We start from the raw sequence: 72,089 nt of genomic DNA, 5'->3' as shown, positions 1-72,089 counted from the left end.
ACAGAAGAAATACGCTTGTTGGAAGCAATCTGTGAATATGGTTTGGGTAATTGGTTTATAGTGTTATTTTTATTATAAGAATTTATATATTTATATGCGATAATCCATAGTCGCTTTGTGACTGAAGGAGGCCATAATTGTGATACCATTTTAAATGAAATCAGTACATTTTTCTTTTAGGCCAACAATCAGCACTCGAATGAGAACCAAAACTCCAGAAGATTGTGAGCGACATTATTTTAGCTGCTACACTCCAGGTAGATTTATTGTGGTGTAAAAAGTTAAGATTTGTAATGGTTCTAGGAAAGCCTATCATGGTAAATAATAGTAATACATAAATTGCAACTAATCCAGAATTTAATAAATTTTTTTGACTACACACTTGGTATCTAGATCTACTACTACATGTCATGTTGACCTGCCATGACACAGTTACCATTAGCGCGCTATTTTTTTCATCTGTGATGAAATGAACAATTTGAACTGTTCCTGTCTGAGCTGTATTTTAAACTTTGACATATTTTCCAGTTGACTACTGTCCTAAGTGTCATATATCTGGAAGCCTGATTTGTGTGGTTGTACTTTTACACCAGTTGAGATAGCTTTAAGAACACAGTATTGCTCAAAGTCACTTTAACATCCAAGCAAAAGAGATCAAACATGATATGCTGAGACAACCTGTGTGGGTGAAACTAGACAACCCTGATCTTACAACCGGTGTGGGTGAAAATGTAGAACAAGTCATTCAAGTCATCGTTTGAAGACAGCTGATATATGGTCAGTCGAAGTAGCTGACATATTCAAGATCATCTACGTCGAGTGCTCGTCATAATTCTAATGACACACTCATATTGTCGCTTTCTAACAGCACATTTAATAAGAGAGCGCTCTCACTCTTAGACCTCTCTTGTCGTCACTACCTATGGTCATTTTTAGTTAAATTTATATTTTTTACAGCAACTGTATGAAAATGGATTACCTGTCAAACATCTGAAGTATTTATTGGATTACTATTTTTCAAGAACTTAAGTACCGTATCTTTTACCGTTGTACTGTGGATTTAACAAGTGGATTACTTATGAACTGTACTATTGTACTGTGGATTTGACAAGTGGATTACTTATGAACTGTACCATTGTGCTGTGGATTTAGCAAGTGGATTACTTATGAACTGTACCGTTGTGCTGTGGATTTAACAAGTGGATTACGTATGAACTGTACCGTGAACATATTTTATGTGGAGCATCACCGGAACTTTCTGGACAAGTCAAGCATCAAGTGAATATTTAAGGGAAGTAACTTTAATTACCCTTTAGTATTATCAGTATTGATTAGTTCTCTTTGAACTACACCACAATTTTTTTTTCATTGTTTACATTTGTATTTATATATACATTTGACCTGTAGGGACTAAATTTCACTATCTATTGAGTCTGAGCATTTATATTTTTTTTCAAAGTCAGCGTCCAGGTATTGGTAGGGACTCTTTAGATAAAGTAAATACTTGATCGTATAACTGTACTAGTCAAGTTTGTATTTCGTCATGTATCTATCATATTGTTAAACTCTTGTATTGTCTTGTTTACATTTGTTGAATTTTCTTTTGCGTCATTGTTATTACTCATTGTAATTCTTTTGTCTACTATTTCTACTATCTTGTAATGTCTCTTTAAAGCAGACTGTTTAGTATCTATAGTGTATTTATGTTTGTCTAATTACTTATTAATATATATATTTATTTTACTTATTTCAACCTATTATCAATACTACACTACACACTTGATACACTATTTGATATACTTTTATTTGAGATTGTGACAAGATTGATTGTATATAATATATACTTTGAGCACATTGAACTATTTTGATACTATTTGTATGGACACTGATTAGTGAAAAAGCAGAAACTTAACATATTACATTGATCACTATTTATCAGACTAATAAGGCTCAAATAATTGTGAATTATTTGTTGCAATAAACTTTTACATTGCAAGTGGAGATAATAAAAATACATAATCACATAATTGATCAGTAAAGTATTATATTTATGAACTAGACAAAGTACCAAGAATAATTTAAGATACTTCATTACCTCAATTGTTTCGCACAAAATATATATCTACTATTATCTGTAATTGCTATTTGAGCAATAATAATTATTTATTGTACAATATTTCATTTACAACTACCTAGTGTACACACATCTATTAATCAACTATATTACTAATTTGAATCTTTGAAAATGGCCGAGTATAAAATACTAATAGAGATAGTGGATAAACCAAAGTTAAAAGAAGATGATAGAGCTGCATTCATCAAAATTGAAATAGACAGAATTAGATTAGAAAAAGACAAGCAACGTGAAGAAAGGCTACATGAAAGAAGACTCAGGGAGAAAGAACAAGAAAATTTAGAGAAAGAAAAAGAACGCCAGCATGAAATAAAACTAAAGGAACATGAGGAAAAATGGCAAAACTAGCAAAAGAAAATAAAGATAAATCAGCAAATCAAACTTCATCTCATCATCAGTATCATAGCAAATTTAGGAACTTTGACCCAAAAGAAGACACTTTAGAGAATTTCATTATCCAATTTGAATACATCTGTCAAACAGCAAATATGAATAGTGCACAAATGGCTCAACAACTGCTAGCTAACCTAAGAGGTGAACCACTAAACATCATCGACACACTAACTATGGAGCAAAGAAAAGACTACAAGACAGTAAAGCAAAGACTTATTGAACATTTTGGCAAGACAGAGGAGCACTATCGAAAACTTTTTAGGGAAATAAAACTAGCCAAGGATGCAGATTTAAAAAGAACGATACATGACATGCGCCAAAACATGACAAAGTGGCTACATCTCGCAAACTGCAACTTAGAAGACCCCAAACAGATCTTAGATTTCTTTCTCATTGAAAATGTGTTAATAAATGTTACAGATGCAGCATTCTCATTCCTGAAGGAGAGAAAAATAAAAAATGAAGCTGAATTGATATCAAACTTAACAACATACAAGGACTCCCACCCAAACATCACCATAGACAAAAGGGAATTGTACAATGTAGCTGCAACAGTGACAGAAAACCATCCGAGATCTACAAATAAATTTAAATATGCCAAGAGCCTACAATGTTTTTTCTGTGGCATATTGGGTCACACCAAAGCAGAATGCAGAAAGAGAATAACATCAGAAAAGCAGCAATATTTAAATAGAAACCATACATATAGAAGAAATAACAAAAATTACCAGAGCTTCAGTCCAAACTATAATAGATCTTATCAACAACAATATAACAGAAGAACATGGCAAAGCTACAGTCCAACTAACAGTAGATCACATCAAACAAACAGAAGATGGCAAAACAACAGAATGTCTAGAAGAGATCAATTTCAAGATAGACAACATACTTACCACAATAACAATTACACTAGACAAAATATAGCAGCTGTAGCAACTGAAAGACCATTACAATATGAAAAAGCAGCATATATACAGACAAAGGTAGCCAAATTAAAAGTGTATCCTGCCTATGTGGATGGCATTAAGGTATATGCATTACGTGACAGTGGCTGCACCTCAATCATTGTAAAGAAATCACTAGTAAATCCTGAACAGATCCTAGAAGACAAGGTCACACTGACTTATGCAAATAAAGACTTATGGGAAGTATGTGAAACAGCATTAGTTTTCATTGAATCACCATGGTTCACTGGTCAATACAAAGCCATAGTAATGAACAACCCAGCTTAAGAACTAATCATAGGGAACATAGAAAATATAATTGAACTGTCAGAAGAAGCCTTAGTAAAATGGGCTAATAGTGTAAATCAAGAAAATATAGAAGTAGCTGCAGTAACAACAAGAGCTCAAGCTAAATTAGATAAGGACAGCAGAAACACTGACACAAGTGAAGTGACCAGTGAAAGAAATAAAGGCAAACAGTATATTTCAAACAAAGATACTGTACATATAGAGAGTCAAACGGAGAACACATCAAAAATAAAAAATGACAAGAAAGACAAATCTTTTATGGCCATAATTCCAAACATGAATGTCAACAAAGATGAATTAATTGAGATGCAGCAAAATAATCCAACAATTTCGAACATATGCAAAAATTTATGCAATAGAACTGAAGGACCATACAGCAAAATAAATGGAGTAGCTATAAAGCATAAGAAAATAAGAAATGGAAATGAAGTGCTACAAATAGTAATACCTCAGCAATTGAGAAAAAGCATCATTGAAACATGTCATGACAGTCCCTTGGCTGGACATATGGCTTACACAAGAACACTAGAAAAAATAAGACACAACTGTTTCTGGCCAAAGATGGAGCAAGAAGTGAAGGCATATACTAAGAGTTGTGTACAGTGCATAAGAAGAAATCCAATCACAGGGAGACACAAAGCACCTCTACAAGAAACAGATACAGTAGAGACACCATTCGAAAAACTAGCCATGGACATAGCTGAACTTCCAACTGTAACAGATAAAGGAAATAGATACATATTATCATTCATGGATTTTGCCACACGCTGGCCTGAAGCTTTCCCATTAAAACACATTGATGCAAGTACGATATGTCAGACGTCATTACTATTATTTACCATGATAGGCTTTCCTAGAACCATTGTCAGTGATAACGGAACTCAGTTTAAAGCGGCCATAACAGCCGCATTCGCAAAGTTAACAGAAGTCAATCAAGTCTTTAGTACAGTTTACCATGCACAAGCGAACAGTATTGTAGAACGTTGGAATAAATCTATGAAGATTATGTTGGACAAAGTATGTATGGAAAACCCAAACAACTGGGATGAGATGCTACCATATATATTGTTTGCGTACCGTGAAGCCAAGAACGAATCAACGGGTTTCTCTCCATATGAATTAATACATAACAGAAAAATGAGAGGACCATTACATTTATGGAAACAAAACATGCTTGAGATTAAAGAAGAAGATTTCCCACTTATAGTGAAGAACAAAAATCAGTTAACATATGCGGTCAAAACGGCACAAGAGAATATTTAAAAAAAGCACAAAGAAACACAGAGACATTAAAAACAAAAATAGAGTGTTAAGAGAATTTGAAGAAGGAGATACAGTTTACGTAAAAATGCGAGATGAGGAAGAATTTTATGATGGTCCATACACTATTGAAAAGAAAGTAGGAAACGTAACATATGAAGTTGAGATGAATGGAATAGTGAGGAAAGTACATGTCAACAAACTGAAAGGTAGCCCCAGAAGAGAACATGCTATGGTAGTACAAGGCAGTGATGCAGAAGAATGTGAGATATTTGAAGATGAGACAGATAGCGAATTAAATTTTTTGCTTCATGCCTGTGCTGTATCCCAACATATTGAAACACCAGCAGCAAATGAAGAGTAAGTAGAAAATGTATTGAGAGAGTACAAAGAGAGTATTGAGAGAGTACAAGGATGTGATTACAAATCAACTAGGGAGGACAAGCATAATTCAACATAAAATCAGATTGAAAGACTATTCTGCAATAAAGAAAAAAAAACTATACAATACCAACAGCATACTGTGACAAAGTTAAAGAAGAATTAAATAAGTTACTGAAGGATGGAACAATCAGAAGGGTAGATGAACAAAGTGAATATGTGTCCCCAATAGTAATAGTCAAAAAGAAAGATAACACTCTACGTGTGTGCTGTGATTTTAGAGAATTGAATAGCAAAACAGTGATTGATGCAGAACCACTACCTCTACCAGAACAGTTGATAGAAAAAATAGGAAGCTCAGAAATATTTACCACTTGTGATTTGAACCGTGGGTTCTGGCAAATAGAGATGGAGGAGAGATCCAAAAAGTTTGCCGCGTTCAGCTGCAATTTGCCAGGTCTAGTAGGAGTGTACCAATGGAATGTGATGCCATTTGGCTTAGTGAACAGTACGGCAACATTCCAAAAATGTATGGCCAAGTTGCTGGAGGGAATAGAAGATGTAGTTTTCTACGTGGATGATATCTGCATATTTTCAAAAACTTGGGAAAATCACATTAAAACTCTCAAACAAGTATTAAATAGGCTAAGGGAGAACAAGTTGACAATAGCCCCTGATAAACTACATATAGGGAAAACTAAAATAGAATTTTTAGGCTATGAAATAGGAAACAAACAAATAAGGCCTACTAGAAGCAACCTAAATAAAATAATGCACCAGAAACTAAAAAAGACATTCAAGCCATTATAGGATTATTTAATTTTTACAAGAAATTTATTAGTAACTATACACAATTAATATCTCCTCTTTATGACTTATTAAAAGTAAAGAACAGCAACAAGGACACATATAAGAAAATAATTGCAGCATCTAAAGAATGTAGAGAAGCAGTAGATAAACTCAAAGAAATATTTAATGATGATAAGAGATTACATATACCCAGTAAAGATAAAGTATTTGAATTATACACAGACGCATCTGACACTGCCATAGGAGCATGTCTTATGCAGAGAGATGATAAGAATAATCAGGTCCCCATAGAATATCTTAGTAGAAGATTATCCAGGGCAGAAATAAGATACAGTACAATAGAAAAAGAATGTTTAGCCATAGTGTGGTGTACACTGCGACTAAAAAGACATCTGTTAGGCAGATTTTTCCTAATATTTACAGATCATAAACCATTAACCACTCTAAATGTTAAAGCAAATACTAATAGTAGAATTACAAGATGGACCATGATCCTAGCTGATTTCCATTAACCACTCTAAATGTTAAAGCAAATACTAATAGTAGAATTACAAGATGGACCATGATCCTAGCTGATTTCCATTTTGAAATAAAACAAATAAAAGGGAAAGATAATGTTATTGCTGATTTTATGTCCAGATATATTCAAGATAATCAGAATGACTTAGATAATGATTTATGTCATGTTAGTCAAAACTTGTATTGCTAAAATTTCAAAGATTTAAGTAAAGTAAACACAATTATTTTTACAACCAACTATGATGTCATTTTGTAAATATTGAGTATTATTTTGTAAACATTGTACTATATATTTGTAAACATTGAACTAGAACTCATTTTTTTAAAACTCTATTTGTAAACAGACTTTGGAATTTGATTACTTCATTGTAACCAACATTTTTTCACATTCTTTTGTCAACAAGAATAACATTTTTGTACTCAACAATGTAAACAAACATTGAATTTTTTTCCCAACTTATTCAGTACCTAGCTTAATTTTTTTCCATACAATGTAAACATTATTTTTTCTCATTGTATTGAGAACAACTGTGACAAATTATTTTCTACAGCTATTGTAAACAAGATTGCAATTTTTTTTACTATTTCATTTATCACAATTATATAACATAGTCACATTTTCCAATACTATTGAAACAAGAGATTGATTCATAATGTAACTTATTTATTTAATGTCAATTAGTAATAATTAAATATTGACATACACTTGTATTTTTTTGAAAACATTTTTGTCAAACTATTCTTATGAACTTTATTTTTTGTAACAATCATTGATGTCAACAAGAAGATCCTTGTAAACACACTTTTTGATACTTCAAGTACTGAAAGAAAAACTTGATATTATTCTTTTAAATTGGACTTGCATTTTTTTTCACAACAGATTAAAATAAATACAACTAAACCATTATGATTTTATGCTTGTATGTATATGCTTGAACAAATTAATGTAAACTCAAAGATTGTATCACAACTGACACATTTTCTCAGTTGAATCTTTTTGAAAAAGATTTTTTTGAACTTTGTACTCAATGATTTTTTGATAAACAATGTAACATTAAACTTTTGCCATTACTAGCTACAAACTATTTGAACTGCCATATGGAGAAATACTTAATTTGTAACATCAGGTGCATGCAACAAGAACTATGAAAGATGTTTATTTTGATTTAATGTTGATACTTTTGATACTTAAAGTTTACATATTTACTTGTGTAATATTAATGCACAATGTTTTTATGGAGATGTCAAACCTCATATTGAAGTAAATAGATACATTGAATTTGTAACAATGCTCATTAAGCAATTTAATCTTGAATTATGACACATATTTTGAATTATTCCACACTTATCACTTACATATTGAGACTTACTTGTAACATTTTCTACATGATTTGTACATATTGTATTACTGGTGTCATGAAACCAGACTTCTAACATTTCTATAGTGTCAAAGATTTTTTTTATAAATAGATATTGTGAATAAAAAACTTGTATTAATTTTTCATATTGTGACATAGAAGATTGTCATTGAAATTTTTGTCACACTTTGCACATATTATTATGATAAAGACTTGTAAATATTGAACCTTTGAACATTGATGTATATATTAGAACTACATGTAAAGAATTATTTGAGATGTAAAGTATTTGACTCAGAGAAATATTTGAATTGCCATACAAGATACAAGAATATGATGGATTAGAGAATTTTGCCCTTGTATGAATTTTTTTGGTACAAATATCTGGTGTAACACTGTCCTAGTATATATTTTATTTCAAGTTTGTAGTTCTATTAGAACTCTGCAATTGTACATTTCATAGACCCCAAGAATTCCAATTGATCCTACTTATGATAATTATGTCGTCAAGCTGAAAAAAATTTCTTCAAATTTTTTTTCAAAAGGGGGGTGATAGGTAATGTCACCACCTCAAAGTTGGTGCCATAGAGTAGAAACCCTAATTCTATATTGTAAATGTTAATTCAATATTGTGAATCTTATTCACAACTCATGTTACCCTAGGGTGAACACTTTTGACCTTAGGTGAACCAGAGAGTTAAAGGCAGTCAGTCCACATAGAGATCTTGTAGCAAGCACTTGATAAAGTCACTTAATATATAAGCAGTAGAGTTAGATGTTTAAAGTAGTTGGTTATAGAGTAGTTACTAAGTTCTTATATTGGTGATATTCCTGTTGGATTAATACTGACCATTCCTGGGTCGAATTGTATATTGTATTCACTATGTGGTGTTACATTAAACTTATTGTGTCTGCTACATCCAGCGTCATTTCATTATTCTGTGATTTATAACCTGAACCCAATGTCACCACCACGCCTACATTGAGAAGCCGACAATAATAGCACGGCATCAAACATAACCATAGTGACATTCATCATATCTAAAATAACTCGGTGACAGCCAACAATCAGCAGTCGAATGAGAACCAAAACTCCAGAAGATTGTGAGCGACATTATTTTAGCTGCTACACTCCAGGTAGATTTATTGTGGTGTAAAAAGTTAAGATTTGTAAGATTTATAACATTTTTAGGGGCCCAGTAGACAAAAAGTCACCCATCGTTTTGTGGTTGTTTATCTGTTGATTGCATTTAGATCTCAAAAGTAAAAGTAATATTAAAAACCTGATTTTACCATCACCTGTATTGTGTTGAGAAAAGCGTAATCCTTTGGTTTCTCTGAAAGTGAAACCTTTTGTTATTTAAATTAAACCTGCAAACTTTAAAAAAATATATCTATGCACATACACTTCAAGATTAAAAATTATTCTTTTTTAAATTTTATTTTAAACAATTTTAGTACTTTATAATGATAAAATTCAAGTTATAACAAAGAAAAATCTGTTTTGCCTTCTAGAAATCTATAATTATACTTTGGTATTTGTATGGCTGTTTGGTTGTATTATTTGCGCTCAATGGTTCTTGGTATAAACAATGCAGATTGGTTAGGCTTGAATGTAGTAATCTTCAATCTTGAAGGCACATCCAAAACACATCCAAAGGAGAACTATACTTACTTGTCAACTAAATATATATATATCATCAATATCTATGTTTAAAATATGGGCTTGTTAGTCCAGCAGATATTTATATCTACCAAACTCATGCACACATGTGTTGAAGCTCTTGCTAAATTGAACTGAATGTTTTGAGCACAATGTTAGGCTGCATGTATTTGTTCTTTTATTAACATTTATGTTGTTAAAGTGTATTGAGACAGCAACTTAATCACTTTTTTACTTTTGTTGTATTTTTTACCAGTTTTTCCAGATCCGTTTATAAACAAAGGAGCCCCTATTACATACAAATGTAAGTTTTAGAATACAACCTTTTATTCTTATTTGGAGGTGTTGGGCTAATTTATTTCACTGATATTTTATAGTTCTGGATTACTGGTGTACGTAATAATAACAATACCATGTTACATTGAAAGCTTTTTTTTTACTGAATGACAAACAACTACACACATAGTAGAGATCACAACACGAAACACGAAATACGGTCAGTACATAGGCTAACAAATGTATACGAACACTAAAGGGTGACAACCAAATAAGCGAATTCACGACATTTATTACATAGATATTTTATAGTTCTAGATTACTTGAGTGTTTGAATGATTAAAGTTTAGAACCAACTTATCATCTTGAATATAAAAAAAATGCTTTCAAAAAGGAAACTAAAACCCTCGTAAACATCTATTATGTCAACATCCTGTAAGAGTTGGTAAAATCTCTAATTTAATAATGTAAATGGGTTTCATTTTTCCATTTATTAATAGTCTATAATTTATAAAGATCTATATTTCAATAAAAATAAGATCCAAGATGGCGGATGCATTATCTGTAATCTAGATCTAGTGAGTTCTAATGCCTTGTTTCTATGATTTTGGAAGCTTTTTGCTTCTAGCCTCAGAGTTTTGATTGCTCCTGGGTTTATTTGTCAAGGGAGTATATCGATATAGTTGAATTTTCAAATTGCAGTGTTAATATGTGCGTTCTTCTTCATATTTTTATTTCTTTAAAGTCTGTCGCGTTCCAATCGCGTCATACCTCCTTTATTGTTCATTTCCTGTTCCTTTTGTTATTGTTGTGCATTTATCCAAAGAATGTCTTATCCGACGATTTTGATTGAAAAAAAGGACTTAGAGGGTGGTCGTCCACCCGAAGGGTACTCTCCTGTTGAAACTATCTGGCAATAACGCCACAAAATCTTCTATTGGGAGCCTTCTAGAGGCTCTCAAGTTGTCAGATGCTGAAGAAACAGCATTATATAGGTTTGAAAACCCATGTACATGGTTTTTGGTACCAATAACTTTGAAAGTAAGAGACAGACTTGTTGGTAAGTCTTTCGGTAGTGAGACCTTCAAGGTTAAGATCTTCCCAATAGAGGAAGAAAGGCTGAAAATTACCCTACATTGGGTGTTGTCTTCAATTGCGAAAAACAGAATTGTTAAAATCATGGAAACAATTGCAGAGCAAGGATCCAAGGTGGAGGTGACGAAAATCGGTGCTTCTGACAAGTGGGTTTCCTTCATCAAAGCAAAAAAAGATGCACCCATCCCACACTACATCCAGCTACTATATGAAGGGGACCCCAAAATTTATAAAGTTCTAGTCACCATACCAGGTCGTAGGCAACAATGCTTACATTGTGGACTGGACCAGCACTGGTCAGATCAGTGCCCCACCCGAAAGGCCGGACCGGCTCGAACTGTGCCACCCAAGGAGAAACCCAGACTTCTGAGCTATGCACAGGCGGTCAAAGAAGGTAATCCCAAGGAGAAGGAAATCAAAAAAATGGTTGCAGAAGGACGGCTTCACGATGGTAGAGAAGGGTAAAAATGAGTTTTCAAAGTTTCGTCAAAGAAGATATCTAAAGTGTCGGATGTAGCCGCTACATCGATGATGGCGGATGCAGCTATCTCATCGGTTGTTGCCAGTACACCAGAGATAGCGGTTGATGCGGAGGTTGGGACCCCCCAGAGTGGCAAAGATTTCAAACAAAAAAAGCGGTTCTGCTCTAGAGAGCATGTGAGGTCCGCTCCTGGGTCTCCGACAAAATTGAAAAAGAAGAGATGATTATCTGTCTCCTCGTGTGAGAATCTTTTCGCGAGCCCGCGTATTATAAGAGAAGTTGTAAGCCCTCCTAACACGAGTCTTGATGTTAGTGCATTGGAAATTCCTGAGACTCCACCCACATTGGTTATAGATGAGGGGGGAACACCCATAATTAACCACTAGAACTGGTTAAATTTACTTTTACACCCAGTCATGGCAGACATTACAATTTTATCATTAAATATACGTATTCTTAGGAATAAGCAAAAATACATTGTTCACCTATCAAGAAAATACAGGCCAGACTTCATATTCATTCAAGAAACAAATATAGACACACATAAAAAATTACTCAAATACCCATCAGACATAGGGCTAAAAGAGGGCTTGTTTAGCTTAGGTAATGAATGTTGAGGGGTAGCTATTTTTCTAGTCTCAGATAGGTTTAAAGTAGTGCATGCATTTAATGACACCAGGGGAAGAATAGTGATCATTAGAGTAGAATCAGGAAATCAAACATTTACACTTGCAAACATCTACGCACCAGCAAAGAACGCAGAAAAACAGGATTTTTATGCAATTTTGATCGAGATACTAAACAATAATTTTAGAGAGGATACGCTAATTTTAGGGGGGGGGACTTCAACTACATAACTTCTGCATTAGATAAGCAGATTACTTTGGCAGTGGGCCCTCCCTCTCATAAAACCTTTCCGAATCTTAATTTCTTAGAGGAGATAGAGAGGAATTTTAATTTAATTGATGCTTACAGGACACTAGAACCTATGGATCGTGACACTACCATGGTGCATAGGTCATACCCCGTCTCGACAAGCTTAGATATAGTGTATACTCCTAATCATTTCTATATAAGTCGGGTGTCGCATTTGGAAGAAATATTAGAATACACAAACCACGAAGCAGCGTTAGTTACTATGTACATAAAAAACGAAGAAATTAAAAGAAAGTCATCCAACTGAAAATGTAACAATTCTCTGTTGGAAATTCCCCTTTTCGTGGAGTTAGTTTCTACTAATTTAAATTCTTACGTACAAGATATGCATGATCCTCATTTCGATTTAACACAGACATGGCCACTCCTAAAAAGTTCTATCAAGCAGCAAAGCCAGTTAATATCTACATTAGCTCAGGGACGTAGAAGGCAAGAATATGAACAACTCAAATACACAGTATTACACACGGATGATGAAATCGTTAAAACAGACAATCTTTTAAAACTAGAAGAGTTAAACAAGTATACTTATAGGGGTGCTAAGATTAGGTGTAAAAATTACTTAATTAATGAAGGTCCTAGTAAACTATTCCTATCGTTTGAACAGAATGTACAATCAAGTAGAATAATAAACAACATCATAGATAGTGAGGGGAATAAAGTAGATAATTATGAAGATATTAAGAATATATTTACAAAACACTTCACTACTATATACAGTGAAGAGCCAGTATATATTGATGCTCAAGATAATTTTATAAAATTTTGCAAGCAGCTGGACAAGTCAGATGAAGATCTTTTAGGGAGTGCATTTACGCTAGACGAACTCAGGACTGCCCTGGACTCGACTAAGAACAAAAAATCACCCGGTCCAGATGGCTTAACCTTTGAACTCTAGAAAACCTTCTTCCCCCTGCTGGGTCCTCTCTTACTGCGACAACATAGCGACTCCATTAAACTGGGACAATTTCCTCCAAATTTTAACGAAGCATACATCACACTTTTACCTAAGAAATCTGAAAATAACACTTCACCTAGCGACTATAGACCCATTTCACTTCTCAAAACAGACTATAAACATCTCACAAAAACGATTTTCCTAAGAATGAAACCATTCATAAACTAACTTATAGGACATGACCAGTACTGTTGTATCTCTGACAGAAACATAGACGGCATGACGCATTTTTTACGGTAAGGATAAAAACCTCAATGTGTCTCTTTTATTTATAGATCAAGAAAAAGCCTTTGACCGAGTAGGCCATAGCTTCTTGTTCAATGTGCTTGAGAAATGTAAAATAATTTCCTGTTAATCAGATATATAAAGCGTGTCTATACAATGGCAACAAGTAGATTGATAATTAATCATTCTCTTAGTAGCAGTATTCTCATACAAAGGTCTTTTAGACAGGATTGTCCCTTATCCCCCTCTTGTATATCCCATGCTTGGAACCCTTCGTGGAATCTGTAAGATCTGACTTTTTATTATTGGGATAAATATACCAGGTCGTTCCTTCTCAACCATCAAAGTCAAATCCTATGCGGATGATACAAACTTTTTTCCATCTTCAGAGCAAGATATTGAGAATATACTAAAGAAATTTACACTTTTAGAGAAGCTAATGGTTCAAAAGTAAATATAAATAAATCCTCAGTAATGGGACTAGGGAAATGGAAATTCAAAGAGAATTGAGCTTTCAAAATTGTAGATAAAATCAAGGTTTGTGGTATTGTCTATACCTGTAATCCTTTGTTCTATTATAAAGAACAGTGAGAGAATATTTTTGTCAAAGCCTCAAACTTGATTAAACTTTATCAGCTCACAGATTCTACAATATTTGGTAGAGCTGTATTGATAAATAGTTTGGTCATTCCAAAGATGGTCTATTTTGCAAACATTACAGAGCCACCTCCTAAATTCATAAACAAGCTAAACAAGTTAATTAGAAGCTTTATATTTTAAAACACTATTAGGAGCATTAAGCACACTACACTCATTCAAAACAAAGAGGGTGGGGGGATAAACTTGCAAGATGTTAAAACAAAAATACAGTCGCTAAGGCTAAAATTTGTAGGTAAAGTAGTTAGAAACCCAACAAACTTTCCCTTGACAATTTACTATTACGGTTTAAGATTAAGTAAGTCTTCTTCAAATACACAATGATACTCCTCACTATTTTGATACAGTCACTCATCCATTTTACAGATCTATTTCAAGAATTTTACCTGGTAATGAACATTTAATACACAACAAAACCAAAGAATCATACGCAAAACTTAAAAAGCTGTTACATGAAAGCCTAGTGAATAGGATTAAGTGGGGGAGAGTTCTTGGGGTGACAGAATGCAAGGTCATATTCATAAACCTACACAGCAAACATATCCCACCAAAAACTAGAGAGATAAGTTATAGACGTATCTTTGGGATGACCCCGATGGTTAGGAAACGGGCAAATGACCGTGAATGTAAATTATGCCATCTTGAAAATGCTGATAATGAGAAACATATGTATTTGGAATGTCGATTATGCATTCAAGTTAAAAGTACTGTAAGGGACTTATTAGAAGCTAACTGTGGCAACTATCTAAATGTTAACTTGTCTATTGTTTTAAACAAGCTGCCAAAACTAAAAAATAAAATGGTACATAACATTAACTTGATTATTGTTTCCGAATACAGGAATCTTGTTTGGGCTAGCTGGCTCAAAGCTCTGCATAATAATAAGGTGTTTGATCCTAATCACTTAAAATTGACATTTAGGAAAATAATGGATTTTATGGTAGAGAATTATCTAGTTTGATTTTCATACCTTGTGCAATACTCAGGAAGTATTCCAGAAATGGGATGTTGGGATCAGGGATATTTGATATTGTGTTGATTGTTCTGGGGTAGAGGATACTTGTATCACTTTTCTGTCTCTAGTGGTTTCAATGGTTAGGTAGTATGTCTTTGATATTAAATAATATTTCTATTACTATTATTATAATTTTAGGTTAATCACTTTTCAATTGTTTATGATTTAATACTTGTGAATTATGAGAACTTACAAATAAAAACCTATTTAAAATAAAAGCCCACAAAAGAGGCGAGATGGCCCATAAAAGAGGCACTTGAAGCCAAAAAAAGAGGCAAAGAAAAGAGGCCCAAGGATTCCTATGATGATAAAGCTAAAATTGAATAGCGCAAATTCTGAGGTTTCCTTTAAAAAAATGGATAATACTAGCTGAAATCTCTGGTGTCAGGGATTTTCAATGAAGATTATTAGATGTCAGATGAAGGTTATAGGATGTCAGGGTTTAAAAGTAGACATCTATTGAGGAAATAAAATATAGTTGTTATTTAGCTGGCTACAAAACACTCACGTTGTTACATTGGTGCAGTAAACTGCAAAATATACCTTTAAATCTGAAACAATTTTTTTTCTCGCATGCTTGTTACATTATTGTCTGACAAGCCACCAAGATTATAACTTTCTTAGTGTTTGTTAGTGTCAGAACATAATTTTCTTTAGGGATGTTATTAGTATCAGCCCACCATGAAAATAACTTTCTTTGTGATTGTTATCAGTATCAGGCAACCCACATAGATATGCTGAGCTAACAGCTCTGTGGCATGAGATGGGGCGCTACTCTGCAGCCAGTGAAGATTTCAACATTGAACATGACAACTTTATAGAGATGGACATTTGCCAAATGAGCTTTGAGGATGACGACGAGGAAATAATGGAAGGTGAAGGAGACAGAAACCTGTTCATGAGTGACGAGCCTATTGTTCATTGTGTAGGTTAGATTGTTGGAAACCTATCTAATTGCTGAGCAATGAAACTTTGTAGTTTGGCATTTCTGGTATGTAGGTTTTGAAACCCATCCTTTTGCCATAGATCAGTGATTCCCAAAGTGGTCTTTATAGACCCCCAAAGGTCTACGAAGACTTCCAAGGGGTCTACAAAAATGAAAAAATAAATTGGTGGTCCATGAAATGTCCACGTGGGTCTACGATAATAGATTTCATATAAGCAGGTCGTAACTTATTTTTTTTACATCCCATTAATGTAATTATTTTATACACTAATATATTATTTGCACCTTAGTTAATCCTTTAAATATTTATCCTGCTATTCAAACGAAAAATTGTTGTATTTCATTTGAATACTTATTTAAATAGCTTGATTTTTTTTTACATGTAACTAATATTTAACAAAAAGAAATGTAGACTGTAGAGCATTGATTATTCGAAATTTGGATTCATTACTTTCTTGTCACACAAGCGGTTGCATACGTGCCTTTTTATGACAATATGAAACGAATTATGCTGGATTTGAGACAATGCTCTCCTGCAGGTTTTTCTTGAAAATTGTCATCTGTTAGTAGGCGTTTAGTTTAGTATGATGAAGGATAAGGTTAAACCTTTCACATGTGTCTATAAGATCTACCCTCTGCTAAATATTGTTATAAACCTGGTGGTGGCACAGATGGGGGTAGTGGCCAGTGCTAGACGAGCGGTCAACCGTGAAGAGTTACGACGGTCAGCCAAGACGAGTGTCAACATGACGGTTCTGGAAGGATCGGCTTCGTGAACAGAGCTCAGGAGCGTCACGAGGGATGTATTCATCTGACTACCCAGAATGGTCGAGCGATGTTCCGTCCGGTTCTAGAAGGCCAGCAGGGACCTTATATAAAGAGCGGAGGTGTCGCAGTCAATACGGTTTAAGTCTACAGCCCTGTCGACTACAGCACAATTAAGTGAGTTTCAGCGGTGTAGTTCTGCACGGAGCATTACGACGGTTCAGTGCGGAGTACTGTCAAGTACAGTCAAGAGGAACGGCTTCTTGATCTTTGTCTGTGATCGATTCCGACACAACGAGCCTAGTGTGTGAAGTCAGTACTGAACTGTTGAACCCAGAGCAAGCCCGGAACGAGACGCAGCGGCCTGTGCAAGAGTTGATACTGTGACAAGTCAAAAGCTTGCTGTCAGAGTCACTCAAATTTATCACAGCATTAATTATTATTTTTCTTTCTTTCTTTATTTTATTTTAGTTATTTCCCCATCCTACCCCAAATTTCTTCACCCGCACCACCTTTTCCTCTCCAGGATAGACTTAGTTGACCACATTGGAGATAGCTAGGCCGCGTCTTTCGACTTATCTCATCTTGATCGGGAAAAGATAAACACATTCTCTTTGATCGTACCGGCCTGATGTCTGACGGGCGCAGTTGACACCACCTTAAGTGGAATACAAGTTACTCTCCCCCCCTTTCTCCCACGTGTCTCTTTGATCGAGATTACCCGAGTCAAAACGCCTCTTGACGCTCCAAGGTGCGACTCCCATCTCAAGTCTAATTCACCCACGTGTAAGATAATTCTTAGCCTAGGACATTTCCTGTTTCCGCCCGCATTTTTCAGGCCTATATAAAGTAGATCCAAATCAAATCAGACCCTCTTATTTCTCATTCTCGTTGAACAGTCGAGCATGGACTATTTCACTTATTTTTACTCCTAGAGGAATACCTGGTGGTAAACCGAACTTAATCACAAGTTCCATCTTAGTTACTTTGTGCATATTTCTCACTGGAGATTATCATGTGTATTCTATTATTTTATTTACATTAATTAGTGCATTGTGTATTTCTCACTGTCAATTTATTAGGTGCGACGTCCCTATAGACTCAGATCTGTGCGAGACGTCATAGCTACGCCAAACCCCCTGCAACTCACTGGACATATCCTGTTAACTACGCTGCCCACGGCAGATCAGCTCTGCCCGCAGTAACCTTGTGCCCACGGTAGCCGACCACCCGCCCTACTGTGTCCACTACAGATATCGGAACTTTGGATTGAGACTCCACAAGAACTGAATCACCGGCGTCCCTCTATCCGTTAGAGCGCCACCTCCAGCTGCAGAAACCCAAGCCAGGACACAGCCAGCTGCGACATCAACAGGACAACCAGCTAAGTCAGAAGACAAAATGACATACTCTCTTATTAAGTGCTGCGACATCAACAGGACAACCAGCTAAGTCAGAAGACAAAGTGACATACTCTCTTATTAAGTGCAAGAGTGATGATTAAATTCATTATTGCTTAGAGATAGATGCAAATAAATATTCCTCATTTTTAACTTTTGTATCTTTCTTTCATTGCTTGTCTCGTTGCGTGCTTGCTCCCGATTTATATGCTGACGGGTTGGTAGGTGATAGCTTTCAAAAATAATCATCCCCTAGACATTAAACGCCAAACACACGTCACATTCCCCAACCTGTCACAGATACATCGGTGCGATGTTGGAGAAATAATTCTACAGCCTGTGTTACGTGTTGCCAATTGTTCAGTATTAGACATTAAACTGTTACGTTACTTTGGAGCCCTGAGTTGTCAAGTTCTTAAGTTAGGGGTTTGTGGTGCAGTTTAAAGAGAGCCTGGATAGTGAGATTCGTTACAATATTTTTTAGAGAATCTTTAATTATATTTATAATAATCTAGACATAAATAATAAATTTCATGATTTCAAAATATAGCATTGTAGATCTAATCAATATTTTACATTTTTATTTTTTCAGATCTAAAGATTGTCAATATGTTCTCTAATCCCAGTAAAGCTTCTATGAGGAATTCTGACAGAGTGAGAGGACAGCAAGCTCTCAAGTTGTATCGAAGTTGCAGACATTAAAGACAAAAGAAAAACGTACACAGGTAAAAATAAAATATTGAATAAAGAAATTAATGTATATACAACATATTTCGACATTTATATATATTTAATAACTAACTAAAAGAGTCGTTATTGACATAGTTTTTTTATTTTTTTTTATTGTAGTAACTTTAAATAAATCTTTTGCTGATGTAGATGATATCTTTTAAAGAGAGAACACAGACATAAAAACAAAACAAACAAATGCTGGCTGCCTGGTCATGTTATGTGCCTTGAATTGCCCTTGCGATGGTGCTAGTTCAAACTGTGGTGAGTAAATTAGTTGCTCTACATCCAGTTATTATTATCCCTTAACGTTATGTATGAACAGAAATTTCAAACATTATTCAACACTTTGTGAGAGCCGAGGCCGTAGCTAATTACTATGTTAAAAAGAGATCTTATTAAAAGCAATAAATGTGTGTGCATATATTAAAATAGAGCATGATATTTTTGCTTGTTTTTCCATGAAATTTAATAATTCATTTTTCTGACAAGTTTTGTATCTAAGGTTGTATTGTTTCTAAAAAATATATTTTCTATAAATTGAACATGTCCATGCATTCAAGAAATGACTGAGAACCTAGATAGAGAGGCACCAAAAATTGGCCTCAGCATAAACTTGGATAAAACTAAAATTATGCGAGTGGGATATAAGGCAAAGGGTTTCCCCGTCAGACTTGGCGAGTCAAAGCTTGAAGAGCTGGACAAGTTCACGTACCTTGGCAGCATCATAACAAATGATGGAGATGCCTACCATGATGTAGCGTGCCAAAAAGAAAATGCAGGGATCATTTTCCAAAGGCTGCAGCATATTAGGACTAGCCAAGCCTTGGACTCGAGACAAAAATACACCTTCTCAATACAATCGTCATTCTAACTGCTACATATGTATGTGAGACATAGAAGTCATTTTGGGAGTCAGTTACACAGATCGGGTCTCAAACAAGGAAATCCTATACGGAACTGGGCGAATACTTAGTGAGGTTGTGACTAAGCGGCGCATGAGGTTTGCGGGACATGTTCTACGTCAAAATGAATTACGCACACCAAAAGTTGCGATAACATGGAAGCCAATACGAGGAAAGCGCAAACAGGGACGTCCTCGTATTACTTGGCGACACACCTTCATGGAGGACCTCAGAACAGTGGACACCAGGTGGGAGGAGGCTTCAGACATTGCCAGTGACAGATCTTTATGGAGACAGCTTGCCGCCAAATGCGCCGAAGGCGCGGGAGGACCTAAGTCTAAGTCTAAGAGTGAGCAATGTACTGCGACACTTAGTTTGTCTCTATGTAGAGTGAGCAATGTACTGTAACTCTAAGTTTGTCTCTGTGTAGAGTGAGCGATGTACTTCAACTCTTAGTTTGTCTCTATGTAGAGTGAGCCATGTACTGTAGCTCTTAGTTTTTCTCTATGTAGAGTGAGCAATGTACTGTAACTCTTAGTTTGTCTGTACGTAGAGAAAGCAGTGTAACTTTCAAGAAGCAAGTGATTAGAATGTGACATTTTCAGAAGCAAGTGATTAGAGTGTGACATTTCAAGAAGCAAGTGATTAAAGTGTGACATTTCAAGAAGCAAGTGATTAAAGTGTGACATTTCAAGAAGCAAGTTATTTAAGTGTGATATTTCAAGAAGCAAGTGATTAAAGTATGACATTTCAAGGAGTAAGTGATTAAAGTGTGACATTTTAAGAAGCAAGTGATTAAAGTGTGACATTTTAAGAAGCAAGTGATTAAAGACACTTGTTAGTTAAGGCAAGTTGGCACTTAAGCTGGTCTTTTAAGCATTTTTATGGAGCACTTCTGTTACGTCGACCACCTTTTCGCTTACCATAACGAAAGACTGCTTTTAGTTTACGTTCGACAACCATACGGAATACGCCCCTGGCCAGCGTAGCTTTCGGACCATTAGAAATCCCTCCACACTGTCAAAACCAAAGATACATCGCTGATTGTAGTGCGGTCTTACCACCGTATGTCCATGATGGAGCATAAGCATCTTTGGTTAAAGCGTTCAAGTAGTCTTAATTGCTGTAATACATAAAACACTTAACCATAATTTACATATAGAAAAGCAAAACCTACTCAAGAAGGCTAAAGGCACATTTCTTATTTCAAACGCTAGAAGAAATTCGTACAAGTGCTAATTCTTCCCTAGTGCCATTAAAGATTGAAATGGGTTGCCTAAATCAGCCAGGAAAACCAACGATCTAGTAGACTTTAAGTCATTGACTAACATGCATGACTAGATTGACACATGAAATGCGTAGGACGTAATTATCTTTTTTGAAGTAACGTCTGTAATATATAAGATAAGAAGAAATCTTCCTATCCATACAATTTACGCATTCAACTTACTATTTAAGAGGACGCGTGTTGGTTAGAATAAGGGATATAGTGGTGACAATCGTAAACTTTTACGAGCATTGAGCGAGTTATTCTGATAGAGAAACGGCCTAGTAGACAGGTAAACACTTTCAAATGAATTACACAGAAAAATGATCTATCTTGGAAATTTTTTTCTGAAAGCCTACAATTATTTAAATCACTGTGTGTCAATTGTGTGTGTGTATTTGTAAATTGAAAGCAATATTTCTAAAAAAAAAAAGTCTTTTCTTAATACGTTCGATGATTAACATGTGTCCCGCTTTCGCTCCCCAAATATCTGGTCACTTTATCCTAGTTTAAACATAACCTGGCAATCTGGTGTGTGTAATCTTGTATCTCTCTCATTATGGCGGCTCTTTTCCCGATTTAGAAGCAGTATATTGTAAAAATATGAAGGAAGGGTTGATTTGACCAAAAGTGTAGGAACCTGAATATTATTGATAGTCTAACTTTTTTTTAAACGGTGCATTTTTTTGGTAAAAAAAAAAGGCTAACATATTCAATTTAAAAACAAAACTTTTAGAAGAAAAAATCTCGCCGTATTTTTGAGCTAATGATGAGCTACTGCCAAAAATCACTTCATCTGAGTACTATGTTACTTACTAGAGCCAGTGTACAGTCTTTCATTGACAGCCATGTTTGATCAGTGTAAGCCTAGCTATTTGTTTGGTACTACTTGTCAAGCTTTCTTCTCCCTTTTCTCTTCCTGGTCAGTTCTTTTTTGTCCTGCTTTTCAAAGTTTGTTCTTTTCAAAGTTTGTCCTCATATTTTGTCCTTGTTCAAATTTGTTCTCCTATTTTGTCCTTTTTGTCAAAGTTTGTCCTCTTATTTTGTCCTGTTTTTCAAAGTTTGTACTCCTGTATTGTCCTTTTTTGCTAAGGATGTCCTCCTACTTTGTCCTCCTTTTAAAACTTTGTCCTCCTAATTTGTCCTTTTCAAACGTTGTCCTCATATTTTGTCATTCTTGAAAATTTTTCCTCTTATTTTGTCCTCCTTTTTAAAATTTGTCCCCATATTTTGTCCTTTTTGTCAAAATTTGTCATCCAACTTAGTCAATCTTGTCAAAGTTTGTCCTCCAATTTTGTCCGTTTTTTAAATTTGTCCTCCTACTTTGTCAATCTTGTCAAAGTTTGTCCTCCAATTTTGTCCTTTTAAAAATTTGTCTCCCTATTTTGTCCTTTTTGTCAATGTTTGTCATCCTATTTAGTCAATCTTGTCAAAGTTTGTAATCAAATTTTGTCCTTTTTAAAATGTATCCTCCAACTTTGTCAATCTTGTCAAAGTTTGTCCATCTACTTTGTCAATCTTGTCAAAGTTTGTCCATCTACTTTGTCAATCTTGTCAAAGTTTGTCCTCCAATTTTATCTTTTTTAAAATGTGTCCCCCTTTTTTGTCCTTTTTGTCAAAGTTTGTCCTCCTACTTTGTTCTTCGATAATCGTGCAGTGAACCCTTTACGTTTTGCTCACTTTCCCGCCCCAAAGTAGAACGTGTCAAGTCTGCTCGTCGCATGCAGATATTAACTCTTTCAGCCTGCTGGCAAAACAGCTATACCTCATAGCCTGGTTTGCCAGTATACTGGCTTTTGGGGGGAGGGGTGGCTTCTAAAATTAGTCCGTTTCTTGTAGTTAGAATTTTTAAAGTTATTTCTAAAAACAAAAATATTAAAAAGAAACGAAACCTTCCTTTTTTAAGCGTCTTTATGCAATAACCTGGATTGTTTTTTTTGTTTTAATATTATTTTAATTAGTGTGTTGCTTAGCAAACATAAACAAACATGGATGCTATGCCTGAATGCAGTGGTCTTAGTGGTAGGCCTAAAAGATTAACGGTAGCACAAGCTACTCAATTGTTTTTAGCTTTAGAAAGTTCTAGTGATAGTGATAGTGAAGATGATTCAACATATTTGCCAGAAAATCATGGTGTAGATGATAACATTGTGAAGAAGAAAAGAGCTAGATATGATGATACTGTGGTTTACTCAGAAATCTGCCAGTGATGGTGGCAGTGAAACTAACAATGATGGGACTGGTATTATTGCTACAATTTCAGAACCAGATGATTTTAGACCTAGAACTAGTGGTAATAATGATGGGTGGCAATGGGAGAGGGTTTCTGATAATTGTTCTGTCAGTACTACCAATACATTTAGAATGTCCCAGCCTTCTAAAAGTGGAGTCAATTCTGAGTTAGATTTGACAAGAGATTCTACACCATTTGATGTTTTTACCAGGCTAGTAGATGGTTGTATCATGACCTTTTTAGTTGATAGCATAAATGATTATGCTAGAATTGTGATTCAAAAACACAATCCTCCTACTGTCAGGTCCACGTTTAATAATTGGACAGACACAAATGTTGAAGAAATGTACAAGTTTCTCGCAGTTTTTATTTCGATAGGTCTACAAATCAAAAAGTCTGTCAGGGACTTTTGGTCTAATTAAGACATATATTATCAGCCATGGTTTAATACCATGTTTACAAGAGCTAGATTTGAGCTCTTGTTCTTTAGCATGACGCGGTCTCGGTCGGTAAGGATAAAGTTGAACCCTTCGTAAAGATGATGTGTTCAAATTTTCAAAAGGCATTTTATCCTTTTGAGGAGGTTGCTATTAATGAGATGGTGATAGGATTTAAAGGCAGGTTTGGACCATTACAGTACAACCCTAGTAAGCCTGAAAAGCACCACATAAAAAATTATGGCTTGTGTGATAGCAGTACAAGTTATGTAATAAATCTTATTACTTATTATGGAAGTGACACTTCTTACTCAGACTCATCAAAGAGTATTACCAGCCATGCAGTCAAAATATTTGATACCCTTCTACAACCAATTCAAAGTGGGCATCATATTTTTGCTGATAGATATTATACATCAACAGATCTCTTGGAATATCTAACTCAGAAAAGATTTTATTATACTGGGACAGTCAACTTGGCTAGGAAAAATTTCCCTGCCGAGCTCAAGAAGCAAAAGCTGCGTCACAGAGAAACTAAATTTTACAAGTCTGTGGGCAGTATAGATGCTCTTTGTGTGGCATGGCAGGATAAGAAATCTAAGAAGCCTTGCAATATAGTGTCCACAAAATCAACCAATGGCATCATTAATGTGCAACAGAAGCGCAGTGTTGTGGAGAAGCCAGAAATGGTTAACGACTACAATATGATGATGAATGATTGCGACAGGGCAGACCAAATGCTCTCTTATTATTCTGTGCATTCTAGAAAAAGCATGAAATGGTGGAAGAAAGTCTTTTTCTGGATATTTGAATTTGCACAGATAAAGGCCCTCATCATTTATAATGCCACACAGGTTACATGTGACCAGCCTTCAAAAAAGCTTTATTTAAAATAATTTAAAGAAACTTTAATTGATAGTTTAGTTGATGCTGCCACTGCACTGGGTGATGTTCCCAGACAGGTGAAAGTGAAGACTGTTAAAGCTGACAGCAAAATAGCACCTGGGCCTCATCTTGTTCATTGTGAAGTGAATGATCACACTTGTGTCTATTGTAAGAGTCAATCACAACGGAAGCGCACTAGATTCTTTTGCTCAGTTTGCCCGTCGCAACCTTGGCTCTGTGTGAAACATTGTTTTCGTCTATACCATGAGGATCTGGCAAAACAATAGCTTTCGAGTAGTGGCAGTAGCATCAATGTAATGTAAATAAATGTATATATATATATATATATATCGGTTGTATTTGCAATGTATTAAGGGACTATAAATTCATATTAGAATATTTTTCCACATTATTCAAAAGGCCCTTTATAATAGAATGAGTAATGAGCTGTAGGTCAGGAGAATGCGTTACTGCAGTGAAGAATGCAAAAAACGCTTTTAGCGTTGAGGCTTCGCCCCGAACATCACTGATGAATAATAAGATGTAGATGTCAGGAGAATGCGTTTCTGCAGTGAAAAATGCAAGAAAACGGTTTTGGCGTCGGGGCATCGCCCCGAACCCCACTAATAAGTAATGAGCAGTAGATGTCAGGAAAATGCGTTTCAGCCGTGAAAAATGCAAGGAAACGATTTTGGCGTCGGGGCTTCGCCCCGAACCCCATTGATAAACAATGAGCTGTAGATGTCATGAGAATGCGTTTATGCAGTGAAAAATGCAAGAAAACGGTTTTGGCGTCAGGGCTTCGCCCCTAACCCCACTAATAAACAATGACCTGTAGATGTCAGAAGAATGCGTTTCTGCAGGGAAAAATGCAAAAGCTGTAGATGTCAGGAGAATGCGTTTCTGCAGTGAAAAATGCAAGAAACGCTTTTTGCGTCGGGGCTTCGCCCCGAACCCCACTGATAAATAATGAGCTGTAGATGTCAGGAGAAAGCGTTTCTGCAGAGAAAAATGTAAAAAATTAAAAAATAAGTTTATCTTTTTTTTTCGCAAATGGTTAATTTTTGTTTATATAGAAAATGTACGAAGGTTAGGGGAGATAAACTTTGTGCTGAGATTTAAATGTCGTTTTTCTAGATATTTAAACTAACAATAGTCTATAAAACCTTTTACCGAGTTCAGACTCCAGCAATTTTTTGTGTTTGAATAACAGCACGGAAAGCTTCTTCCGTCTAATTAAAAGACAGCTGTGTCAGCAACTGTGTCAGCAACTGTGTCAGCAACTGTGTCAGCAACTGTGTCAGCGGCTGTGTCAGCGGCTGTGTCAGCAACTGTGTCAGCAACTGTGTCAGCAACTGTGTCAGCAACTGTGTCAGCAACTGTGTCAGCAACTGTGTCAGCAACTGTGTCAGCGGCTGTGTCAGCAACTGTGTCAGCAACTGTGTCAGCAACTGTGTCAGCAACTGTGTCAGCGGCTGTGTCAGCAACTGTGTCAGCGGCTGTGTCAGCAACTGTGTCAGCAACTGTGTCAGCAACTGTGTCAGCAACTGTGTCAGCAACTGTGTCAGCAACTGTGTCAGCGGCTGTGTCAGCAACTGTGTCAGCAACTGTGTCAGCAACTGTGTCAGCAACTGTGTCAGCAACTGTGTCAGCGGCTGTGTCAGCAACTGTGTCAGCAACTGTGTCAGCAACTGTGTCAGCGGCTGTGTCAGCAACTGTGTCAGCAACTGTGTCAGCAACTGTGTTTTTCATTTTATTCCCAGCCACCTCCCACCTCTCAGGCCCTTGAATGTGTTTTTTTTTACAAGAATGGCTTTGTAAAAACTTAAAACAAAGTATTTCATTTACAACGAATCTTAAGGAGACTTCGGTCCTGTGGCTAAGAAAGAAAAAGTACTTAAGGAAAAATCGATCGCCAGCAAGAGAAATCGATACATAATTATATACCAATGTAATCAATGAGGCAGTTTGCTTCAATAATTTATCCCAAGTCCAGTACGTAGGCATTTTAAAACACACAAACACAAACCAAACAAACGCAGACATGGAAACATTGAATAAACACACATAAACAAGAAAATATACCCACATACACACCTTGTTTACCCAAACAATATAAATACACAGAAGATACATAAGGAAAGTTACACGTGGAAAAGATTGTCTCTCAAGACGTTGCAGGGAGAAACATAGAAGGAAGGAATATACACAAAAATTACGAACACATAAACATAGTACAAAAACACACAATTTCACACATCCGTACATTTAAAGCATACACATACACACGAATACATGCGAAACACACATACAAATATCTACAAACACACACGAAACATAGGAACACACAAGTACGTAGAATATACACACACCTACTCTTTGAGAATTCATGCAGTCTCACATTCTAATAGGCCTACCTTGTGCTTTAAATAATAATAAGGCTTGACTTCGAGTCTGAAGACCAATGAGGACTGCAGTATTTCCCGTTGCTGCGGCCCACATATTTTGCCACATCTAGCCCAGGCCTAACCATTGTCCGCCGGTGGTCCATTTAGATTTACTTTTTGCCGTCTACATGCTTCAGATAATTGTAAAAAAAAAACAACAACCATTCAATAGAGTAGTTCAAATGTTATCAGATAAATCTTGACATGTGTTATTTGTTAGACATTGTTTCTCAGCTTGGGGAGGAGTACAGTAGTGCAGGGATATATTCAGGCGGCGGTACTCTGTCAAAAGTAGAACTATTTCCAGTACTTACAACCATTTTACCGCCACGAAGAATTAAAAGCTGATACGCCTTTCTTCGCATCTTTGGTCGTTCTTTTTTTATTACAACGCTTATATCAACACACTGTCTGTCTATGTGTCTGTCTGTCTGTCTGTCTGCCTGGTAAAAATTTTGAACATGTTTTTTGTCCATTTCCATTCTCGGATCATTTTAAAGCAATTATTCATTGAACCTGACAAGATATGAATAAAAAAAAATGAGCCAAATTAGTTAATTTGTTGTTGGTGATTAATTATTTTTGTATATCGAAAAAAGGGAAATAAATGCTACTCAGTGAGAGATGTGGATGTGTATAAGGATTTAATCTCCTTACTACGTTTTGACACGTTTTTTCTCTCTATTCCCATTCTCGGATCAAGTTGAAATTTTGCACAATGATTCATTGCCAATGGCAATACATGAATCAATCCGAAAATTAACCAATTAATTAATCATTTAGTACTAATTAAGTTATTGTGTTTCATATAGCAGAAAGGGATCTAAACTCTGTCATTTTCAGCAAATATCAATAAAAAGCGTTTATTTTCAGCAAATATTCCTTATATAAGCTTTGTTTTTCAAAAGTATTCTTTTTTTTTAGGGGGGGGGTGGGGTCAAAACATTATAGAAGTTTAATGTCTTTAACAGTGAAATTTTTTGAAATTGTGAGCTGTGTGTTTGCTCCAGACTCATAAAAAGTTAAGTTTCCCTTTCAGACCTGTGGCCTACGGTTCATGAGGGTGTCGTATAGCCAGCACAGCGACCAACTGCCTTTACTTTTACCCAACTAGCGTCAGGTACCCAATAGAGCTGGGTAGACTCAGAGGCACCCAAAGAGCCCGAAATTAAAAATCCCACTCTTCACCAAGGTTCGAACCCGGGACACCCGGTTCAGAAGCCAAGCACTTTACCGCTCAGCCACCACACCTTCCAGACTAATACTTTAAAAAAATAATTAAAATCCTGGCATCCCTCGTCTTATTGGCCAAAAAATATGTTTTTGTAATTCAATATTAATAATCTAAAGCTAATAGTCTGAACTTTCAAGCCAACAAAAACAAGCAAAAATATAAACAAATATTTTGTTTTTAAATAAAACTTACAATAAGTGAGATGAGAGGAGCGCGCAACAGTAGCCGTATTTTTCAATATTGCAAAGTATATTTCCCCTTTTTATTTCATGAAACAAAATTAATTAATTACTTCCAATAGGGTTTGTTGCTAAACATAAAAATTATATATGTGTCAGACGCGAATAGCCCAATTTTCAGTAAAAGAAATTACAAAAGTTATTTCTCTATAGAAGAAGTTACGAAGGCTATATAAAATACAACCACAGACCTATATATATTACAATCAATATAGGTTTTTGATAGCTAGTTACAATTTATTTAGGTAGGTGCTGTTTTACTATTACATACCAAGTATTAGAGTTTAGAAAAACCCAGGTTTGCTTCTTCTGCAACGCTATTAGCTAACACCTCATATCATCTCTCCATTAGTATATTTAGATCTATAATCTAATTCTAGTCTAGATCTATATATAAAAATCGAATAGATCTAATAATAGTATAAATTCTATCTTGAGACTAGATTGCCGAGTCTAGCCTATGCTATGCCTATAGTCAGTTTTTATTAGAAAAAAGTCTAGATATTAATAAAGACTAAAGTTTTTTAATTATTAGATTATTAGATATAGACATAAGACATAGATCTAATAATATTGTAATACGTTTACTATACTCTATACTTAATCTACTAAACTAGAGATCTTTCTATAGATCTATCTATAATCTAGTCAATCTAGATCTATACAATATTCATTATAATACTTCTACTTATAATGGCTTATTTAATAAGTTAGTACTTAGACTTAGATCTATTATAGTTTATTAATAGATATACTTTTCAATGCCTAGACCTAATAATAAAATTGCGAATGATGTCTATAATGACTGATTATTATTATTTTTTTAGCGGCCCCCGTAAGGGGTAAAAGCCGCTATTAGGTTTGTGCAAAATGTCCGTCTGTCCGTCTGTCCGTCTGTCCGTCTGTCCGTCTGTCACACTCAGATCTCGAAAACTAGAAGAGATATGAAAAATATTATTTCATCATTAAATCCGGCTTGAAAAGTTTAGGTGCAACGGCTACTTTTGGTTTTCTAAAAGCAAACCGTTTAATTTATAAAATTAATTATGCAAGCGATTTTTTCATAAAAATACACCAATTCTAAAACAATTACGTAAATGTAAGGGAGGCAATGTTACAATATGCTAACAAAGATGGACGATTTTTGTGTATTTTCAGTATCACTAAGTCAAATATATTTTTAAAATGTACAGGAAATGTTTACAACAAATACAAATAATAGTTAAAGACGTTTTTTCTGGTCAACTAGCTGCTAAAATTAAAAGAAAACATTTCTGTTTGTTTATAAAGGCTAATAATGCACTTTGTATGTAAATATCACGCACATTTTTTTAAATGGACTTTTTATGCAGCGATTTTCGTGCAGTAGCGTAACGTCGCAACATGATCAGGTGCTAAACCAATTCCTTAAACTTTTTTAAAACTCAGATTTTATTTATTTTTTGTTTAGTGCCCCCATCCGAATAAAAGAAGCTTATTTTTGTGCGTTTTGTCTGTTGGTCGGTCTGTCCGTCACGATTAGATTTAAAAAACTAGAACTCTAAAAGCTATTGAAAATCTGATTTACCCTTTAATGTTCCTCCCATAACATCTCAATAGTTTTAAGTATCTAAAATTGAATGTTCCGGATTTTTTTTGTGCAAAACTAATCAACGCCAACAAATGTTTGTTTGCTCTTCTAACTTATATTACATTCAATTTCCATGCTTTAACGTTGCAAAAACACATTATCAATAATATGTTGTTCCGTTTTTTATGTAAATAGCATACTAATGCTAAATCATAATCTCTATACTGACTTATATAAGGCTTTTAAAAAAAGTAATTTACTAGAATTATTACTGAAAATTACTTTTTAGACATTTAATTTTCTTGTAAAACATAACATAGAAGTTTTGTAATCGATAAAGAAAGTTCCGGATTTTGTTTCTTACAAATCGTCGCCAGAAATTTCCGAATTTATTTAAAAATCTACTAACGCCAAATAATTGTTTGAACTCCCTCTTCTAATTAATAAACAAATAATCTTCTCATTTACGAAATAATGTTTTTACGGATTTTTATGAAAAATATTTTAACTCACTACTCTCTTACAGTACATTTAACTTTCTACCTAAAACATTAAAAAATCTAATTATCGTTAATATTATGTTCCGATTTTTAAGGAAAACAGAATCCAAACACCAAAGTAAGGTATGAAAATCTCTCCACGTGGCTGTAGTACATCTAATTTTTATACGAGACCATCCAAAAAATTTAATTAACGGTATTACATTTATCTGAAATTCTCTTTTTCTTTTACTATTTATACAAACATCCGGAACAATCTATTATATAAACTTTTCAATTGTGTTCATACCTAAAAATTATTGCGATGTTTTGAAACGTAAAATAAAGGTTAATCAATTTTTAATAACTTTTAGTTGTTTTTTTATATCAAGATAACGGACAGACCGACTGACAGACAAAACGCAAAAACAATGTGGCTTTGATCCTTTTTAAATAATATCTATTAGAACTCAGTGCACCAATGTCTATGAACCCTCGTTAAATATCTCGTGTAAATAAAGACATTTTTTTTTATGGTACCGGTACTAGCCTATTGTGAGGTAATGGAATTTTTTTTCTTTGACGTCATATGAATGGACTCTTTAAATGTAATGTTAAAAGAACGCACTCGGTGTACCAATGTCTATTAACCCTCGAAAAAAATTGCTTGTATTAATGAAAACATATTTTAGTCTAACTAAGCCGTGTGACGTAGTGTTTTTTTTTTCCTTTGACGTCACATGGAATGAATTCTTTAAATGAAATGCTAAAAGAACGCACTCGGTGCACCAATGTCTATGAACACTCGAGAAATGGCTCGTGTTGATAAAGGTGATTTTTAGTCTAGCTAGGCCTTGTGACGTAGTGTTTTTTTTTCCTTTGACGTCATATGGAATGAATTCTTTAAATGAAATACTAAAAGAACGCACTCGGTGCACCAATGTCTATGAACACTCGATAAAAGGCTCTTATAGATGAAGGCGATTTTTAGTCTAGCTAGGCCGTGTGACGTAGTGTTTTTTTTTCCCTCTGACGTTATATGGAATTAATTCTTCAAATGAAATGAAAAAAGAACTCGGTATAGTAATGTTTATTAAGCCTCGTTATGTGACTCGCGTTTAAAAAAGGAATGATATCTTGATTTAGATCTAATCTAGATTTTTTAAACTAGATCTAGATTTTTATTACAGTATATCTAGATCTGGATTTATATTCTAATTAAAATTATTTTAGAGTCTAGATCTAGAATTTCTAGATCTAGTTTAGACTAAAATAGACTAGATTAAGATGTAGAATTTCAATTTCTAAACTTAAAGTGTAAAAAAAAAGTGTAGATTTTCATTTCCAAACGTTTTGATCAATATTGTAATGTTTTAATATACTAAAACTAATCTACTATTTTTTTTTTATTAAATTTAAATTTAAATTTACGGCAAATGAATCTTTGAAACATTATTACTTTTGACCATCGGATGGCTGCCTGGTCGTGCGGTTTGCGCGCTGGACTGTCGTTCAGATTTATGGATGGCCCAGGGTTCAAACCCTGCCCGCTCCCATCCCCCGTCGTCCTGCGGGAGGTTTGGACTAGGAAGTAATTATCTTCAACTCTGAAGGAACATCCGAAACGTGTAAAACATTTTACATCAAAATTAAATCACCTCTTGAATATTATTTGCGAATATGCAGATCCGACAGGGATCCGACTTCGACGGGGGCCGCCTCTGAGTTTGTGTAACACAAACTCTCTTTGTAATCTTGTTTATAATAATAGGCCTACTAAATCTAGGTCTAGACTCTACTTAAATCTAGTCTAAAATAATTACTGTCTAAGACTCTAGATGATTGAGAAGTTCACATAGAGGTGTTTTTAATAATACGGCATGTCGGCTGAAAGTATATAAAGTGCTTTTTTTTTGTAAAAATAAAAAAGAGGCTCCGGTAGTCAGTGATAGATTGCCTAACTTTCAACTAATAATAAATTAACAATTAACGTTGAATTACAAGAAAAGTAATTATTTTTCCCGACATTGAAAATATATGCCGTTACCCCGTACCGGTGCGTACCGTCACAAAAATTTATGTATATCTCAATCTTCTTTCATTTTTTTTTTTGCGGGGTTATTGCTACTTAATACATTGATACCGGATCAATTTAAATAAGGCCTAAGTATACAAGCAGGATTTCGAGCATTGGATAAATTTATTTTTTAAGTACAAAGTTTTATGGAAGAGGCAATATATTAGTTGTTTGAAGTTTGTAAATTCTTAAATTCAGGCTAAAAATATCGAAGCCTACATTTTTACACTCATTTCTAAACAATTAGAAGAGATGGACTGACTCATAGTGTAGCTTGTGTACATCTGCAAAAACACAAACTCATTGAGACTTTCAAAACTATTAAAAGAAAAACTTAGTGATTATTTTTACTGTATAATTCTATTATTATTCCTTTTTAGAATTAGGATATAAACAAAAATTTGCCATATGACTTTATCTAACAGAAAAAAAAAAAACTTACTTACTTATGCGGTTATTTTTAGTTACCTAGTAATATAAATATATTGAACTAACACGTACATTCATCATAATGCAGCCATGCGATTTTTCGTTTATAAACATAGCATTATTTAGGACCAATATTTTACAAAGGCTGCTTGGAGAAATCAGGTATACCCATTAGGAGAAAAACGACCCCTTTACTCAAGAAAAAATTAAGAAACTAGAACAGATACAAAATAAACAGTGACATTCATAACAAAATAATATTCAAAATTGATTAAAGTAACACCTTTTTAAGTAATCATTTAAAGTTTAAAATCACTACAATTTTTTTCAACAATTATTTTGTGTATGAAATTGTGTATCGGAAAATGCCGGGTACTTGAAATAAGCTAGTCCTAAAAAAACAACACAGATCTTGATTAAAATACTCATCAAATAAAGTACTGTAAATGTGTAGTTTCACGCGCTAGTTTCAGGTCTTTTCTTTCTATAGCCTCTATCGGGTTATATCCCAACTACCCGTATTTTTGTGCAGAATTTTTTTCTCTATCAGGTACACTTAAAATTATAGCATAATAATGTCAGTTTAATTTAAAAAGAGAACTGAAAAATACAAAGATATATCGGGGAAAAAGCGACTTCCGGCCCAATACTTTTTAATCAAAGAAACGAAACGGACTAGTCCAACAAACCCTATTGATAAATTAATTGGTTAATTTTTTTGATTGATTCATATGTTGTCGTGAACATTGAATGATTGATTGATTGTGCAAAATTTGAACTTGATCTGAGAATGGAAAATGAAGGGCGTACAAGTGTAAAAGAATCCAGACAGACAGACAGACGGAGTGTGTTAATAAAGGCTTTGTTAAAAGTTGGAAATTTTAATTGTTGAATTTATGATTTCCATAAGTATACTTAAGTATAAAACTATCAGATAATCGACATATGTGTGCAACAGAGCCAGCTGTTGTAAGGAAGACACCTTGCCTCGTGACATGTGGCCACAAATAAATAACTCAAATCGACAATGCCTGCCTTAGTAAATCCCAAGGTTGGAACTGCGACCCCGTGAGAGTGCACTACGAAATAACCCAGTTTTGTAATGCTTCAATGATTCCAGGAGAAGCTAGACAACAAACTGAAAAGCTACAAGGTCAAGTGCGCGTGTGTGTGTTTTTAAATATATGTTTGTGTGTGTGTGTGTGTGCTATTTAGGTGCAGCAAGTCACGATTTTAAACTAAATCTGGCCCTTTGAGTCACAGGTTGTTGACTTACAATTTTATGGGGAGGGAAGGAGACAAGGCCGTAGGTGCTGGGGGGGGGGGGGTAACCAAAATTTGTTGATAATAATTACAAGCGAATCCAGTCTTTCGTTCAAGTTTTTACTAAGCTTCTATCAACTCACTTTCTCTCTCTCTCTCTCTCTCTCTTTCTCTCTCTCTCTCTCTCTCTGCCTGATACAAATTGTGTACATGTTTATATCTCCTACTTCCCATTGTTGGATCAAGTTGAAACTTTGCACAATAATTCATTGTCCCTTATAAAACACGAATCAATGAAAAAAATAACTAATTATTTAATTAATTTGTGAAAATTAATTATTTTTTTTAATTGAAAAAATGGAAACTAAATCTTACAGTATTGAGAGATATAAATGCAAATATGCAGTTATTTCCTTAATATATTTTTTAAAGGTTTTTTTTTTTCAAAATTTTGCTTGTTTAAAATTTATACTACGTTTTTGGTTGCCTGGTTTTGACTTTGACTGATTTTCAAGCGTTCTTTCTGATTTAAAGATTATTACGGCATAGCCCAAACATCCTGCATTGTGGTGGGGCATGCGGCGGGTGGAGACAGTCCAAAGTGCAAACCACTCAAACAGCTGGTTACATACTGGTTTAATTAAGTAATTTTTTCGATCTACTCACAAAAATCTTGTGTCTTAGTGACCAATGACACGATACTATGTTAGAATATCTCCAAGTTTAGTGACATAAAGTGCTTCTTGTGTTAGCTTTCGATAAGCAGAGTTTCTTGCCAGGACACTATAGGAGGACTAGTTCTTCCTGTCCTGAAACCAATCGGAGTTCATTTCAGGTGCCAATGGCTGCATTTGGTCTGGTGATACAGAGTAACTTGAAAAACTTAATATACATTCTCTGATATAATCCAACAAAGCCGATAATATCTGGTTTCAATATTGATATTCCGGAATGTGGAATTAGCTCTTAATGTTAATGTGCTACGTCGTGATCGAAGAAAACAAATGGATACATGACTTTGCGTCAGGAATTTATGTGTTGATATTGTTAGCTGTAGTGGGAGGGGCTAACGTCCTCAAAAATATGCTAACAAATTGAAAAGTAATAAGCGACACTTTTATCACTTGGGACTCTCTCAGTGAGAGGCAGTTGATCTTCACATCAAATCTCCTTTAGGACGTCTAGTTTGTTGCCCATTTCTTTTTCAATTAGTTGTAAGAGTGACAGTCCAATACTTGCCACCAAGTTGTAATTAGTTTGTACTAGGAACGGATGAGCTTAGATAATGTGGTTCCACGGAGCTACAAAGGGAAACAAATCGTTATATACCTTTTAAAAACATTTTTAAAAATACATTTTGTACAACAGAATAGTTTTTGCTTCTAAGTATGAAAATTTACAACATTCAGACACATTCATTATAGCATACAACACATGTCTAGATTCATTATAGCATACAAATGTCTAGATTCATTATAGCATACAAATGTCTAGATTCATTATAGCATACAAATGTCTAGATTCATTATAGCATACAAATGTCTAGATTCATTATAGCATACAAATGTCTAGATTCATTATAGCATACAAATGTCTACATTCATTATAGCATACAACACATGTCTAGATTCATTATAGCATACAAATGTCTAGATTCATTATAGCATACAAATGTCTACATTCATTATAGCATACAACAAATGTCTAGATTCATTATAGCATACAAATGTCTAGATTCATTATAGCATACAAATGTCTAGATTCATTATAGCATACAAATGTCTAGATTCATTATAGCATACAAATGTCTAGATTCATTATAGCATACAAATGTCTACGGTATTAGTATACGACACTAGAAACGCTAAATTAGGTTTCTCTTATATTTTCAGAATATGCAGAAAAAAATGCAGATTACAAATATGCAATTTGATTTCCTCGGAGATAAATAGTTTTTAAAATATATATTTTATTTCTTATTACCATATATTGTCATTGGAAATACGCCATTTTGGTTTTAAGGCTTAGTACTAGACTATCTCCCTTGAATTACTTGCCAACTTTTTTCTGTTGCTGTTTTGTCTTTCTTTCTAGCAGCTATTAGATCTAATATTAAAATTCATTTAAAATGCAAACAATCTTTTGTACTTTGAAAAATAACTAAAAATCGAAATTAAAATCATGTAGTTAAAGTAATAACAACAGACAAAAAAATTAATAGAAAAATAAAACAAAATAACTCTAAGCCTAACAAAATATCTTTTATTGGCAAATAAAAGTAATTAAATAAATAGATACCGGTACCCTGACTTTAAATACATGAAAATAATGGACATAAAAATTGTTATTTAATGATGAAATTAATGACATGCAAAAGAAAAATGTGGTATCTTTTAAAAAATGGGTATATTTCTATGTATTTTATGTAATAAAATACAAAGGCAAGAAAAAAATCAAATAGCCAAATAGATCTAATCTGAATATATTGTAAGATGAAATATTAATCAACACTTAAAAATTTAGGCTAAATCATCATACTCCAAGCAGTGGATTTGGCAAAAAAACGGTTACATGTGGCCTCTTGTGGTACAACCACATCAAAGTGATTACCATTTGTATGCAATAGTGTTATATTGCAGCATATATGGTTGTCTGTGTGAGATAGTAGCCTATGTATGTGTTTGCATCATGAAATAAAGGTTTTAATAATAGCCATGAGTATTTTGTTTTGTTGTGGTTTGGTGAGAATGTATAGATTTCTCTTTGCAGTAGTGTAGCAGCTGCAAGCATTTCTGCAGATTTGTCCCATGTTTTTTCATCAGCTCCATATGCTGCTGTTACAAAAAATATGGTAGCTATAAGTACATTTCTTTATCCTTCTCTTATTATGTACGGTAACTTATAATCATATTGAATGAAAAACAATGCACAATATAAGATCAAGCAATATCTACAACAAGGTAGAGAAAGTAATGATAGGCTTGAAGAGTGGAAGGGAACTGCTTTTATAACAGATTCGGGAAATGTTACAATGGCATCACAGTTAGTAACCTTGTGATGGCTCCAAATAGGGATGGGGCGATGAAAATCAAAGGCTTTATCAAATCTCTTTAATGAGATGAAAGAGCTTCAAGATAAAAATACTATGTCACTACTTCTGTGGACCAAATAGGGGAGGGGGACTAGACTCTATGACAATCAGAGTGTATTTGTCATACATAACTACTTCTTGATGTAACTACTTATAGACTGCCGGCCAACACGATATGATCCAACCACGGGAGTTTTTGTCGTACATAACTATCTGTACAAGCTGGCCGACATTATAGGATACAACCAAGAGAGTTTTGATCGTGACATGGTTTATGTTGCATCACGTTTCAGTCTTAGTCTCATCCGACTAGACCTCAGTTGAACTGCATGTCGGTGAAACGAACCGACAAAGAAAGCGAAGAAGGATAAATTTTGACCAAGTAAAACACCGTACCTTGCCCTTCTCCCTTTATGAGCATACCAGCGATCCTAGCAGTAGATGACCTAATATGACCACGGCGCCGGCGAAGCTCCGAGCAGAGGAAGGTGATTACATCACACCTAGTTCTGCCGTAAAGACAAAGATCGCGTGTGACGGCCGGCGCAGCGAGGGTTTAAAGATACGTAAGAATAAATGGAGACAATCGCCACCTGTACGGTACGGCGGGAGAGAAAAACTTGATTTGGACTCCGTAACGGAATGTAATACATGGGCGCTAGTGGATCCATGTGAAGAGAAGGGTTGGTAGGTGGAGTCGCTACCCCCCCCCCCCACACACACACAATTACACATCTTAAACAAATTTAGTGTAATAGGTGAGGAGGGTTTTTTTTAATGAACTCCGAAAGTAAAGATGCATAAATTATCTAAATAGTAGTGTATATGCTTCTTACCTGTTTCTTTATACATTGGCTTTTGTTCCCCACTCTACGCAAAGTAAATTTCAGATTGTGAAACATGATAGTTTAACAGGTGCTACGTAACGTTTAACAAAGACGTTCGTGATCTAGTTACACTCGACCTATCCTCCCTCCAAGAGAGGTGGAGCCAGAGGTAGTGGTAAGAGTTATAAACACAGACATTAGTCCTATCTGATCATAAAACACACGCCAAAAAATCTCTGGTAGACAGTAGACTCCACTCAGAAGACCTTACGGCGAAAGAGAAAGGGACACTGATCTGTGTCAGCTTCATAAAATTCTTTCTCTTCGTGGTGTGATTTTACGAAAATAGAGAGCGCTCAAAATTCGTTAGAAATGTATAGATCTAACTGTAGTCTTAATCATCAACAGATAAACATAAAAGTATTATTTCTTATAGTAATAAGTTTCCCGTACTAGATCTATATCATTTATTGTCATTGCTCTAAAAAGATCACTAAGTCATAATGCATAATTTTGTTCAAAAAAAATAAAAATTAAACATAACATGTATATATAGATGCGTGTTTCATTTCATTTAATTCATGCATATTTGTTTTTTTTTATTTTATCATTATTTCGCTTTGCTTGGTGAGTATATATATTAATTATAGATCTAATTGTTAACATATATTTTTTAATTAATAATTTCATAAGTAGAAAAAAAGAAGAAACAACAAGTTCATCAATTTATTAATAACATTTTATTTAGACCTTCATTTCAGTAAATACACTTAAAAAATCATAAGTTGACAGCATAAGAACAAAAACTCTCTTTAAAAAAAGTTATTGAAAGTTCAATATAGGTAAGGGAGATAAATATTGTTAACAAACAACACGGTGGTCGGCAAAGGTATCTGCGTATCTAAACTATTACCATGTCTACATTTATTGTAGCATACAAATGTCTACATTCATTATAGCATACAAATGTCTAGATTCATTATAGCATACAAATGTCTAGATTCATTATAGCATACAAATGTCTACATTCATTATAGCATACAAATGTCTAGATTCATTATAGCATACAAATGTCTAGATTCATTATAGCATACAAATGTCTAGATTCATTATAGCATACAAATGTCTAGATTCATTATAGCATACAAATGTCTAGATTCATTATAGCATACAAATGTCTAGATTCATTATAGCATACAAATGTCTACATTCATTGTAGCATACAAATGTCTACATTTATTGTAGCATACAAATGTCTACATTCATTATAGCATACAAATGTCTAGATTCATTATAGCATACAAATATCTAGATTCATTATAGCATACAAATGTCTACATTCATTATAGCATACAAATGTCTAGATTCATTATAGCATACAAATGTCTAGATTCATTATAGCATACAAATGTCTAGATTCATTTTAGCATACAAATGTCTAGATTCATTATAGCATACAAATGTCTAGATTCATTATGGCATACAAATGTCTAGATTCATTATGGCACACAAATGTCTACATTCATTATGACATACAAATGTCTACATTCATTATGGCATACCAATGTCTAGATTCATTATGGCATACAAATGTCTACATTCATTATAGCATACAAATGTCTACGTTCATTATGGCATACAAATGTCTACATTCATTATGGCATACAAATGTCTACATTCATTATGGCACACAAATGTCTACATTCATTATGGCATACAAATGTCTACATTCATTATGGCATACCAATGTCTAGATTCATTATGGCATACAAATGTCTACATTCATTATAGCATACAAATGTCTACATTCATTATAGCATACAAATGTCTACATTTATTATGGCACACAAATGTCTACATTCATTATGGCATACAAATGTCTACATTCATTATGGCACACAAATGTCTACATTCATTATGGCATACAACATATCTCTCCCCTGTGTAGTTTCTCTTCAAATTGGCGTAATTAATGAGAATAAGTCCTACCTTTAAATTATAATATCTCTTCAATACAATAATTTAGTCTGAGCAAAGTGACAGTGTTTAAGCTACTATAGATTATTGAAATACTTGTAAATAGTAAAGCGTGACAGGACTGCAAACGACTTCTTTCAGACCAATAAATCAATATCACCTGAATGGATAGATCCATGCAAGCAGTCAGGCCATTAACCTAAATATTTTAAAGTTGTATCCATGATACTATCTCACAACCAAACACTTTCACTAGAGCTAATAAAATCACTAAAGCTGGTGAATTGGTGAAAATGATATCTATCTATCTATCTATCTATCTATCTATCTATCTATCTATCTATCTATCTATCTATCTATCTATCTATCTATCTATCTATCTATCTATCTATCTATCTATAAATCAATCAATCTATCTATCTATCTATCTATCTATCTATCTATCTATCTACCAATCAATCAATCTATCTATCTATCTATCTTTATTTTCTGCTTCCAGAACACACCTAACCTTACACCGTAGCGCCGGTTCTTTATCTACCTACCCACTTTCATTCATATGCTTACTTCCACACAACTTATTTATGCCTAGATTTACCATCATTATATGTTATTTATGCCTAGATTTACCATCATTATCTGTTATTTATGCCTAGATTTACCATCATTATATGTTATTTATGCTTAGATTTACCATCATTATCTGTTGTTTATGCTTAGATTTACGGTATACCATCGTCATCTGTTATTTATGCTTAGATTTATCATCATCACCTATTCTTTATGCATCTATTTACAATCACCCGTTATTTATGCTTAGATTTACCATCATTATGTTTTTTAAGCTTAGATTTACCATCATCATTTTTTATTTATGCTTAAATTTACAATCATCATCAGTTTTCATGCTTAGATTTACCATCATCATCTGTTTTTTATGCTTAAATTTACCATCATAATCTTTCATTTATGCTTAGATTTATCATCATCACCTGTTATTTATACTTAGATTTACCATCATCACCTGTTAATTAGGCCTAGATTTACCATCGTCAAGTGTTATTTATGCTGAGATTTACGAAAAAAATATATTTATATTTATGTATGTGTGTGTGTGTACATAATCTGACCCATCATTCTTTCGGAAGACTCTTATTGTACCCTAGAATAGGTTCTTCCTGGAGTTAGTGGAAAAATGGTAGACCCCCCGCCATTGCCAGCAAAGGGGTCTGGGGGAGCGCTTGGAGCTCCCGCCAAGCACTATTTATGATATTGAAAGCCAACAAAATGCATATTCTGAGGTATTTACAGTTCATTTTCCTGTTATTAAAAAGTTTTATTTCAAAAACCTAATATGCTATTCTTACTGACTTAGACCCTCCCACGCCGTTCGGCGCATTTGCAGTCAAGCTGTTTCCACAAAAATTCTGTCACTGGTAATGTCTGAAGCCTCTTCCCACCTGCTGTGAGGATCTCCATGAATGTGTGGCGCTAAGTTGTACTAGGATGTCATCGCAACTCTTCTTATGCCTAATTCATTTTGTCGGAGAACATGTCCCGCAAACCTCATGTCACAATCTTACTAAGGGGTCGACTCCCAGTTCGGCAAAGGATTTGCTTGATTTTACACCCGATCTCTATAACTATACGCTCTTGCAATTAGGGGACTGTAGTTTGCTTTATATTTTATATAGAAAAGGAAAGTTTTATCGTCAAAATTCTCTGTTGGAGGTTTTAAACTAAAAAATCTCTGGAGTTATGTATTTTTTTTTTAAATTCAAAACCTGTCTTAGCCATCTTTTTTGAGCCACATTTAGTGCTTTTCAATTTCAGTAGAAGACTATTCACTGCACTTTATTAATTGAGCCCCGCCACTGGTAGAAATGTGTAACCTCGGAGAACATGTCCCGCAAACCTCATGTCACAATCTTACTAAGGGGTCGACTCCCAGTTCGGCAAAGGATTTGCTTGATTTTACACCCGATCTCTATAACTATAACTCCTAAAATCTGTCTTAGCCATCTTTGTTGAGCCACATTTCAATTTCGCAGATGACTATTCACTGCACTTTATTAATGGAGCCCCGCCACTGGTAGAAATGTGTAACCTCTCTTGAATACGCTCTTGGAATTAAGTGACTGTAGTTTGCTTTAGATTTTATATCGAAAAGGAAAGTTTTATCGTCAAAATCCTCTGTTGGAGGTTTTAAACTAAAAAATCTCTGGAGTTATGTATTTTTTTTTTAAATTCAAAACCCCATTTAGCTACGGACATTAGTAGCTGTAGTTTGCTTTAGAAGAATATTGAAGATAGAAGTTTTCCACATCAAAACGCTCTGTAGGGGGATTTTAAACTCAAAACCATCTGGATGGATATTAAACTTTTAAAAAAGCCATCTGTAGGAGAGGGATTTAAACTCAAAACCCCCAATTGTCTTGGCTACGCTCAAATAATTTTAGTGTGTAATTTGCTTTTTTATATTGAAGAGGTATTTTTTAGCATCAAACCACTCTGAAAGGGGGTTTAAATTCAAAACTCCTTTTGACAATGCTCATAGCATTTTGAGTGCGTAATTTGCTTTTTTTTACATTGAAGAACATTCCAACCCCACTTGCGGGGAGTTTAAACTCAAAACACCCTTTGGCTACGCTCATAGATTTCTGAGTGTGTAATTTTCATTTTTTTATATTGAGTTTATAATTTGAATATTAAAGAGGTATTTTTTACCTTCAAACCCGTCTAAAGGGGGGGGGGGAGTTCAAATTCAAAACTGAGTCAAAACCCATTTAGCTACGCTCATAACATTTTGAGTGCGTAATTTGCGTTTTTTTTATACCGGGAAGAGGTATTTTTTAGCTTCAAACCCTACTGAAGAGGGGGTGGGAGTTAACTCAAAACCCCTTTGGCTACGCTCATATATTTTTTTATATTGAAGAGGGGGTTTATCGTAAATTAGGAGGGGGTTTAAAAATCAAATTCTTCCTTAACTGTGCTCGTGAAATTTGGGGGACTGACGTTTTCATTTTTTTTTTGTTTTGTGTTATAGAAGAGGGGAATTTAACTGCGAAAACCCCTGGTAGGGGTTTTTTAAACTCAAACCCCCCTGGTAGGGGTTTTTAAACTCAAACCCCCCTGGTAGGGGTTTTTAAACTCAAACCCCCCCTGGTAGGTGGTTTTAAACTCAAATCCCCTGGTAGGGGATTTTAAACTCAAAACCTCCTTTGCTGTGCTAGGGCAAGTGATAGTTTAGTATTAAAATCTCACCTAAAATAAACAAAATGAAAGCGAAAAATCAGTCATTAAATTCCGGGGGAATTTCATTGGGGGTGGGGGGTTGAACCCCCTGGCTACGCCCATGCCTCCATGTCATCGCAACTCTTGGTATGCGTAGTTCATTTTGTCTTAGAACATGTCCGGCAAACCTTATGCGATGCTGTCACAACCTCATGCATTTTTTTGTTGAGCCACATTTAGCCTTTTCTCAATTTTGACAGATGACTTCCATGTCTCACATGCATATGTAGCAGTTGGAATGACGATTGTGTTGAGAAGGTGTATTTTTGTCTCGAGTCCAATGGCTTGGCTAGTCCAAATAGGCTGCAGCCTTCGGAAAATGCTCCCTGCCTTTCTATTCGGCACGCTACATCATCATCTGTTATTAATGCTTTCGCGAGAAGGTTTAGGGAATACAACCAGCAACTTTCCACTGTCTCTTGAAAGTCTTTAAATGTCCCAGCTCTACCCTGTCCTCTTGAACTTATTCACTAGTGTCTTGTTCTTTAGGATCTTCCTCTGCGTCTCCTGGTGGTTCCAAACCAAGGTCTGTCTAGCTCTGTTGTTGGCATCTTTTTGTTTAGATTTAGACTTACAACTACAAAAAAAAAAAAAAAAACTAAAAGAATACTCAAAAAGAGACTAGTATAAAGGTACATTTCTTATTCCATATGCTAGAACTAACTTCCACAAATCTTCCTTTGTCCTTGTGCCATTAAAGCATGGGGTGTGCTGCCTGAATCAGCCATGACAAGATTAACACTCGAAACACTTAGGACGTAATTATCTTCTCTTTTGAAGTAACTGTGATTTATAAAATAAAATAAGATCTGCATCTCTATATTTTTCTGCCCGCACATGTCCGAGAGTTTGATCATTTCTACACAGTTAAATCGTGATTTTGAATTTTATATTATACTTAGACTTAGATCCTCCAGCGCCATTTGATGCATAGGGCAGCAAGCTGTCTTCACTAAGATCTGTCACTGGTAATGTCAGAAGCCTCTTTCCACCTGGTGTACACGGCTTTAAGGTCCTCCATGAAAGTGTGACGCCAAGTTATACGAGGATGTCCTTGTATTGTTATCTCAACTATTGATATGCGTAACTCATTCTGTCAGACAGCATGTCCCGCAAACCTCATTCAACGCTCAGTCACAACCTCATTAAGTGTTCGGCTTGGAATTTCCCTGTTAGAGACCCAGATGACTTCCATAACATATTCTTTGTTTCATTGTTTGGCCTGGTTACCATGGTAATATTGAACCGTGATAATATTTTCTCAAGTCCGCATTCTGTCTGTCTCGGGAAAGTAGGGACGTCTTGTTCTCTTTACACAATACTTTCATTCATAATGTATACCTCGAGGAAAGATCAGCGGTTCTCAAAGTAACGACGTAGAGCATTACATAATTTAAAATGTTTGTAAAAATGTTAACACGTTTCGGATTAACAGGGTTGATAATCTGCTTCCTAGCCCTAATCTCCCGCAGGATGACGTGGGATTTCAGCGGGCGGTGTATGAACCCGGGACCATCGAGACGACCGAACGACAGTCCAGCGCGCATACTGACAACCAGACAACCATCCTGCCATATGTCGTTAAAGTGGATCCAAATTTTCCAAATAAACAAAAATGTTCGATTGCTTCTTGCTTCATTTTGTTTGCACGTAATGCAACAGTAAGTAAATAGATGCAGTGTTCCAGTGCTGGATCTAATGAAATGGAGGCCAATGGACAGGATAGTTTGTGTCACGTTATCCCCTCTTGGAGCTTCATGTAAATGCACTAAATAATTAATCTTAAAAGCAATAAAAAATTACAAAATACATAAACTACTTGACAATGTTTTGTCAAATAAATAGACTAGTTATCTCATTCCCAATAGGTGCTTATCTACAGCATCTTTATAATGGCTTAAAATGATACATATTTTTTAATATGAAAGATAGATGCCCCCGCATCTTTACAATTCTCAGACAACGCTGTCTGCGGACAATCGTATTCCGGAAGTCATCCTTTATGAACGATTCGGGACTGGTTCAATAAAAACGTATCGTCCCAACCCCCTCTATGTGGATGTAATCAAACGGTACCTCAAAGCAGTGGACATTGATGTTGGACTGGGAAAACATAGCCCTATATCGCATTAGATCAGCGGTTCTCAACCTTTTTAGCTCCGCGACCCCCCATACAATTTTTTTCAGGTGGCGGCGACCCCCATCCATAAATTTTCGTTCATGAGCACTTATAAATGTGATTTAGCTAATGTTATAAAATCTTTATCAAATTGTAGATCTTTGATGTGAGTTCCATTGTTAGAGACTGAATATATAGTTTGGGCTTTATTTAGTATAAAATAAATTTACGCTTCAATTACAAAACAAAAGTGTTCTAATATAACTTTCATTTATTTACTTTTTTATTGCGTGCTTATAATATTCATGTTGCATACATAAAAAACAATTTTCTAAATAATGCTAAGCTTGGAAAACGTACAGTCTTTGACACAGTCAACTTCAGCTACACATTTGTTGCGATGGTAGTTTCAAACACACCTAAGTTAAAGCGAAAGTTGAGCTTGTTTTTATTTCACTAGATTAGGAATTCACATAATCTGCAGCAAGTTTATTTCTTTATTTAGGCTTGATAACTAACAGAAAAAAACATGTCTCACTAAGATATATTGTTGGAAATGGAAGAGGATGTTGCGAAAGAAAATCTGAAATATAACAGAATGACAATGGATCCAGAATCTGTAACTGACATTGAAGAGAAATCATATTTAGCTGCCTTGCTATTGGTGTAATGCTTGTGGCAGTATCTTTGTTGGTAATATATATCAATGAATCATATAGTGAGTTACAATGCATTCTTATGGTGACTCATTCTTTACCAGAGGCATTCAAATCCAGCAGCATGTGCAGACCTCACAAATTTTTTTCTTCTTATCTTATCTTATATAATACAGACGTTACTTCAAAAAAGAAGATGATTACGTCCTACGCGTCATGCATTTAGTCAAGAATATTAACCAATGACTTAAACTCTGCCAAGTCACTGGTTTTCCTGGCTAGCTCAGGCAACCCATTCCATGCTCTAATAGCACTAGTGAAGAAGGAGCATTTGTACAAATTTGTCCTATGTTAGACACCTTATTTATAGTTTAGTTATTTAGCGACGCACCATAGAAGACGCATATTGAACGGGACTAGTGACGTTTGGGATATGTTGGGTTAGAGACTGAAAAATCAGTTAGCGATATAATCTTCCAGGGTAACGACGTGTTTAGTGACAGAGACTTTTACTGTGGCCTTTTATTAGAATAAATATATGTGAAGTTGTTCATCAGCGTTGACTACATCTCTTCACTAGTTAAAACCGATGTTTATTGTTTTGTCTGGATTGTTGTTCAACTACACGGAATACACCCGAACAATTACACCCAAACGCTTGCAGAGTAATTGGTTGAAATCCAACAGTCATCCATAGTTGACCTCAAGACAGCCTGAACAAGCAACATCACAGTGGCGACCCCCGACGCCCGAAGCCCGACGCCCGAAGCCCGAACCTCGAACCGGACACCGAAGCTGAACGTTTACTCAGGTGAGGGTTGTGCACTCGAAGATATAAAGTTTCATCGGAGTACGGCTGAACACAGCATCATCACAGTGTGACTTTGTTCTAGATCTACATGCAGTCGTCGCCTGTTTGATCGTACGTTCAACGAGCCGTTAACTCAGGGTGACCTTCGTCAAGACAGTAATCATCGTAACGTCTGGTCTACTCAACGAGTATATTATCAACGCCTGATCTTCGCATGCTGAATCGACCTACAGCCAGAGGAACCGTTCATTCATAACGGGTGAGAGATCGTTAGTGAACCTGTTGGACATATTTTTTCTTCGCTTGAGAAAACAGTCGTAGGAGCCACATCGAGTATCAAGTTTTACCTCGTCAGTTTTGAGAAGGACAGTTTGCCCGCTGTCAGAAGTATTGTGAACTACAAGTTTGGTAGCTAACTAAATCGCTCTGTCGTCTTACCCTTTGAGAGATTCTTGTGGAGCAGTTTGCTCATTGAACCGGTTGCTTGCCACTTTTATAACGGTCACTGTGTTTAACCTTTGGAAGGTTAGTGAAATCGTATTTATCGTTGCTGAACATTGATATATTTAGTATACGTTGGTCTAGACCATATCTAGACTTGTTAGTAGTGAAGTTGTGGAAACAGTTACATCCACTTAATTTTGTTGAAAACCGTTAATCGTATAACGGAACGTCGTCGGAGGTGACCTTGGTCTCACCTAGTCTACATTGGACATTTTGGTCTAGTGAAGCAGCGTACAACAGCAAACTTCGTCGTACTACCAGAGTAGCAGCAGAAGCAGTGAACTATTTTAGAGAACCGTTATTCGTCAGCCCAGATCAAGTCATCGTCAAGAAAGTCGTTAATCGTCAGCCCAGATCAAGTCATCGTCAAGAAATTCGTTATTCGTCAGTCGTCCAGATCAAGTTGCCGTCAAGAGACTGTTATTTGCCAGTAGTCGTCTACGCAAATCAAGTCGTCGCCAGGAGAACCGTTAACCTATTCGTCAGTAACTGTGTACACAAAGTCGTCGGAACTACACATACGGTCATCAACAGTCGTCGAAGAAACTGAAACATTTTGCTGTGGCATATCAAGACATCTGTGGCATTACGTGGGATACTTGACACGGATTGTATCCACTGGTAGCACCGGAGAACAGAGTCAGAACTGGAAGAGAGGCAGTGGAATTTGTTGTGATCTAGCGTATTCGGGAATCCGAAATAAGGGGATCTTTCTTATCAAAAGCTAAGTGCCATTTTTCTTATTAGTATATGTTTAGATTGCCCTTAGAAATAGATTTTGTCTAAATTTGGTACGTTAGCCTGAGTAAAATTCAGGTGGTGGTGAAGCCTTAAAACCCGTTCGGGGTAGAAGACGTAATTAAGATGAAAAACTATATTATACGTTTAGGATTGTGATTGTTTTGTTTGTGTAAACGTCATATCCGTTGTTGCTTGGTTACTTCATGACATTATCAATGTGTGCCATATTGTCATATCCCAACCCATAGCAATAGTCTCATTTAATTATTTCATTTGTGTATATTATTTTAAATTATTTATTTTTATTAATTCAATTAGATCTGTATTTTTTTCACTTAATGATAGAAAGTACAGGTAGGATTCTTTTATTGTGAATCAGACTAAAATACATTTTAGTTTGAGCGGTTAAAATCAAATATGATTTTGCCATGAGAATAATGCCGAAACTGGCATTGTAGTCAAACATTGTCGTCTGGCTAATACTAATCTAGATCCACAAATTTTTGGACATCTCGTTGGTACATTTAATCATCTAGACTCTAATTTGGAATATTATTATTAATTGAAAGATGAATGAAGGTAGTACATTCTAGATGTATATATCTTGTTAAAGATATATTTGACATTGTATAAACATATTTATTTCATATGGTTAAATAGAACCATAATTTCTGGATTAGATCTATCTTATCTACTCTAGACAGTCTTAGAGTCAACTGAGTACTCTATAGACACTTCAGTCACATCAAATTTTAAAATTGATCATAGTTATTCCTACTAATAGTCATAGTGCTCTTGATAACTATAGATCTAAATGGTACTATTATATATACTATACTATACTAGATTTCAATTTGTGTGACACTACTATTACTAGATCTAATATACAGATTTGAATATAACTCAGACTAGATTTACACATTTACTGAATCTATAGAGACATAACACTTAAAACTGGTATAAAAGTGTGTAAAAACTTAAATATAAAATAAGTTTAAAGTATAGCCATAACCAATATAGGCTAAGTAAAAAAAATATATATAAAATAATACAATGGCTACATCATCATATATGGACCTTAAGGAGGTTAAGGAAACAGCTATGCAGGATGGAAAGGCCATGGAGTTAAAAGGAAAGGACTTAGCAGCTTATGTACAGCAAGTTGTGAGGGAAGAAATGGCACGTCAAGATAAAATAAGAAGAGAAGAGATAGAAAGGCAAGACAAAGAGAGAGAAAAAACTAGAGAACATGAAGCTAAAATGGAGAAGATGAGATTGGATGCAGCACAAGCCAGAGCTCAAACTGAACAAGGAAATAACACAAAAACTCAAATAATATTACCACACAAAGAGACAACACTAATTCGCAAACATGGCTAAAGAGAAAGATACAAAGTTTTGATGAACAGAAGGATGACATTGGTGTTTTTCTGAAAAGATATGAGGCAAAAATGTCTGCATTTAATATGCCAGAAGAAGAATGGTCTGAAATACTGATAGACTTCGTTCATGGTCAAGCTCTAACAATATGCCAAAATCATGACCATCATATTGATGATAGCTATCAAGTGTTGAAAAGAGAGTTGTTGAATGCCTATGGTCATAATGCTACAACTTTCAGAAAAAAATACTTTGACTGTCAAGCCAAGATGAAGATGTCAAGATTTTATGTTTGTTGTCTTCCCCTAAATTGAAAATGCCCTTGTAAGACTTGACAGTAGTGGAAAATATTGACATATTTTTTTTTCAAGGGGGGGGAGGAATCTGTTAGACACCTTATTTATAGTTTAGTTATTTAGCGATGCACCATAGAAGACGCATATTGAACGGGACTAGTGACGTTTGGGATATGTTGGGTTAGAGACCGGAAAATCAGTTAGCGATATAATCTTCCAGGGTAACGACGTGTTTAGTGACAGAGACTTCTACTGTGGCCTTTTATTAGAATAAATATATGTGAAGTTGTTCATCAGCGTTGACTACATCTCTTTACTAGTTAAAACCGATGTTTATTGTTTTGTCTGGATTGTTGTTCAACTACACGGAATACACCCGAACAATTACACCCAAACGCTTGCAGAGTAATTGGTTGAAATCCAACAGTCATCCATAGTTGACCTCAAGACAGCCTGAATAAGCAACATCACACCTAGCATATGGGATGAGGAATGTGCCTTTATCTTTGTGTCTTTCAGAGTATTTTATTAAATTTTGTTTTTGTATTTGAAGATTATGGTTCAGTGTTTTGTGTATAATTGCTACTTTACTTTTGAGTCTTCTGTCCTGAAGGCTTTTTAAATTTAGTGATTTTACTAAAGGTGTTACTCTAGTCAAATGTGAATATTCGTTTGTTATGAATCTCACTGCTCTATTTTGTGTCTGTTCCTGTTTCTTAATGTTTTCTTGAGTTGAGGGGTCCCAAATGGAGTATGCATATTCTATAATTGGCCTAACCAAGGTTAAATAACATTTTAGTTTTATGTTCTTATTTGATTTATAGAAATTTCTTTTAATAAAAAAATATTTATATGCATGTATGTGTGTGTGTGTGTGTACATAATCTTTATTACATTCTGACCCTTTATTCTTTCGGAAGACGTTTATTATGTCCCAGAATATCTTCCTGGAGTTAGTGGAAAAATTGATGACTCCCCGCCATTGTTAGCAAGGGGGTCTGGGGGAGCGCTAGGTGCTCCCCTCAGCGCGGGGCGGAGCCCCGCTGCCAAACACTACTTCTGGTATTGAAAGCCAACAAAATGCATTTTCCTGCTATTAAAAAGTTTTATTTCAAAAACTTATATGCTATTCTTACTGACTTAGAACCTCCCACGCCGTTCGATGCATTTGCAGTCAAGCTGTTTCTACAAAAACCTGTCACTGGTAATGTCTGAAGCCTCTTCCCGCCTTCCCTGAGGACCTCCATGAATGTGTATAGCAAAGTTGTACTTAATGAGATGTCATTGCAACTCTTATTATACGTAATTCATTTTGTCGGAGAACATGTCCAGCAAACCTCATGCGACGCTCTTGTCACAATCTTACTAAGGGGTCGACTCCCAGTTCTGCATAGCATTTCCTTGATTTAGACCCGATCTCTATAACTATATATCCTAAAATGTGTCTTAGCCATCTTTGTTGAGCCACATTTCAATTTCGCAGATGACTATTCACTGCACTTTATTAATGGAGCCCCGCCACTGGTAGAAATGTATAACCTCTCTTAAATACGCTCTTGCAATTAGGGGACTGTAGTTTGCTTTATATTTTATATAGAAAAGGAAAGTTTTATCGTCAAAACTATCTGTTGGAGGTTTTAAACTAAAAAATCTCTGGAGCTGTTTTTTTTACATTCAAAACCCCATTTGGCTACGGTCATAGAATTTGGTAACTGTAGTTTGCTTTAGAATAATATTGTAGATAAAGGTTTTCCACCTCAAAACGCTCTGTAAGGAAATTTATCGTCAAAATCATCTGTTGGGGGTTTTAAAATAAAAAATCTCTGGAGTTATGTATTTCTTTTAAAAGTCAAAACCCCATTTAGCTACGGGATTTTAAACTTAAAACCATCTGAAGGGGTTTTAAACTTTTTAAAAAAGCCATCTGTAGGAGAGGGGTTTAAACTCAAAACCCACAATTGGCATGGCTACGCGCAAATATTTTTAGTTTGTAATTTGCTTTTTTTTATATTGACGCGGAATTTTTTAGCATCAAACCCCTCTGAAGGGGGGTTTAAACTCAAAACCCCTTTTGGCAACGATCATAGCATTTTGAGTGCGTAATTTGCATTTTTTTTTTACATTGAAGATGTATTTTTTAGCTTCAAACCCCGCTGGCAGGGGGTTTAAACTCAAAATCTCTTTGGCTACGCTCATAGATTTTGGAGTGTGCAATTTTTCTTTTTTAAATTGAAAAGGTATTTTTTACCTTCAAAATCTACTGGAGGGTATTTTAAACTCACAACCCCTTTGACTACATTTATAGAATTTTGATTGTATAATTTGCTTTGTTTTTGAAAGGGGGTTTAAACTAAAAACTGAGACAAAACAAATTTAGCTACGCTCATAACAGTTTGAGGGCGTAATTAGCTTTTATTTTATATTGAAGAGGTAATTTTGGCTTTAAACCCTACTTAAGACAGGAAGAGGGGTTTAAACTCAAAACCCCTTCAAAATTTTGAGTGTGTAATTTACTTTTTTATATTGAAGAGGGGGTTTATCGTAAATTTTGGAGGGGGTTTTAAAATCAAAATCTTCCTTAACTGTGCTTTGGGAGTTTGGGGATTGTCGTTTGCACTTTGTTTTTGATTTTGTTTTACATAGAGGGGGATTTAATTGCTAAAACCCTTGGTAGGGGGTTTTAAACTCAAAACCCGATGGTAGTGGGTTTTAAACTTAAAACCCCCTGGTAGAGGTTTTAAACTCAAACCCCCTGTGACAGGTGGGGAAATGTGACGTGTGTTTGGCTTGTTTAATGTCTAGGGGATGATTATTTTTAATGCTATCACACCCCCACTTATCAGCATATGAGTCGGGAGCAGACACGCAACGAGACAAAGCAATGAAAGATAGATACAAAAGTTAAAATAAAGAATATTTATTTACATAAATATACATATAAGAATAAAAAGGGGGAGGGTTTGCACCTATCTCTAATTGATAATAATTTAGATCATCACTCTTGCACCTATTAAGAGAGTATGTCACTTTGTCCTCTGACTTAGCTGGTATTCCTGTTGATGTCGCAGCTGGCTGTGTCCTGGCTTAAGGTTCTGCAGCTGGAGGGGGCGCTCTAGCGGATAGAGGGACGCCGGTGATATAGTTCTTGTGGAGTCTCAATCCCAAGTTCTAGTATCGGTAGTGGGCACAGTAGGGCGGGTGGCCGGCTACCGTGGGCACAAGGTTACTGCGGGCAGAGCTGATCTGCCGTGGGCAGCGTAGTTGACAGGATATGTCCAGTGAGTTGCAGAGGGTTGGCGTAGCTATGACGTCTCACACAGATCTGAATCTATAGGGACGTCGCACCTAATAGCCTGACAGGTGGGCTGTCGAATAGGAGGGCAATGCCGATAGCGCCAAGTGGTAGAGTTGAGTAGATCTCAGTGGGCAAGTGCAGTGCTGAATAGCGCTAAGCACAGATGCAGGTAAATAGATCGTTGATCCAATAAATAAATAGGCAGGTTAATAATCCGATAAATAGGCAGACACCTGAGGGAGACACCAGGTATTCCTCTAGGAGTGAGAATAAATGAAGCAGTCCAGACTCGATAGCTCAGCTCGAATGAGAAATGAAAGAGGGTCTGATTTCATTTGGGTCTTTTTTATATATGCCTGGAAAGTGCGGGCGGACACAGGAAATGCCCTAGGCTAAGATTTATCTTACACGTGGGTGGATTTGACTCGAGGTGGGAGCCGCACCTTGGAATATCACGCGGTGTGTTGACCAGGGTAATCTCTTAGATCAAAGAGAGATGTGAGAGAAGGGGGGGGGAGAAGGATTAGCTTGCATTCAAACCAAGGTGGTGTCAACCGTCCTTCAGACATCCGGCGGGCAAGACAAAAGAGATTGTGTGTTTACCTTTCCCCGATCAATGGCAGATAAATGAAAGGACGCGCCTTAGCTATCTCCAATGTGGTCAACTAAGTCTAGCCTGGAGCGGAAAAGGTGTGGCGGGTGGAGAATTCAGGGGTAGGATGGGGAAATAATTAAGATAAAATAAATAAATAAGGAAAAATAATAATTAATGCTGTGATAATTTAGAGTGACTCTGACAGCGAGTTTTTTACTTGTCACACCCCCCTGGTAAGGGGTTTTAAACTCAAAACCTCCCTGGTAAGGGGTTTTAAACTCAAAAACCCTTGACTGTGCTGGGGCAAGTGATGGTTTGATATTAAAATCTCACCTAAAATAAACAAAATCAAAGCAAAAAAATCAGTCACTAAATTCCGATCACCCCCCATGAGGGGGGATTTCATTTCGGGGGGGGGTTGAACCCCAAGACCCCCCCCCTGGCTACGCCAATGTGTGGATTCCATGACAGTTTTTCATTTATTATAATACCTATGTATTTTGCGTTTTTCGTCTGTGTTACTGGTTTGCAATGAATAAGATAAGTGGAATTAATTTGTTTTAGTTTTTTTGTTACTCTTAACAACTGGCATTTTTCTGGGTGGAAAGACATGCTCCAATTTGATTCCCATTTCTGTAATTCATCTAATTCTACTTGTAAAATATCTGTGTCTTGTGTTGTTTTTATTGTTCTATATATTATGCAATCGTCTGCAATAATCTGACTTTTGTTCCTGAAGTAATGCAATTTGGTAAATCATTTATGTAAATTAAAAATAGTAGTGGACCCAAGACTGTTCCTTTAGGTACACCTGAGTTTACTGTTATCGGTGTTGATTTAGAGCCATTTATTATTACAGTTTGTTCTCTCCCTATCAGAAAGTCTTTAATCCACTGATGCAGTGGACCATTAATGCCGATATATTTTAATTTTTTAAGCAAACTATGGTGGTGAACTTTGTCAAAAGCCTTAGAAAAATCTAGTAAGATAGCATCTATTTGTTCAATATTATCTAAACCTTTTGAAAAATCATCAATTAGTCCTATTAGTTGTGTTTTACATGATCTATATTTCCTAAAGACATGTTGGTATGGGGTGAGGACATTATGTTTGTCTAAGTGGTTTATGATGTTGCTACATATTATGTGTTCTAGGATTTTACATGTGATGCTGGTAAGTGATACTGGTCTGTAGTTTCCTGGGTCAGATTTTTCTCCTTTTTTAAATAGGGGGGTGACATTAGCTTCTTTCCAGTCCTTTGGTACTCTGCCCTGGTTAAGTGAAGCCTGAAAGAGTATTTTGAACACTGGGGGCTAGCTCATTGCTTAGTTCTTTGAGTAATCTAGCTGGAATACCATCAGGTCCAGACTCTTTATTTGGTTTGGTGTTGGCTAATAGTTTTTGAATTCCATTTTCTTGTACTACTAAATCTTCTATGTTGTCTACTTGGTTCAAATTCAGTAATATGTCTTTGTCTCCTGGGACTGAGAATGCTGATGCAAAGTATTTGTTTAGGATGTTTGCTTTAGTTTCATTATCATTATGTATTATGTTATGTTCATCTTTTAATGGCGCTATGCCTGTTGTTTCCATTTTCTTAGACTTAATGTATGACCATAGGTTTTTGTTGTTATCTTTAGATATTACATTGTTTATGTATTCACTCTGCAGCTGTCTGCTTACTTTTTGGGTTCAGTGTTTAATTTTTATATAATTTTGTAAACTCTTTCTGCCTTAGTTTCTTTAAATTTTCTATATAGGTTTTTCTTCTGTTTACAAAGCTTCTTTAGTTTTTTTTCCAAGAGGTCTTTTACTTTTCCAAAAAATAACTAACTTTGTCAATTACATCAAATGCTGCAGAGGTCATTTGAAGAAGTTGTTATAGAAACTAATCTTTATAATCGCTATTATGTATATATCTCAAGAAAAACAGTAATTGTGAACAATTTACTACGTCTGTGGATTCATCAATATGGATGCCAAATATTGGAAATGGATAAGATATCATATTTCCTGAATTACCTGATTGATAACATCAGCAAACATGTCAATTTTTTACCCCTGTGAACAGTGTTATTAGATAATGAAATTGTACTAAATTTAGTAAGGAGTTGGCTCCAATTATAACTCGAGCTATGTCTTTAGCAATATTAACTCTTGGTAATGGTGTGTGGTTTCATAGCTCTGGCAATTCTGAGAGAGATCAAATAAAATGGTTCAAGGGCTGCTATGTTTTAATTATGTTACTTGCCATCCGGGATTTCTTGACTTGATCAGCGTTCAAAACTATAATACTGAATGTCCTTATCGGCAAAGCTCGGAGCTTTGTTCGCCTCCTAGATATGGCAGCGAGAACTTCATTACAAATGACGCATTAGTCACCCCCACTTTTTATATTATTGATGCTTGACTTCGTTTCATACTTTGTGTGGTAATAATGAAATCTAAGTAATGTCCCATTAACATCACACTATAAATGTCTATGCAGACAACAATAGTACAAATAGGCTTGGGTTAGAACACGTTAAAAACGTAAAATAATTTTAAAAAACTTCTGATAAAAAATAGTCAAAGAAAAAATATTTTTCTGACATACTTAAGCGACTCCTTGCAAATGGTCATTCGACCCTCAAAGGGGTCACGACCCACAGGTTGAGAACCCCTGCACTAGATGGTTAGAGATGGTGACCAAGAAAGCCATGGACATCGAAATAGCATTGGCCTCAGCTCTGGAAGAAAATCGAAAGATGTCTGGTTCCTCTACCATCAAAGCGAATGCCATCTTAACCGTTTGATTGTCAAAAAGCTGAGCCTAAGGCTCTTCGAGATCTAGACATGTAAGCCTGCTTGAACAACCGTTCTGTCTGGAAGAAATCCAAGTCAATGCCTATGTAAAGCATTGCTATTTCCGATGTAGCTGGCACTCCGGACGCATGGACCGGGAACCTCCGCCATTTTCCTATGTTGTACCAAGCTAATCGTGCAGGACTCGTTAGTGTAACGGACCCTTGAGGAACGGCGCATGGTTTATCGACAGAGACGTGGAAGCTCTCTTTCATCTCCGCACCGTGCAATGGGAAAGCTCTCGCATTCCTTTAGACACTCCCACAGGAGTTTTGTTTTGCTATTTATTTAGCCTAATCTCTTCCTCAAATTATCGTTTTCACCTGAGTGCCACGTTGAGGCAGAATATCGTACCCGAGGACACCTTAACCTGTGATACATGTAGACGGCAATGTCTCCAATCAATAAGGTTCCACAGTCACACGAAACACGTGTTCTATAAGATGAAGCAGAGTCGTTCTACTACTGAAGGAGGCCAAAGGACGATGCCCTGTGAGGCTGCGTTGTCGTGAAAACCGGCCTGTTTAGTTTACTGTACTTATTTTTATACATTTGTTTGATTTAGCTCTAATGAAGTGGGCCTGGTGGCCGAGTGGTATAGCGCTTGGATTCTGATCCTAGGTGGTATAAACATTTTTCTTATGATTGTTTTTAGGAAGTCTCAAGTTCCACCCAACTTTAATTAATACCAGACTTACATTGGGATTAGTAAAGGTGGCAGTTCATTGTGCTGGACACATGACACTCTCGCTAACCTCTGGTCATAGAAGCAGGTCAATTTTAAATCATCTGCTCCCATAAATGGTAAGATCTAAAGGGGGTGTCCTTACTATTGAACTCGTGAAGAAGACTAACTGCTTAATTTATCATTTAAAAAAATAGATGTTTGCATAAGTGCCAGACAAACAACACAAACACAATGAACGCTTTTTCCTACAGGCACCACTAAAAAGTAAAAATTAACAACATACACTCGACACAGAAAGAGAATAAAATACTACTTCTAATTAAATCTATGGGTTTCTAATTTTTAGGGTAAAATATTTTAAGAAGTTGCACAGATATGTTACTTTTTTATTTCGTTCAAAGGTTTTTTATTTTTTTCCTATCGATCACGTTTTAAAAGTTAGTCACCAAAACAAAAGTTGAATAGGTTTCCAAAAAGTCATATCATAGGCATGAACCGAGGTCAGGTTCACCCGTCACGTTCCACTTGGTACAGACAACCATTCATTGACAGCCAGTACTGGTATAGTTTCAAGACGGTTACGTCACGGTCTCGTGATGGCTCAGGAATCACGATTTTCGTGACGTCTACCCCGGTGCCGGTCTATTAAAGCGTTTGAACCTGGTGCTGTCTGCACACCAACTCTGCTCACGTCTGCTTAATACCCAGCGTTCCTTATGTAAGTGAATTTATTTCAGATTTAATTTTTTTTTCGATCCCATGCTGGTAAAATGCTTTTGAAATTTCAAAATGGAAATTTTCTTAAACATAATTTACAACTCTGTGTTATTAAAATAATTATGTATCGTTACAAAGCTTATTTCAACTCACTCTGTGCCTCTGTCAGTCTGTTTGATATAGATTTTGAACATGTTATTTCACCCACACCCATTCTCTGATCAAGTACAAACTTTATATAATTATTTATTGTATCTGAAAAAAATACATCAATCTATTTTTTTTAAATTAACTATTTAGTCATTTGATTAGTGGTAATTCATTAATTTAGTTTCCTATTGATTAGGGGAAATAAATCTGATTTCTATGATATATATATAGCACTATATGTAAAGTTGTTTCCCTAATGAAAGCTATTTTTTTAAAGTAATTTTATATTTTGCTCGTTTTAAAGTTACTTTTGTAAAACATGCATGAGTATTAAGAAAAAATATAATATATGACCTTATTGCGACTTTCGTGTACAGTTATTATATCCAGAAGTCAATAGTGGATTCACAACTAAAAAGTTAGTTACAATTATCTGCCCTTCAATTAACTTTAATTTTAAGAACCCAGTTTATATTTTTAAAGCAATAACAGTCAGTAAGAGACAATAAGAAGAGAAAGCGATATGAAGAGATGTGGTGTTGATATAATGGGACCTAATAAAAACGTAAGAAATTGCAAAAGAAGAAGACATTTTGAAATAGGCAGACTAACCAATGTCAAGTAAGCCAGAAATTAAAAGATACCTGATGCCAACTAAATAGACTAACCAATGTCAAGTAAGCCAGAAATTAAAAGAACCCTGTTTCCAACTAAATAGACAGACTAACCAATGTCAAGTAAGCCAGAAATTAAAAGATACCTGTTGCCAACTAAATAGGCAGACTAACCAATGTCAAGGAAGCCAGAAATTAAAAGATACCTGTTGCCAACTAAATAGACAGACTAACCAATGTCAAGGAAGCCAGAAATTAAAAGATACCTGTTTCCAACTAAATAGACAGACTAACCAATGTCAAGGAAGCCAGAAATTAAAAGATCCCTGTTGCCAGCTTAATAATGAAAAATAAGCAAGAAGTGAAAGAGTTTAGAATGTTGGATTCTACAGTCCTGAAAGGTTGACGACAATTAGTCAATGGTTTATTCCAAATACTTCTCTTATGTACACTTCCGTGCTCTCTACACCGGATACACCAAAGCTTGTCCCGTACAGTCGCGTCCATTATTTCAGACTTCAATGATTTACATTGAACAATAGCATACTGGTGTAACTGTAATGTCTTGAGATATTTTCAGTCAATGATTCTAACAAGCGACAAACGAAGCCTTCTTGTTTTGAATTTTGGAAGAAGGCAGAGAGTCTCACTACCCCACCGCACCTACCCCTTAGTCTGTTGGACCGTTGAGAGAGCAAGAGAGAGAGGGAGAGAGAAAGAGAGAGAGAGAGAGAGAGAGATACTAGTATCTGCCTTCAAGGAAGCTCGAATTCAAGTCAATAACTTTTTTATTGCTTTTGAAAAACAAACATGGGAACCTCCCATGTAGCCCCTCCTCCTCCCAACTGGCCCACACAAGTGATTGAACCAAAGCGCACTGAGCATGCTAAATGCATAAAATTGCGCAAAACAAAAACAATTGGTAAAAATAGTTCAAATCGCACCAACTTATTATTGTTATTTCAGATATATCACAAATTAATTACACGATTCAGCCCAAAAAAATTGATACAATTACGCTTATTGTTAGCTTTGTTTTTTGAAAAAGTATATTTTTTTGATTTTCCACTAGATTTTCAACAATGATTCCTAAAGTCCTTTGCCTTGTTGCTCTTGTGACACTAGCTGTTATCTATAGCACTGAAGCTGCTGTAAGTTATTGTTGCATGTAAAAATATGAAATGATTACAACTAGATAGAAATAAAAGCATTTCCAAGGAAGAAAAATAACATTCTTAATCACATATTTTTGTTCACATAAATCAAATAAAGAATTGTTTAACATTCCACGAATTTACTAAAAAAGATGTCTGATTTTTTTTTTGTAATGAATGATGCAAATTCAACATTAAATTATAATCAAGATTTATTTAAGTAACATATTTTATGTTAATCTTCTTCCTACTTTTTTGTTGTTGTTGAACAGCCTGGACCTCAAAAAGAACCTGGTCGAGTAAGTACAACTTTAATGGAAATTAAAAACTACGAGCCGACCAGCGGCGTATCATACGCCGCTATTTAGTGACGGGTGAACACTTTATGAAAGACATAGTTGTCCAAATGGGATGGGGGGGGGGGTTGGGCGGCGTAGAGAATTATATATACCGAGAAGATTACTTGTTCTCTCCCCCCCCCCCTCTTTCTTTCTGAGCCGCGCTCTCTGACGCCGCGAAAGTTACGTGGGATAACTCTAGTCCGACTTGCAAAAATAAAAGAGTTATCTTTTTGACTTTTTCATCCAGGGTTAGAGTGTCCCGCATGGTTGGGCGACGTAGAGAATTATATCTACAGATTTGCATGACTAAGTCTGAAGAGAACAATGTTATGTGTGTGCGTGTGTTTGGATACAACTTTGAACCTCCCTTTCATTAAGTTTAAGAGAACTCAATGAGCCGTGTCTCACAATGACAGATAAATCTTACAATATTGAGATATATTGCTGCAAATATGGAGTTATTCCCATTAGTTAAGCTTGGTTGAATAGACAGTGATTTGATGTAACGTTTGTAAAAATGTTAACAAAAAACTAAGTGTTCAAATCTCTTTAATCAGACGAGGCGATAATTCTCAATCTTAATGTAATATATTAATAACGTTTTAATTATGTAACTGCTAAAACAATTCCTAAATAATTCCTTTTTCCTTTTTTTAAACAGGGACCACCTTCATCTGTAAGTAGACTTTGTAATTTAAACTTAGTATATACATTTAAAGAAATAAAAATATAATTAATTATTTTTTAAAATTATAATCATAATATTATTAACGATTCATCAGTTTCGATGTAGTTAGTTTTAAAAACATTTTGAAAAAAATTGTTTCTCCAACAGGGCGAACCCCCAACTGTAAGTTGAATATTTCTTGTATTGTTCTTAAGAATTATGAACTTAATATTGTCTAGTACCAACCATAATATCCCGATGTGAATCTCGGGTTCGAGAGAAAATTTTCAGTTAGTAATAGTAACGCTGACAGTTATTAAGTCATTAAAATTTGGTGTACTGCAGAATGAAAAATTTAAACATATAAGAAATTAAGTAACAACAATATATCGAGAAATAATGAATTTATAGCTTACTCAATAGCTTAGAAATACAATAGGTATAGCTATCAAAACACTCAGAGGGCCAAAAAAGATAAGAAAACAATTCTTTTTCCATATGCTAGGACAGATTTGTATAAGCAGTTTTTAATTCCAGTTATTGTCAATATGGCCAATAGGAAAAGAACAATTTATAGCATTAATTAACACGAATGTAAATGTACTAGACAATAGATTTTAACTTTGTATTTTTCTTATCAAATTTTCATGATTTAAATTTGAGTCTGGATGTTACTAAATATCTTTAATACAGTGTGCCTAATATATATGTCACTAAATATCTCAAATACAGTGTGCCTAATATATATGTCACTAAATATCTCAAATACAGTGTGCCTAATATATATGTCACTAAATATCTCAAATACAGTGTGCCTAATATATATGTCACTAAATATCTCAAATACAGTGTGCCTAATATATATGTCACTAAATATCTCAAATACAGTGTGCCTAATATATATGTCACTAAATATCTCAAATACAGTGTGCCTAATATATATGTCACTAAATATCTCAAATACAGTGTGCCTAATATATATGTCACTAAATATCTCAAATACAGTGTGCCTAATATATATGTCACTAAATATCTCAAATACAGTGTGCCTAATATATATGTCACTAAATATCTCAAATACAGTGTGCCTAATATATATGTCACTAAATATCTCAAATACAGTGTGCCTAATATATATGTCACTAAATATCTCAAATACAGTGTGCCTAATATTTGTTTAACACTCTCGTAACCTGTTGTCCACATGAACTAGATAACTTATAGAACTAATCTTCACCTACCATTTTAATTAATTTTTAACATCTATTAAGATCAATAAACTGAAGAGATCAATTATTTTTTCATGTATTTATAAATAGAAACTTGTTCAAACTATTTGTTAACATTTGTTTTACTTTTGTCTTTGTTGTCCTACAGGGTTCTCACAGTGTAAGTTGTGCTACTGTTTTGTCCTACCCTAACATATTTTCTTTCTAGTTTACTGTAGCCTTGACGTCACTTGTGAATGACTCTTTAAACACAGGTTTCAGTTTTCTTGATATAGTTTTTTACCGTTTCTGGGTTGGGTGTTTTCCCGATCTCTAAACAGAGTGAACATTTCCAGAAGAAAGACATAGGTCGGTGAACAGGGAAAACATTTTAAAACATTTTATAAACAAACAAAAGGGGCTTCCGATATACTATAGGGTGTAGCTGACGCACCAGGAACAATCGCACCCTCAACTTGCTCCTTCCCAATCAATCAGCTAGTTCGATCATGCTAGAGTTTTGTCCACCCCAAAATAGTATTCCACATTCTAGAGATCTGGATCTGCTCTTGCTTTAGACAGGGCCGCCTTAGGGAATGAAAGGCTCTAGACAAAGTGAATTTGGTGGCTTCCAAAGGAAATATAAAATCGATGCAAACCGAAAATATAAAATTAAAACTGAAAAACAAAATGACGCAATTTATTTAAAAAACCTGCATGTATCTTCTAAAGTTTATAGCTAGACCAGTAGACACTGGGAGATTTGACATTTACATTTTTTAAAAGGTATAGTTGTAAATGTGGAGTTATTTCCCTTAGATAAGGACGTGAAACATTTATTTGACTTCGGAAGAAAGAAGGACCCTCAATAATATACTCCTTCTCCAATTTATTATATATATATAGAGAGAGAGAGACAGACAGACAGACAGACAGACATTAAAATTGTAGGTAATTTAAATGTAATTCCTTATGTGTCAAATTAATTGTTTTGTTGTATTTTCAAACAGGACAAACCACGCCCTGATGGTTCTGTAAGTCTTTTTTTCTTCCTTGTTTAAATTTAAAAAATGGATCGTTACCCATCTCCCTCTCTCCCACGCAAATCTTTCTCTCTCTCTCTCCCTCCCTCTCCTTCTCTCACACTCCCTCTCCTTATCTCCCTCCCTTGCTTCCTCTCCCTCCCTCTCCTTCTCTCACACTCCCTCTCCTTATCTCCATCCCTTCCTCTCCCTCCCTCTCCCTCCCTCCATCTCCTTCTCTCTGTCTCCCTCCCTCTCCTTCTCTCCCTCCCTCCATCTCCTTCTCTCTCTCTCCCTCCCTCTTCTTCTCTTTCCCTCTCTTTCTCTTTCTCCCACCCTCTTCTTCTCTCTCTCTCCCTCCCTCTCCTTCTCTCTCTCCTCCCTCTCCTTCTCTCTCTTTCTCCCTCCCTCTCCTTCTCTCTCTCCCTCTCCTTCTCTCTCTCTCCCTCCCTCTTCTTCTCTTTCCCTCTCTTTCTCTTTCTCCCACCCTCTTCTTCTCTCTCTCCCTCCCTCTCCTTCTCTCTCTCCTCCCTCTCCTTCTCTCTCTTTCTCCCTCCCTCTCCTTCTCTCTCTCTCCCTCTCCTTCTCTCTCTTTCCCTCCCTATCCTTCTCTCTCTCCCTCCCTTTCCTTCTCTCTCTCCCTCTCCTTCTCTCTCTTTCCCTCTTCTTCTCTTTCCCTCTCTTTCTCTTTCTCCCACCCTCCTCTCTCTCTCCCTCCCTCTCTTTCTCTCTCTCCTCCCTCTCCTTCTCTCTCTCCTCCCTCTCCTTCTCTCTCTTTCTCCCTCCCTCTCCTTCTCTCTTTCCCTCTCCTTCTCTCTCTTTCCCTCCCTCTCCTTCTCTCTCTCCCTCCCTTCCTTCTCTCTCTCACTCTCCTTCTCTCTCTTTCCCTCCCTCTCCTTCTCTCTCCCTCCCTCTCCTTCTCTCTCTTTCTCCCTCCCTCTCCTTCTCTCTTTCTTTCTCCCTCTTCTTCTCTCTTTCCCTCCCTCTCCTTCTCTCTCTCCCTCCCTCTCCTTCTCTCTATTTACCTCCCTTTCCTTCTCTCTCTCCCTCCCTTTCCTTCTCTCTCTCCCTCTCCTTCTCTCTCTTTCCCTCTTCTTCTCTTTCCCTCTCTTTCTCTTTCTCCCACCCTCTTCTTCTCTCTCTCCCTCCCTCTCCTTCTCTCTCTCCTCCCTCTCCTTCTCTCTCTTTCCATCCCTCTCCTTCTCTCTCCCTCCCTCTCCCTCTCCTTCTCTCTTTCTTTCTCCCTCTTCTTCTCTCTTTCCCTCCCTCTCCTTCTCTCTCTTTCTCCCTCCCTCTCCTTCTCTCTCTCCCTCTCCTTCTCTCTCTTTCCCTCCCTCTCCTTCTCTCTCTCCCTCCCTTTCCTTCTCTCTCCCTCTCCTTCTCTCTCTTTCCCTCTTCTTCTCTTTCCCTCTCTTTCTCTTTCTCCCACCCTCTTCTTCTCTCTCTCTCCCTCCCTCTCTTTCTCTCTCTCCTCCCTCTCCTTCTCTCTCTCCTCCCTCTCCTTCTCTCTCTTTCTCCCTCCCTCTCCTTCTCTCTTTACCTCTCCTTCTCTCTCTTTCCCTCCCTCTCCTTCTCTCTCCCTCCCTCTCCTTCTCTCTCCCTCCCTCTCCTTCTCTCTCCCTCCCTCTCCTTCTCTCTCTCTTTTTGTCTCTCCCTCCCTCTCCTTCTCTCTCTCCCTCCCTCTCCTTTTCTCTCCCTCCCTCTCCTTCTCTCTCTCCCTCTCCTTCTCTCTCCCTCTCCTTCTCTCTCTCCCTCCCTCTCCTTCTCTCTTTCCCTCCCTTTCCTTCTCTCTCTCCCTCTCGTTCTCTCTCTTTCCCTCCCTCTCCTTCTCTCTCTCCCTCCCTCTCCTTCTCTCTCTTTCTCCCTCCCTCTCCTTCTCTCTTTCTTTCTCCCTCTTCTTCTCTCTTTCCCTCCCTCTCCTTCTCTCTCCCTCCCTCTCCTTCTATCTCTCGCTCCATCTCTTTCTCTCTCCCACACTCTCTTCTCTCTCTCCCTCCTTCTCCCCTCCCTCTCCTTCTCTCTCCCTCCCTCTCCTTCTCTCTCCCTCCCTCTCCTTCTCTCTCCCTCCCTCTCCTTCTCTCTCTCTTTTTGTCTCTCCCTCCCTCTCCTTCTCTCTCTCCCTCCCTCTCCTTTTCTCTCTCTCCCTCTCCTTCTCTCTCCCTCTCCTTCTCTCTCCCTCTCCTTCTCTCTCTCCCTCCCTCTCCTTCTTTCTATTTACCTCCCTCTCCTTCTCTCTCTGTCCCTTTCCTTTTCTCTCGCCCTCTCCTTCTCTCTCTTTCCCTCTTCTTCTCTTTCCGTCTCTTTCTCTTTCTCCCACCCTCTTCTTCTCTCTCTCCCTCCCTCTCCTTCTCTTTCTCCCACCCTCTTCTTCTCTCTCTCTCTCCTCCCTCTCCTTCTCTCTCTTTCTCCCTCCCTCTCCTTCTCTCTCTCCCTCTCCTTCTCTCTCTTTCCCTCCCTCTCCTTCTCTCTCTCCCTCCCTTTCCTTCTCTCTCTCCCTCTTCTTCTCTCTCTCTCCCTCCCTCTCCTTCTCTCTCTCCTCCCTCTCCTTCTCTCTCTTTCTCCCTCCCTCTCCTTCTCTCTCTCCCTCTCCTTCTCTCTCTTTCCCTCCCTCTCCTTCTCTCTCTCCCTCCCTTTCCTTCTCTCTCTCCCTCTCGTTCTCTCTCTTTCCCTCCCTCTCCTTCTCTCTCTTTCTCCCTCCCTCTCCTTCTCTCTTTCTTTCTCCCTCTTCTTCTCTCTTTCCCTCCCTCTCCTTCTTTCTCCCTCCCTCTCCTTCTTTCTCTCGCTCCATCTCTTTCTCTCTCCCACACTCTCTTCTCTCTCTCCCTCCTTCTCCCCTCCCTCTCCTTCTCTCTCCCTCCCTCTCCTTCTCTCTCCCTCCCTCTCCTTCTCTCTCCCTCCCTCTCCTTCTCTCTCTCTTTTTGTCTCTCCCTCCCTCTCCTTCTCTCTCTCCCTCCCTCTCCTTTTCTCTCCCTCCCTCTCCTTCTCTCTCTCCCTCTCCTTCTCTCTCCCTCTCCTTCTCTCTCTCCCTCCCTCTCCTTCTCTCTTTCCCTCCCTTTCCTTCTCTCTCTCCCTCTCGTTCTCTCTCTTTCCCTCCCTCTCCTTCTCTCTCTCCCTCCCTCTCCTTCTCTCTCTTTCTCCCTCCCTCTCCTTCTCTCTTTCTTTCTCCCTCTTCTTCTCTCTTTCCCTCCCTCTCCTTCTCTCTCCCTCCCTCTCCTTCTATCTCTCGCTCCATCTCTTTCTCTCTCCCACACTCTCTTCTCTCTCTCCCTCCTTCTCCCCTCCCTCTCCTTCTCTCTCCCTCCCTCTCCTTCTCTCTCCCTCCCTCTCCTTCTCTCTCCCTCCCTCTCCTTCTCTCTCTCTTTTTGTCTCTCCCTCCCTCTCCTTCTCTCTCTCCCTCCCTCTCCTTTTCTCTCTCTCCCTCTCCTTCTCTCTCCCTCTCCTTCTCTCTCCCTCTCCTTCTCTCTCTCCCTCCCTCTCCGTCTTTCTCCCTACCTCTCCTTCTCTCTCTTCCTCCCTCTCCTTCTCTCTCCCTCCCTCTCCTTTTCTCTCTCCCTCCCTCTCCGTCTTTCTCCCTACCTCTCCTTCTCTATCTCCCTCTCCTTTTCTCTCTCCCTCCCTCTCCTTCTCTCTCCCTCCCTCTCCTTTTCTCTCTCCCACCCTCTTCTTCTCTCTCCCTACCTCTCATTCTCTCTCTCCCTCCCTCTCCTTCTCTCTCTCCCTCCCTCCCTCTCCTTTTCTCTCTCCCTCCCTCCCCTTCTCTCTTTTCCTCCCTCTCCCTCCCCTTCTCTCTCTCTCCCTCCCTCTCCTTTTCTCTCCCTCCCTCTCCCTCCCTCTCACTGATAACCTTACACAAACGTCTACATGTATACCTCCTTCTTCTCTCTCTCCCTCTCCTTCTCTCTCTTTCTCTCTCCCTCTCCTTCTTCCCCTTTCTCTTTCTCTTCTTCTCACAGATAACGTTACACAAACGTCTAGATGTAATATTAATAATAATAAGGCCTATGTTCGAGTTTGAAGATTAATGAGAGGTGCAGTTATTCCCGTGGCTACGCAGCCCCAGCTGTGACCTACATAACCATTGTCCGACAGTGACTGTTTTAGATTTTCTTTTTGCCGTCTGCGTCTATCCTCGGCAGTGGATTTTCTTTTGGTCTCGAATGTGTATCCTGCGGCATGAGTGACTTCCAGCTGTCTCGTTCTGAAGCCTTCTGCAACCAGGTGCTCTCTTCTATGTTAGTTAAAGCACCTGGGACACCTTTCAGCTCACTGCTTTAGGCACACACACATGCACAACACTATTCAGTGGACATAGATACATGCGTAACAAAAATAATTAAAATTTGGAGAAAAATATTTTAAGATTGAACCATTTATTAAATCTATATAATTATATATATTGTTATAATAAAAGAAACAATATCAGAACCATATTGACAGTACTAAATTGCTCTGCAACACATCTTTCAATATAGAGTCGAGTAAAGGGAATTAATCCTCACACATCTTTCTTAATATTTCCAATTAAATATCAGTTATTTCTCTTGTGTTAAATTTTTAAAAGAAGGTTTGAACATAGTGTAATGAATATATTTTTTCATTCTTTGTAGGCCCCTCCACCACAAGCTGGTCAACTAAGAGTAAATACTTTTAAAAATGTATCTATGTATCTCAAGATGTTTCTATTGTTGAAACTGCAATTGTTCTGGGTACTACAATTAACAAAAGCCAGAAATATTTGTAGCAAATGTTTGTACAGGCATTGTATATGCCACGCAAGGGGAAATAATTAGGCGGACACGGCGGCTGAGTAGCTAAGCGCATATTCTATATAATAATACAGGGATGTCTAGACTGCACTGACTGGAATTTGTTTAAAGAGACCACTTCAAATCTGGAAGAATGGGTCGACGCAGTGACAAATTACATCAAATTCTGTGAAAACATGTGTGTGAGTACTAAGAGCATCAAGATATACCCCAACAATAAACCATGGGTCACTGCAAAAATAAAACGGGAAATAATCAAAAAAAAAAAAAAAAGCATATATGACTGGCGATGGACAGACAAGGAAAATAGCTCAAAGAAATCTCAACGTCGTTCTTGAGGAAGGGAGAAGAAACTACCGCACCAAGCTGGAAGACTCAATTAAGACAAGTGACATGAGACAGGCGTGGGGTATCATGAACAAAATGTCAGGAGCATAAGTCAAAATTAAAAATAATCTTGCTACAAGAGACGAAAAAACATTAGCCAACGAGTTAAATGATTTCTATTGTCGCTTCGACACGAAAGATTTTAATTATCTAAGACTCAAAGCCCTTGATGATGTCAATGTTAACAACTGTTTAGAATTAGCGATTACTAAAGAGCAAGTTTGTAACATTTTCAAAAACGTCAACCCAATGAAAGCTGGTGGGCCTGATGGCATAAAAGGGCGAATCTTAAAAGAATGTGCTAAACAACTAGCTGAACCTTTCCAAGATATTTATCCTACTTCATTACTAAACCATGAGATACCACCTGTGTGGAAGTCGTTCATAATTGTACCTGTGCCAAAGGTTTCCAAACCAAAAGAAATGAATGACTATAGACCTGTTTCACTTACTTCCATTGTGTCTAAATGCTTAGAAAAATTGGTTAAAATGTTTCTTCTGAATGATCTTTGTAATAAGTTAGACCCTTTACAATTTGCTTACCAAAAGGGTAAAGGTGTAGACGATGCCATCCTAAATATTTTAAATTGTGTCTACAAACATCTGGACTTACCGAACACTTATGTAAGATTGTTCTTTATTGATTTCTCATCAGCTTTTAACACTATACAACTTCATTTACTCATTGAAAAGATGAAAGCGTTGAAGATTAGTCCATACATAATACTATGGGCTAATGAATTTTTGACCCAGAGATCTCAGAGGGTTAGGGTAAACAATGTTATATCAAATGCACACATAGTTAACACAGGGGCGCCCCAGGGGGCTGTGACATCGCCATTGTGGTTCATTTTGTACACCAATGATTTTCAATCCGATAGTTCTTGTTGCTCCTTCACAAAATTCGCTGATGATGCGGCTCTTCTTGCCCTGCTCTCAGAGAGCTCAGACGTAATTGAGTATTTCAAAGAATTAGAACACATTGAAGAATACTGTAAAGATAATTTTTTTATTATTAAATGTAAAAAAAAAAAAAATGATAATCTATTTTCGTAGGGAAAAGAAGGAAAATGATATTATTTCTGTAGCTGGAGAGACTATTGAAATTGTGCAAACCTTTAAATACCTTGGTACTATCCTAGACAATAAACTAAATTCTACTGCAAATACTGATTACATCAGCAAAAAGGGCAGCAAAGATTACGATTACTAAGAAAACTGTCCTCGTTTAATGTTAGTAAAAAGGCCTTGGCTAAGTTTTATCACGCTCATATCTGCAATATTTTAAGTTACAATATCTCTGCCTGGTATGTCAATCTAAGCATTAAAAATAAAAATAAACTTTATAGAATCCTAAATGCTGCTGGTAAAATCATTGGCAAAAAATAAACCTCATTTGGGCAGTTGTTTGATACAAACATCTATAAAAAAGCTAACAAGATCCTCGAAATAAAGAATCACCCTTTGTGTCAGGATTTTGTGATTTTACCATCACAAAAGAGATACAAGACACCGATAGCAAAGACAAACAGACACAAACACTCTTTTGTTCCCCTGGCAATCAAATCATTAAATAAGAACAATCTGATATAAACTTTGTCACATGTAAATTATGAGTGAGTCTGGTGTGAATGTATACTTTGGTTTCTTATAGTTATAATGTTTTTTTGTTTGGTGTAATGCACAAATTGTAAGACAAATTTCCGTACGGACAATAAAGATTATTTTTATTATTATTAATATTAAACCGTTAATTGAATTGCCAACCTACAATTCTGAATATAAATCTCAAAAACTCTTTGTAACCTCTGTCTTTTTACGTCTAAAGGATCAAGGTCAAGGTCAAGACCCACCAAGACAAGGTAAACCACCAAGGGTATGTACCTTTTTTAAATCCATCTGACTGCCTAACTGCCTATATATGCCTCACAATGGGCACTATTCAATTGGTGAGTCAGGCATATCCATATCTTTGTCTTAAGAAACAAAGCTCATTCATATCCCTAATACACAGGGATAAATATTAACGTAACGAACAATTACTTGTAATAAACGATGCTTGAAGTTATAACGTATTCATAACTATGTTTGCTGAAGTATATAAGAAGTATATAAATAGATAAAATAGTGTCACAGTCTCGAAAGTACTGATTAAAAATGATTCACATCACGTGCCTCAGCTCAAGGAAAAAAAAAATAAAAAATTGTCACCTTTCAGTACGTAATATTTTACCATAGCATTAGAGCCGAAATTAACTTAAATGTTTCAGTCTATCTATCTATCAATCTATCTATCTATCTATCTATCTATCTATCTATCTATCTATCTATCTATCTATTTATCTATCTATCTATCTATCTATCTATCTATCTATCTGCCTGTCTGTCTGTCTGATTGACCGTCTGTCTGTTGGTTATCTTTTCTATTTGTAACATCTATCAAAATCATTTTATGTTGTTGTTTTTTTTCCTTCAGAGAAACTAATCGAATGGGACAAAAAGAATTCGACAATTTAAAAGGTAAAAACATTTCAGAAATTTTATAAAAGAGTTTACTGTTCACTCCAATACCAACAACAATTCCTACACAATGAGACTGACTGACACTCGAACATCTCATAGTAATTCAAAACAGGTATTATTAAAGAATGTAGGTCTTATAGTTTCGTATTAATGAATTTTTTTTTCCTTTGCAGAAAACTTTCCGATTGAAACATATCAATTTTGAATAGAAATCTGCACAATTCCAATTATGAGACCAGAAAACAATTTTGAGAATGAGCTTTTTATTTAATGTTTTCAATGTTCTTTAAGACAGTTTCGAAATATACTTATTATTATTAATAAACTCTGAGTTTGATATAATAACAAACGATGTGTCAAGTTTATTTTAATGTTTGTTTTCTTAAATCAGAAAGGGCGTTATGAATATGATGTGCCCAAGGCCGACTTTCTGGGCGGGGACTCATGAGTTCGGTTTCTCTGAGATTTTTTCCCTTGACAGTATTTGTTCCCTCCAGTGGGCTAAGAATTGGAATTTCCTTAAGAGCAAGCTATGACAACAGTCGACCCAATGATCAGTGTCCCAGACTTTCTTTATTTTAATTACATCTATGTTTGGGATAGGAATACTATAGAGAAGCTTTATTTTTAAATTAATCTGCATATTGAGGTTTATTAAAGGGTCTTTGGGTATTGACTACAGTGGCACGAATAGTCATTTAGA

The 72,089-nt window shown here is 36.0% G+C and overlaps 2 protein-coding genes across 2 annotated transcripts; both read left to right on the top strand.

The window, feature by feature from the left end:
* The first annotated feature begins 24,197 nt into the window (after positions 1-24,197).
* Positions 24,198-24,992, top strand: LOC129923594 (piggyBac transposable element-derived protein 4-like). Its single transcript, XM_056015231.1, has one exon. It carries the CDS (start codon positions 24,198-24,200, stop codon positions 24,990-24,992), a length of 795 nt encoding a protein of 264 aa, XP_055871206.1.
* A 33,411-nt stretch (positions 24,993-58,403) lies between these two features.
* LOC106053470 (proline-rich protein HaeIII subfamily 1-like) lies at positions 58,404-71,735 on the top strand. The gene is made up of 10 exons (XM_056015093.1): positions 58,404-58,555; positions 60,391-60,469; positions 60,745-60,771; positions 61,475-61,489; positions 61,649-61,663; positions 63,699-63,722; positions 68,318-68,347; positions 70,692-70,739; positions 71,340-71,383; positions 71,560-71,735. The coding sequence occupies exons 2-9, from the start codon at positions 60,401-60,403 to the stop codon at positions 71,346-71,348; spliced, it is 237 nt and encodes a 78-aa protein (XP_055871068.1). The 5' UTR covers positions 58,404-58,555; positions 60,391-60,400; the 3' UTR covers positions 71,349-71,383; positions 71,560-71,735.
* The last annotated feature ends 354 nt before the right edge of the window (positions 71,736-72,089 follow it).

The sequence above is a fragment of the Biomphalaria glabrata genome, chromosome 17 (assembly GCF_947242115.1).
Source record: "Biomphalaria glabrata chromosome 17, xgBioGlab47.1, whole genome shotgun sequence".
NCBI classification, from domain to species: Eukaryota; Metazoa; Mollusca; class Gastropoda; family Planorbidae; genus Biomphalaria; species Biomphalaria glabrata.
This window is presented reverse-complemented; position numbering and strand designations above follow the sequence as displayed.

Bases quoted from the DNA above. Each gene is read 5' to 3' on its own strand.
- LOC106053470 (XM_056015093.1), top strand. From the start codon at position 60,401: ATGATTCCTAAAGTCCTTTGCCTTGTTGCTCTTGTGACACTAGCTGTT. The intron at 60,470-60,744 runs GTAAGTTATTGT...GTTGTTGAACAG, and splicing joins TCTATAGCACTGAAGCTGCT to CCTGGACCTCAAAAAGAACC. The intron at 63,723-68,317 runs GTAAGTCTTTTT...CATTCTTTGTAG, and splicing joins AACCACGCCCTGATGGTTCT to GCCCCTCCACCACAAGCTGG.
- LOC129923594 (XM_056015231.1), top strand. From the start codon at position 24,198: ATGATGTGTTCAAATTTTCAAAAGGCATTTTATCCTTTTGAGGAGGTT.